At 34.8% G+C, this 72,089-nt stretch overlaps 2 protein-coding genes across 2 annotated transcripts; both read left to right on the top strand.

The window, feature by feature from the left end:
- Positions 1-24,267: 24,267 nt before the first annotated feature.
- On the top strand, positions 24,268-26,090 carry LOC133825561 (uncharacterized). The gene is made up of 4 exons (XM_062258487.1): positions 24,268-24,326; positions 24,825-24,960; positions 25,124-25,239; positions 25,788-26,090. Exons 1-4 carry the CDS (start codon positions 24,268-24,270, stop codon positions 25,897-25,899), a joined length of 423 nt encoding a protein of 140 aa, XP_062114471.1. The 3' UTR covers positions 25,900-26,090.
- A 17,469-nt stretch (positions 26,091-43,559) lies between these two features.
- On the top strand, positions 43,560-45,388 carry LOC133821597 (dof zinc finger protein DOF3.5-like). Its single transcript, XM_062253792.1, has one exon. The coding sequence runs from the start codon at positions 44,238-44,240 to the stop codon at positions 45,180-45,182; it is 945 nt and encodes a 314-aa protein (XP_062109776.1). The 5' UTR covers positions 43,560-44,237; the 3' UTR covers positions 45,183-45,388.
- The last annotated feature ends 26,701 nt before the right edge of the window (positions 45,389-72,089 follow it).

Here is a 72,089-nt window from a genome sequence, read left to right on the forward strand (position 1 = left end):
AAATTCCTTCAAGAAATGAGGAAGAAACTTAAACCGAAGGGGAGAGGAAATGACTCATGTTTTCCTTCTTTCTTTTTTTTCTTCTTCTTTTTCTTTTAACTTCCTTCAGATTCTAGATTTTCCACTAAGGCATAAAGCAACTTAACTCTTATCCCTTATAAGCCAAATGACCATTGTTGACCGCGTTTTTGGCCAACGACGTGAGAACGTAAAAAACGATGAAACCTTCAAGAGAAATAAAACGACACAGACGGTTTTGAACAGAAAGTAAATAACACACGCAATTTTTATAGTGGTTCAGCCCCAATATGTTGGTAATAGCCTAATCCACTTAGAGTTGTGATTATAGATCTATACTCAAGATCAGATGAACTGAGCCAACTGAGTTTCTTCAGTACAGATTACAAGAATACAAGAATTCTTTTAGATACAAGCACTTTCTCTCTCTAGAAAATTCAGACCCCCAATTTCCAAAAGTCTAAAAAGAAGCCCCTTTTCTAATCCCATAAGCCATATATTTATAGGCTTAGGATCATACATCTGCTCTCCCCTAGAATCAGGATATTTTATTATATTTATTACATTTAAATTACAAAAATATTCAAAATGTAACAGAACACCAAATTTGTGGGAAGAATGAGAGATTCCCGCGTATGCCAAGACCGATTCTTGTTGAAGCCGTTTCTGGGAATTTTGACGTAGTCTGCTCTACCTAGTTGATGAATATCACCTTCTGGTCGGTCATACCTCTGCTGGGCAGATATGCTCTTGACTGGTCGGACATGGACTTGCTGGTAGGACATGCACATGCTGGTCGGACATACACTTGATGGTAGGACATGCACATGCTGGTCGGACATGTGCATGACCGATCGACCAATGTCACTCCTGGGCAGTAATGTCACTCTTGGGCAGCAATGTCACTCCTTGGTAGTAATGTCACTCTTGGGCAGTAAAGTCATTACTGGGCAGCAAAGTCGTGACTGGTCGGACAAGGTCATGGCTGGTCGGTCATGACACTTCTCAAGCCAGTCAAAATTTTATCACAACTTTGAGGAGCCAAAATATTTATTGACTATTAATGTGTCTTTTACTGACCATGCACTGCCACTTGTCACCTCTATTTCCATGTCATCGATCTCCAATTTTTGGGGATAACAACCATAATACCCTCCCATTAAATTTAAGCCCTTAATCCTTCCAGGGGCATTCTGGTCATTTATTCCCAATTCCCGCTAATTCCTTGAGTGTCTCTAATATTTACCGCTTATTTCCCGACACCTAACTCATCACCAACTATATTCCTCAATATCAAAATAAACTCCAATATATTCTCTAAATCCCCAGAATTACCCCCAGGCTCACCCCGAGCCAGGTATAAATCCCCGCTGTGAATTTTTTGCTAAACCGCTCACTAAGATTGCCTCGAGTCACAGATTACAAATATATCCACATAATAATGTGGTCTCAACAATTTATCACAAATATATACAGTTATGCCCTAAACGGGCCAAAATTACGAATATGCCCTTCTAACCTAGTCAGGGCCTACATGCTTACTAGTACACATAGTCATGCATCACAGATATTCAAATAATCATATAACATGATTTTTAGTCACTTAATTCACATATAATCCAGTTATGCCCTCCCGGCACACTAATCAAGGCCATTAAGCCTTATTAGCAAATTTGGGTCGTTACAACTATCCCCTCCTAATGAGAATTTCATCCTCGAAATTTACCTGAATAATTCGGGATGCTGATCCCACATCACTGTCTCAAGCTCCTAGGTCGCCTCCTCGACCCTTCTATTCCTCCACAACACTTTAACAAAAGGAATCATCTTATTCCGTAGTACCTTGTCCTTCTGATCCAAGATCTGAACCGGTTGCTCCTCATAGGCTAGATCTGTCTGTATTTCCAAGTCTTCATACCTTAGCACATGTGTCGCATCTGAGACGTACTTTCTGAGCATAGAAACATGGAATATGTCATGAACTCCTGACAATGATGGTGGCAAGGCTAACCTGTAAGCCACCTGACTGATCCTTTCTAGGATCTCGAAAGGTCCAATGAACCTAGGGCTTAGCTTGCCCTTCTTTCCAAATCTCCTCACCCCTTGCAATGGTGAAACTTGGAGAAACACGTGATCCCCAACCTGGAACTCCACGCCCCTACACTTGGGATCAGTGTAGCTTTTCTGTCTGCTCTGAGAGGCGAGCATCCTAGCTCGGATCTTCTCTATAGCTTCACTTGTCCTTTGAACCATATCTGGTCCCAAATACTTCCTCTCACCCATCTCATCCCAATGAATGGGTGATCTACACTTCCTCCCATATAACATCTCCCAGGGAACCACTCCAATTGTTGATTGGTAACTATTGTTATACGAAAATTCGATCAATGGGAGATACTTACTCCATGATCCCTCAAAGTCAATCACACACGCTCTGAGCATATCCTCCAACACCTGAATCGTCCTCTCAAACTATCCATTAGTCTGAGGATGAAAGGATGTGCTGAACTTCAGCTGAGTTCCCATAGCTTTCTGCAAACTACCCCAAAACTTGGAGGTAAAGATAGGATCCCGGTTTGACACTATAGACTTAGGAACCCCATGGAGACGTACGATCTCCCTCACATACAACTTTGCATACTGGTCCATAGTATATGTCGACCTCACTGGAAGAAAATGGGTTGACTTGGTGTATCTATCCACTATCACCCACACCGAGTCATGAAGCCCTACTGTTATGGGTAAACATCCCACAAAATCCATCGTAATGTCCTCCCATTTTCACTCGGGAATACCCAAAGGCAGAAGCAACCCGGCCGGTCACTTATGCTCAGCTTTCACCTGCTGACAAGTTAAACATCTGGCTACGTACTCCGCCACATCCTTCTTCATCCCGGGCCACCAATATAACGTCCGTAGATCCTGGTACATCTTCGTGGTACCCGGATGAAGTGAGTACGACGTCGTATGAGACTCATCCAATATCTCTCATCTGATCCCCTCTTCATTTGGAACACAAATCCGCCCCTGATACCGAAGCAAACCAACTTCAGAAATAGAATAGTCCTTAGCTACCCCCGCTAAGACATTCTCTCTAACCTCATGTAATTGAGTGTCTACCAATTGACCTTCTCTAATCCACTCTAGCAGGGCCGACTGCAGAGTAATATTGGCTAACCGGCCTACCACCAATTTTATCCCTGCTCTGACCATCTCATCAGCTAACTCTCTCGAGATCTGGGTGGAGCTATACAACTGACCTGGGCCCCTCCGGCTCAACGCATCCGCCACTATGTTGGCTTTCCCCGGATGGTAAAGAATATCACAATCGTAGTCTTTCACCAACTTTAGTCAACGTCTCTGCCTCATGTTCAGGTTCTTCTGTGTAAATAAATACTTCAGACTCTTGTGGTCGGTGTATATCTCGCACTTCTCCCCATACAGATAATGTCGCCAAATCTTCAGAGCGAATACCACCGCTGCTAGCTCTAAATCATGGGTAGGATACCGTTGTTCATACTCCTTCAGCTGTCATGATGCATAAGCTATGACCTTCTCATTCCGCATCAACACACAGCCTAAACCCAGCCTTGACGCATCGCAATAGACAACAAACTTCCTTTCCCCCGAAGGAAGACTCAACACGGGCGCAGTAATAAGTCGTCGCTTCAGCTCTTGGAAACTATCATCACACTTGTCTGCACCAGATAAACTTCAAATTCTTTCGTGTCAATTCTGTCATCGGTGCCGCTATCTTCAAGAAGCCTTCCAAAAATCGCCTGTAGTAACCCACTAAACCAAGAAAACTCCGCACCTCTGAGGTGTTCCTTGGCCTCGGCCAATCCCTAACTGCCTCTACCTTAGATGGATCCACCTTAATCCCATCTGCACCAACAATATGTCCAAGGAATGTCACTTCTGATAACCAAAATTCACATTTCATAAAATTGGCGTACAACTGATGCTCCCTCAATCTCTGCAGAACCTGTCGAAGATGAATCTCATGCTCAGCCTCTGAACTAGAGTACACTAAGATGTCGTCGATGAAGACAATGACGAACTGATCCAGAAAGTCCTTGAACACCCTATTCATTAGGTTCATAAAGGCTGCTGGGGCGTTGGTCAAACCAAACAACATGACCAGAAACTCATAGTGCCCATACCTTGTTCGGAAGGCCGTCTTCAGTATATCCTCATCCTTGATCCTCAACTGGTGATAACCAGATCGAAGATCAATTTTTGAGAACACCGTCTTACCCTACAGCTGATCGAACAAGTCGTCAATCCTTGGTAGGGGGTACTTATTCTTGATAGTCAACTTGTTCAATTATCTGTAGTCTATACACATTCTCAAAGTCCCGCCCTTCTTCTTCACAAACAAAACTGGAGCACCCCATGGCGAGTAACTAGGCCTGATAAACCCCAATTCTAGAAGCTCCTGCAACTGTATCTTCAATTCTTTCAGTTCTGTCGGTGCCATCCTATATGGTGCCCTCGACACTGGCTCTGTCCCTGGCGCCAACTCAATGGCAAATTGAATTTCTCTACGTGGCGAAAACCCCGGCAAGTCCTCAGGAAACACATCCAAGAACTCGCAAACCAATCTGGTCTCTCCCAGTCCCGCTGGCGAAACCCTGGTGGTATCCACCACACTAGCCAGAAAACCTATACATCCTCCTTGTAAAAGATCTCTGGCTCTCAGCGCTGATATCTTGGGTACGCGGGGTCCATGCACCGCTCCCACAAAAACAAAGGGATCCTCGCCCTCTGGCTCAAAAGTCACCATTTTCTTCCTGTAGTCAATAGCAGCTCCATATCTAACCAGTCAATCCATACCTAAAATCATATCAAAGTCCTCAATACTCAACTCTATCAAATCTATTGACAACTCTCTACCATCAACTATCACTGTCAGTGCTCTAATCCACCTCCTAGATACTACCAGTTCCCCTGTAGGAAAAATAGTCCCAAACCTTGAAGTACAATACTCACTAGGTCTACACAGTCTATCAATCACCTTACTAGAAACAAACGAATGTGTATCACCAAAGTCAATCAATACAGTAAAATGAGAGCCAGTGCTAGAAAGCTGACCTGTCACTCCCGAGGGACTAGCCTCGGCCTCCGCCTGCGTCAAGGTGAACACTCGAGATGGAGTCAAGTTGTCGACCTTCCCCGCATCTCCCTTCTTCATTGTCGGGTAGCACTACAAGAAATTTGGGCTTTACCTACGTATTTCTTACCTACCAATATTTATTAGTAGGTAAATGAATGCTTTACCTACAAATATTTTTGGATTGGTAATATTTGTAGGTGAAAACGTTGACAGTTATTTTTAGATTAAATTATTTATGTTTCCTACCAATCAATACATGTGTAGGTAAATAGTTTTACTTACAAAAATATTGGAGGGAACACAATTAATTTTTGGAGCCAAATTTTCCCTCCCAATTATATATTTTATAATTAAATAATAGTGACATGTCTACCTACGTAGCAAAGAAATATTATCATATTTGGACTATATATGCCATGTCTTTGTCTGACATGGCAATATTATTATACTTTTGAAGTGACATGTGTACAATTACGATGATGTGTTATGAGATTAAACAAAAATAAAATCTATTACTTCAAATATAAATTAAAAACTATTTTCTACCCTAAATTAACTTTTTTTTTACAGATACCCTAAATTAACTTAACATAACATTTTTTTCTTTCTTCTTCACACTTTATTAGCCGCCTACACTCTTACTTTCTCTCATTTTCTCATCTTTCCCATCTGAGCACCTAGTTTCCTCCGATGACAATAGCCACCATAGATAAGGACGTCGCTGCTACTTCCCTTCAAAGTCGCCTCTTTCATCAAAATCGGTGTTGCTGAGTCGAAGCTTTGGGAGGACGGAGATCCATCTCTCTCACGTTGAACTCGACCCCTCTCTCACGGTGAACTGGACTCACTATCTCATCATCTCTGTTAGGTTTGATTCATAGTGAACCTTCTGTAACCAAGTTCTGAAACTATAATATCTTATAATATATATTTATATCATTGTTAATGGGTTCTGTTTTTCCCTCTTCAAACAAATACTAAGGATTCACTTATGTATGTTTTTTTTTTCTTGAGTGTTACATTGATTTCTTGGTGTATTATGAATATGAATCTCAGCTGAAAATTGTTTATTGATCCTATGAGACGCTTCAAAAAATGGATATTGAAACCATATATGGGGGGTTTTGATTTGAACTTTAGTTCCAATTTTTTTTATGGCTATTTATATTCATATGCCTTGCATTTTATTTTTATAAATGATGGAACACCATATAGATATTTCCCTGTTTGATGGTTAAACACTTAGAAAGGGAGGGAAAGAGAAAATCGTATATACAATTTATTTAAAATGGTTTTATATATAGATTTACTTGTCAAGAGTGAAGTATTCTCAAAGTGAACTATTCTTTTTGTGAATTGTAATATATATAAATTATATTCCACATGCATTGTTTCTCATTTTTTTATGAATGATGGAATGCTTTCAATATATATATATTTGTATTTGCGTGGGTTGGGTCACTCACTGGTTTATTGTTTCACTGACTAATTTATTATTTCACCAATGTTCTTAATATGTTTATTATTTTTCAGGTGTAATAATATCATTGGGGTGTCTCTCTATTGTGTGTAATTTGTGATATTGCTCTATCCCTCTCACTATTTTTTTTTTCATTAGTTATGTGAGAAAAATATCTATAATATGTTCTAATTTTTGTTTTTGGAATAAATAATGTGTTCAACTATATATATTTGTTGAATTTGTGAGAACAATATGTTTGAATTTGTCATATTGCATATGTTCTAGGCATTCTTCGATTGGAGTTTTAAGTGGTGGATTTGAGCAGTTGTTGGCAAATTGAAATGGCTGGTGACAGATTGTAGGCTACAACAGCTGGTGATGAATTGAGCGGCTTTACAAATTTCTTGTTGAGGTATTCCAATGATTTTCCCTAATGAAAATCTCCAAATCTGAAGGATTAGTGATGAGATGTCTTGTTTGAGGTAGTTATTCTGATATGAGTATAGCTATTTGTTTATTAGTTTGTATTTTGAGTTTAATTTTGGGAGATTTAAGTGTGGTTTAGTCTGGTTTTCCTTGCAATTTCTTGTGTAGTTTCAAGAGCCTTAGAAATATAGAATTGTTCTAACTCTATTGTGTATGAATTTTAATAGTTTTATTGGGAATATATAGTTTTCTAGAGTTAATAATATGCATTTTTTTTTACTCAAGCACTGCATGATGTTTCATACTCCCAACAAGCTCAAGCTTCTGTTTGATAGTTGCACTTTTGTTTTTCACGAGCCAGATGGTTTTTAGATTGTTTGGAGGCTTTGGATATTTCGGACTGGCTGGTGGAATTGAGGTTTCCAGATTGATTATTTTGAGGTATTTGTGTATGATCACAATGACTAAATCCCCAATATTATGAAGGATTAATGATGTTCATTATTTTGAGGCATTTTTCTTTCAATGTTTGTGTATTGCCATGTTCTCTGGATTTGTGGTTATCAGATTGAATACTTTGAATATTTTTCTGATATTGATATTAGATTTAGGAGTTTTTTGTTCTGCCATATTTGTTGTATTTAGATTTATATTGCTTTGAGGCTTTAGGTACCCTATTTTTGATATAGGTATTATAAGGTACATTTGAGCTACTTTTATCTACCTTAATTTTCTAGTATATTGTTGGCTATGTTGATCCTTGTTCTCTCAGTAAGCCATCTTTGATCTCGAGGCCCTTTGTTCTCTGTAAGTAATTTTTTCTCTGTTTATTGTTTAGAATATGTGTAGTTAGTAATATCTGTTTTGGATTGCTTTGTTTGGATTGAGGATTTTGGATTGCTTGGACGCATTGAGGGTTTTGGATTGCTTGGAGGCTATGAATTTTTTGGACTGGCTGGTGGATTTGAGATTTTCAGATTGAGGTATTTTGTATGATCACAATGACTAAATCCCCAATAGTCTGAAGGATTAGTGATGTTTCATTAATCTGAAATATTTTTCCATGTTTGTATACTGCCATGTGTTTTGGATTTTAGATTTTCAAATTGCATAGTGTATTGTTTATATATTTTTTATATTGATAGATTGCATAGTATATTGTTTGTATTTATTTTTTATATGGTCTCTTAATTGTTTTTATAATATGAAATATTGATGATTCAATGCACTGATTTTTGTGCTATTTTTGCTCTGTAAGTGTTCTAGTTATTTTTTATATGGTGTCTTAATTTAGTTTATAATATGAATGATTGATGATTCAATTCTCTATTTTTTGTGCTATTTTTGCTCTGTAATTGCTTAAGTTATTTTTACTCAATTTTGTGTTGTTTTCTTTGTGTATTATTCTTTCATTATGAAGATGTAAAAGTTTTGTTTGATTTTTGAAACCTAGATATTTTAATGTATAATCTCATTGAAGTTCTTGATGTCTTGTTGATTGTTTCTTGTGATATCATCAACAAACTGATACTTTGTTGCTATATTCATATATGGAGTTTTTTTATGTACTTTGTTCTCGATATTGATATTCAGATTTAGGATGTAGATTAATTTGATAAGTTTACTGTATTAGTGAATCTGATTCTTTGTTCATGTACTCAGATTTAGATGTTTGGCTGGTTGGGTACTTTGTTTCTAATATTTGTTTTCATATTTAGATGTTTGGTTGCTTAAGGACTTTGTTTAAGATATTGGTATGTTTATTCAGATTGAAGATACAATTTTTAATTCATGTTTCAGATTTTATATTAATTATAAGGTATAGAAGTTTTGGTTTATTATAGGTGATGGAATTGACTAAGGATGATTTTTTTAATAGTTGAGCATTGAATCTATTTATTTCTTTGTTTCTATATTTCCAAAGTTTTGCATATCTCAAGTATTTTTATGAAGCATAAATGATATTTAACAAAAAGTGAACTTTGTTGTAGGATGAACTTTGTTTTTGGAGAGATAACTAGTTTTTGAATTTAAGAGTTTTATGTGTTTGAATTTGAATTTTTGTTCTGCATACAAATATGTTTTGAATCTGATTTTTTTTTAAAGGTTAAGAGACGTGTGATTTTTTATTTTGAGTTTTAAGTGTGAAAATTTTGTGTTTGGTGTTTGATTTATGTATTATGGTCGTTGACTATATATATGAATCTATTTTTCCTTTTTAAAAGGGGAAGAGACATCTAATTTTTATTTTGAGTTTAACTTTGAATCTAATTTTTATTTTGAGTTTTTGAGTTTAACATATGCTTGCTAGTTACTGATAATGTTTATAGATTATATGGTTGCTATAATGTTTAATTTTAAGTTGAGATTAGTGACATTACAACTTTTGCTCTTCAGTTGCAATTTGATTTTTTTTAGCATGCTCTACTTTCTGGTTTGTATTATCTCTCCAAAAAACAAAGTTCATCCTACAACAAAGTTCAATGAGATTTTTTTTAGCATGCTCTGCTTTCTGGTTTGAAACTGAGATTTTTGAGTCTTGCTTGTTTATCTGCAAAAATGTTCAAAGTGGTTGTCACACTCATTTAGTCTATCATTGTTTTTGAATACTTGATTTATAGGTGTGGATTTTTAAGCATGAGTTCTAATTTTGGATGCTTGTAAATAGTTCATATATCCTGCATATGAACTCCTTTGTTTTATCACATGAATTCTAGTTTTCGATGCCTATTGCCTAATAAATGTAGTTTTGAATGTTGACTTATATATATTTTTTTCTGATTTGGATCATTATGTTACTTTGATTTTTTTTTTGCCTGTGATATTGAAGAATGATTATACTTATTGTATGTTGGTGATTGTGGGACTTGATGTGCTGATATATTTTATTTTTTAATATATGTTGGTATATCAAGTGTCATAAATGCCCATAATAATAAGTCATGTTTTCTGAAATCCTTGTGATGATTAAATTGGGGATAATTATTGTGTTGAAATTAATTATATAATCTTCCCATTGTCGCCAACCTGAACCCCACCTCCAGCCATCGTTGGTGTCCACCTTCCAAAGCCATCATCGACATTCACAAGTTCAGATAGAGAAAAAGGAGCCTCTCACGCAATAATCCCAAAGTGAAGAATAAGAAGAATATCAACAAAATGACATTATTGAGTTTGTAATGACTTGTAATAGACTTGCTGATATTTTTTTATAAAATGTTATTAGTTTAACACTCATCGTTAAGCAATGAATATTTTATAATATATGTTTGTTTATTTTATTATTAATGTTAAATAATTATTTGAGAAACAATGTTAAATATATTTAAAATTAATTACTTTCATTTATTATTTATATTAATTTAATTTAAATATATAATTAAAACTACATATCTAAAAATCTTTACTTACCAATAAATAGGTGTAGGTAAAAATAGGTATACCACATCATGCCACGTGGACCAATCATTTAGTGCCACATAATCGATAAAAATGGGATAAGTAACACAATCATTCGAATTTTTTGTATTACGTGGACAAATTATTGTTTGACACGTGGAGCAACCACAAGATGCCAAGTGGCGGTATTGATGTATGCCACGTGTATGCTACTATGGAAATCGTGTCAGCAGTCACGTAAGATGACACGTCATCAAACACATCATCTAATGACTCATCAATTGATTTATAACTTAGTGGGGTCCACTGATTCTTTTACCTACCAGTATTAATAAGTCTAGGTAAAGACTCTTTCCCCACTAACCTTTACCTACCAGTCTCTACCAATTCAATATTGGTAGGTAAACTATATTACCCACCATTAGGCTAGTTTTACCTACACTTACAATTGGTAGGTAAAGACCCTATTTTCTTGTAGTGTAGTCTTTCTTGAGGTGTCCCACCACCCTGCACACGTAACAGGCCTCAGCCCGACATTCGCCCGAATGGCGTCTTATGCACCTCGTGCACTCAGGATAAGTCCTCCATGTATCACCGCCTCCCTGACGGCCACCCTGAGTACCCCGACCTCTCCTATCAGGACCAAGAGTGGTCGAAGCATCAGGGGTCTTCCTCTTTAAATCACTGGGGCCTCCACCCCTACCAGAACCAAAATATGGAGGCACCGCCCTGCGGCCCTCCCGCCTCGCTGTACTCTCTCTCCATATCTTATTCTTCTCTTCCTCAGCGGTAAGAGCCTTCTCTACAGCTTGGGCATAAGTCCTCCCTCCAGGAACTGTTGTAATTCTCACATCTCGGGCTATCATAGCATTAAGCCCTCTAATAAATCTGTCCTGCCTAGCTGCATCAGTAGGCACAAGGTTAGGTGCGAATTTCGCAAGTCTGTCAAACTTTAGGGCATATTCTGTAACTATCATGCTACCCTGAACCAGTCCCACAAACTCATTTACCTTCGTTGCTCTGATGACAACATTATAGTACTTCTAACTGAATAGGTCCTTGAATCCTTCCCAAGTCAAAGCAGTAACATCTCTAGTCTGTGATGCCACTTCCCACCAGATACGGGCATCCTCTCTCAGCATATATGTGGCACATGCCACTCTGTCATATCCCTCTACCCTCATAAAGTCCAAGATGGTAGTAATCATAGTCATCCACTGTTCCGCCTTCAATGGATTAGGTCCTCCCTCAAAGATCGGGGGCTGTTGTTTCTTGAACCGCTCGTACAACGGCTCCCATCTATTTCCAACCTTTACTGGTTGTACAACTGGTACCACTGTAGGTGGCACAATGGGGGCAACACTCCCTGATGGAGCCTGCTGTTGCAGAATTCGAATATGTTCATCCTGACTCTGAAGTCGTGCTTGCATGTCAGCCATAAGCTGCTGCCAGTTCTCAGGGACTAGCGAAGGGGTTTGGCCCTAGTCATCATCTCTAGTCTCAGACCTGGTGCCAGCTAGTCGTGTGGATTTTCTTGGACGCATAATTATCCAAGTCAATCTGCAATCAATGACTCGGCAGTCAGGCTATGATAACAGGGTAATAATCCTTCCACGATCCACCATTAGAACCCCAAACATTCACAAACAATCAGAATATAACAGTTCATCCAATTATCCAAATATTTTCATTCACATGCATAGCAAAGCTAATGAGCATGCCTCAATATCATCATGCAATAATCAAGGGCCAGGCCCTATCAGTATCTCATGCTCCCTATTAATCAAGGAGATATCAACAGTCATATTTCACTCAGATCATTTAAGCATATAATCATGTATACACAATTATCAAACCCTGAGTCGAGCTTGTCTTACGCGGGGAATGTACATGTCCAGCAAGTCTTCAGGAACCCTTAAACCTAGGACGCTCTGATACCAAGTTGTAACGTCTTGGATAGCCAAGATCGTTACACTGTGTGTTTATTAAAGTGCAAGACTTGCTAATCAAGTCATTTAAATTGAAATGTGTCACTGAAACTACAGTTGAACTAGGGTTAAAAGATTTTGGTCTCAAAAGCTTCATTTCTTATAAACAAACATTTTCTTTACGTGGGATCCCAAAAGTAGTAAAGTTAAAAGACAGTCTACAAAACTCTAGGATTAAAATACAGTTATTAGCCACTCTAAGGCCAAACAGACAATTAAGCTTTTCTCGTCCTGTTTCACTCCTCGGCCGTGGCGGCCGATTAGCTGATTATGTACATTCAGCCCCGAAGCTTTCCCTCTTAGGACTGGTCCAACTTTCCCTTGCCTTTACCTACACCACATAGCACCCGTGAGCCAAGGCCCAGCAAGAAAACACAATAACAGAGCATAATCGTTAAGCAGAATATTAGATAACTCATACGGTATAAACATGTACTCAACAGTCTAAGCATTCATGTTATTCAAGTATTCAGCATACCATGTATATCACTTCATATCAACAGTCAATTCACATATGATAACCACGGTTAATGCCCATAGGCTGCACCCTCAATTTATCCCACTGACTCCGGCCCACTTAAACCGAGCTCAGTGAATATTAAGCTGTCCTCAGCTACCAGTGGCCGAGCCGCGCCCTATGCACAAGTATTATTTACGGCACCCTTAGGCCGTCTATCACATGTCCCATGGCATAATACCATCTATGACATCATACAGATATACGGAGCTCTTAGTCCCATCACAAACACATAACCGGGTGCAGTTTTCTTACCTCTAGATTTTGATAGCTTTGTTCAATTTGACTATAACGACCCACTACTCTAGACTATTTGGACCATTAACGAAACTATACATAAAACTTACATTTTTACGAAAATACCATAATTTATTGAGTAACTTGCAAAATGAGAGTTATTTACAAACAAACAGAATACTAAGAAGGATTATGGGATCCCATTGTTTTAAAACAAAAGATGATTTAAAAATGAAAGACATTACATATTTGTTGCGGAAAATACACATAAAATCATAAAAATTTAAAAGGAGACTACATCCTCGAATCGAATAACGCTCGACCCCTTGACTCCATTCACCATCGATACACATCCTCTAAGCGTCACGAATCTTTCCGCCTCTAAAGCTTATTTCCTGCACATAAACAGAAAGGAATGAGCCTAATGCCCAGCAAGGAAAAATCTAACACATAGTCATAAGCATAAACATAATTTCATAATAACGTAAAGACATATCATAACACATAATTCACTTATTATAATGGCCATTATTACTTGGGGTCCCATAGACTAAACAAGCTTATGCCCATGAGATTAGTGGGGTCCTACCAGCTAAATAGGCTTATGCCCACAATCTTTTTGGGGTCTTGTTAGTCAAATAGGGCATATGCCCAAGCCTACAACATACACATGCACAACATATTCATAACATACCCATATCATATCATAACACAAAAGATAACATAAACATAAACATATATATTCTAGCCTATTTTCCTTACCAAAGTTACCGGGATTATGGACTGAGTTGGGACTTTTGGAACACTCCTAAAACCATAAGAAAGAGTGAGTCTAAAGAAAGGAGATGAAATGAAAGAGATGGAAAGACTAAACCATAAAAACATACTTACCAACTTATATGCTTAAGAGCTTGGATTCCCTAACCAAAATAAGAATAAAGTTAGGGAACTGAGTAGAAGGTTTTGAGAAAGGAAATAACATAAAATACAGAAAGGAACTAGAGTTTTGGGTTTACCTCAAAGATTTGCAAGATCAATCTAACCTCCACCGAAATACTATAGAACTCACTTCCCAAAGTGTTTGATAAGCTTATGATGTTTAAGCTTATAGTTTTTCCCCAAACCAAGTGTTTTCCCTCTCACACTCACTTAACACTAGCAGCTTCTGAACTTAGAGCAAATGGTGAATAAATGGCTGGGTACTAGGTCCTATTTATAGAGTTTGGGAATGAAAATATCTTGATTTTACTTGAATAAAAATAATGGCTTTTTAGGTGAAAATCATTTGAATAATTGTTCAGCAGAGGCTGAAGACTCGTTCAGAAGATGCTGGACTGTTGAAGGAGTTTGAATGGCTGAAAGGAAAAGAATTCAAAAGTATTTGAAAACATACTGGTGGAGGCGATATATCGCCCCCTATAGGCGATATATCGCCTGGACCTTTGTTCCCGAGGCGACCGTGCATCGATTTGTGTTTTTTGTATCTACGTGCTGCGATATATCGCCCCCTATAGCTGCGATATATCGGCATACGCTGAATATTTAAACACGAATTTACACATTTTTAGCTAAGTTTGAATGGAGTAAACAGCCTTGACTAAGCCCTCAACGTACTCAAAGCTGTTGACTGACCTATAACATTCAAACTTTACCCTTATTTAATTTAATCCTCCAAAATACTTAATCCTTAATTACCATTCATAACATGTGCTTAAAATCCTATTGGTTGATATCTAAACCTTATAGTATAATAAATATAATCCTTAATATCAGTCACATTAATCAAACCTTAGGTTAAACTTAATATTCTTAAACTATAGATTAAACATAGAAAATCTATAAGTACTACTATGAGTGTCCAAATAATTCCCGGTCTGAACCAAAAATCCATAGTAACAAAGATAATGCTATAAATACTATCGTACTATTATCTATCTTAGCTAAGTAAAGTTCTTGGACTCTACATTGACCCTCAAGCACGATCCCATCCGAGCCCTAGCGTACACCTAGTCACAGCCATAGATTAGAATCATCATCAAACCTCAAATCCAAAACCTAGTCTCTGGACCAATCCTGAGCCCTCGGGAAGCCCTAATTCCACCAAACGGGGTGGTGGAATCAAACCCCGAGCCCCCAGGCAAAAACCCTAAGAAATAACCCAAAAACCCCTTTCTGGGAACAAGGTAGCGCTACAACGCCCTAAGGAGAGTGCTATAGCGCTACAAGCAGAGCCAAAAGGCTCTGGAACTTCAGGGCCTAGCGCTGTAGCACCCAATGACTAGCGCTACAGCGCTAGTCACGGCATAGCCCAGCACAGATTTTTCTCCTTCGAATTTTTCCGAGCCAATCCTTTCCAAAACTTAACCAAACCTCAACCAAACTTCAAAACAAGCCTCCCAACATCCTCAACAGAGAAGTTCAACCTTAGGATATCCTCCACTCTTCCTTGGCTTTCACTCCTCAAAGCTTCAACCTCAATTCCCTATAATTCCCACCAAAACTCAGCTCAAAATCCATATCTACTTTAAGAACCAAAAACTGAAAAGCAACCTTAAACCTTACCTCAAATGGATGGGCTACTCTTGCTAACTCCTCAAGCCAAACCAAGGAACCTAGCCTCAAGATCCTGCCCAGACTCTCCGTGAGTTACAACTCCAAATTCCTTCAAGAAATGAGGAAGAAACTTAAACCGAAGGGGAGAGGAAATGACTCACGTTTTCCTTCTTTCTTTTTCTTCTTCTTTTCTTTTAACCTCCTTCAGATTCTAGATTTTCCACTAAGGCATAAAGCAACTTAAATCTTATCCCTTATAAGCCAAACGACCATAATACCCTCCCATTAAATTTAAGCCCTTAATCCTTCCAGGGGCATTCTGGTCATTTATTCCCAATTCCCGCTAATTCCTCAAGTGTCTCTAATATTTACTGCTTATTTCCCGACACCTAACTAATCACCAGCTATATTCCTCAATATCAAAATAAACTCCAATATATTCTCTAAATCCCCGGAATTACCCCCAGGCTCACCCCGGGCAGGGTATAAATCCCTGCCGTGACTTTTTTGCTAAACCGCTCACTAAGATCGCCTTGAGTCACATATTACAAATATATCCACATAATTATGTGGTCTCAACAATTTATCACAAATATATACAGTTATGCCCTCAACGGGCCAAAATTACGAATATGCCCTTCTACCCTAGTCAGGGCCTACATGCTTACTAGTACACATAGTCATGCATCACAGATATTCAAATAATCATATAACATGATTTTTAGTCAATTAATTCGCATATAATCCAGTTATGCCCTCCCAGCACACTAATCAAGGCCCTTAAGCCTTATTAGCAAATTTGGGTCGTTACACGTTCTCAACAAAGTAAGCTTAACTTAAGGCATAACCCCCACTATTTCTTCTCACTTTTATACCAAAGAAGGTGTCGACCTCTGCAAGGTCCTTCATCTAGAAAGTGAAAGATAGAAACCTCTTCGTTTCTATTATGCCTCTCATCCCATTACTCAAAATCAACAATCATCAAAATATATAGACAGCATGAAGATGTCTGAGTTTGACATGGTTGTAATCAAAAGCAAATATGTTAGAAAAAATTTAGAAAATATAAAGAAAAACTAGCAACACATTTAGAAAAAGGACAATACCCATATCTACACTACTGTTCGAGTAAGGTGAATAAGAAAGTTTATGTATAAACTTTGCTTTAGAAGAATTGATGCAGTGTAATAAATTATTACGTGGGAGGTCCTCATCATCATTAGAAGAAGAAAAGGATGTGTTGAGGAGATCTTCAGCCTTGACCAGCACATGTTTCCCCTTCTCTTAAGCTTTGGGAGGTGTTAGAACTTTGGATCGAGGAGCATCTTCATTCTCCCTTATACTAATCCCAGCTGTCCTCCTCCTCGTGGGAGTAGGGGTTGCCTGAGGTTGCTCGGTTTTCCCCATCTCTTCATCACCTCCCTACTCGGTGGTTCTTCCACCGGTTGCAATTTCAGTAGTGCCGTCGTTATTAGTCTATTGGACCTTGAGTAGGCCAACCAACCTAAGGTTGGTGCTGTTTACATGCTGCCTACAACTTTTCTCATTGTCAGAAAGGTTGTCTATCATAGCTACTCGAGTGATCATGCCCGAAGTAGGGGGAGGCCTTTCGCATGGACCTAAAAAAAAAATCTAAGTACTAGGAGATGGTCTAGCTGTACAATTTGTTGGCTCGTGCTGCCTTGGTGGGACAAACAGTCATTCAGGCTGCACGTTATCCCTAGCAAGGATGTTTTGAGGCCCAGGTGGCCTAGACAGAACAAATTGTCCTCTTGGGTGCCCATCATTTTGACGATTGTTATAGTATTTCTTGTTGTGGGGTTGGTAGAACCGACTATCCCCTTCATCATCATAACCATCCTGGTAGGATGTTTGATACCTGCTACTTGCTTCTTGGTCATTTCTTCGCTTACTTCTCCTTGGAGAATGACCATGATTGCACCTAGTTGAATGATTATGTCGAGGTTGTTGGCCTTGCTTTTGACTCGTTGGTCATTCGTTCCTTGGGTTTTGTAATTGTTGACCAGGTCCTAGGTTTTGTTGATTAGGAAGTTGCCCTCCTCTTGAGGTTGCTCACCTTGGTTGCCCATCAACAGGCCTTCCAACTGTAGACACTTGTCTACCACAACCTTGACCTAGGTCACGATTGGGTAGCACTTGTTCATCTTGGTGGATTTGACGTTGTACTCCTTGTTGAGCTCCCTTGTTTGAGTGATGACTTCGAGTTTGCCCAAGGGGAACCACTTGGTCTAATGACCTTGCTGGTTGAGCATGCTTTGAGGATCGATCAACTGGCCTTTAAGCCTCATCATTTGCTCGACCAGTGTTTTCAGGTTGAGGGTTCATTGATCGATGTCTTGCAACTTGAGTTTGTTGCAAGGCGACTTCTAGTAGCCTTGCTGCTTCCATATTACAATGGCCAGCTTCTTCTTGACAAGCTTCATAGGCTTGCTGCCATTGATCCATCCAAGACTAAAAGTCTTGTCTCTGTTTGTTCAAGGCTTCAGATACGGCTTCCTGGACTGCTGTCTGATTCTCATGCATGGCAACAAACTGCTCCTACATTTGTCCCACAAATTCTTTCAGCTGTTCAATATCGGGGTTGAGGTCTTCCCCCAAATACACGTGGGGCTCATCACGCCCAAATGCTCCTCATCGTGGAAACATGTCTCCAAGTGGAGGAACCTGCTGACCAGGGTGCAGATGAGGAATTTGGCTACTCGAAGGGTGGTCACATGGTCCAATGGTAGGGTTTCCCCCTTTTGGCTCCTGGCTTTGGCTTTTAGTATTGTTGCCATTAATTCAGATGGGTCTAGTAGATCGTGATCTTGGATTTCAGCTCTCAATTAAAGCACCAAAATGTTGACCAGCGTATTGGTCAACGACACCGAGTCAATATGAACGACAATAAATCATTTGGAGAGCTAAAATCAAGTAAAACGACACAAGAAATTTATAGTTGTTCGGCCTCAAGAGTTGGTAATAACAATAATGACCCAAATTTCCTAATAAGACTTAGGACCTGGATTAGGAGGCTGGGAGGGATATAGTTGATTTATTATGACATTAAATGATTATATGCATGATTATGTGAGTTATATTATTATATGATGATAAATGCATACATATGGGTCCACTTTTTATTATAAGGGCATTTTGGTAATTGGGCCCGTTGAGGGAATATTTGTATATTTTCATGCATGTTGGTGAATTATGAATGAGGCCACATTATAATGTGGATTTTTTTCGATCTATTTGGCATGAGACGATCTTTGAATGTAAGTTAGTGATTTGGTCATAGCAGGTTAATTTCGGGGCTTAGGGTGAGTCTCGGGGTAATTTGATGATTAGTACATTACCGAGAATTAAAGGGTAATATGATATGATTTCTTAGTATTTGAGAATAAAGGAATAACGAGAATTGGAGGACGTTAATTATAATTAACGAGATAGACGAGAAAGGACAATTTTGCCCTTGGGGGCTGTTAAGGAAATTAGATTGACCTAGGGGCATTTTGGTCATTTGACCAGGGGATATATTCAACTAGAAGGCTGTAGATTAAACTTATCCAAAAAAAGAGCTCATCTTCCTCCTGATCATCCTTTTCTTTCTTTTTCCTTTGAAATTTTGAAGCTCCAATTGAGGATTCAAGCTAGGGAAGCAAGCCTTGAGGGTCTAGGATTGTGTTCTACCATTGAAGAGGGTTTAATCTTGAGCTTGAGGTATGAATTCAGCCATGGAAACTATGGTTTATACTCTATTTTTCTATTAGTTTTCAGCTGGAACTTTGGATTGGATAGTTGAGAATTCATGGAAGTTTTTGGCAAAGTTTGGTTGGGTTTTGATGCCTAAGACTTGTAGAATGGGTTTTTGGGTTCATTTGTGAGTTTGGTTGAGGTTTGGAATCAGTTCTTGAAGATTGGAAATTGGAGAAGTCGAAGGGGAAAAACTAGGGCTAAATCACCCTAGTTCTAGCGCTACAGCGCCCAAGGATGGGCGCTTTAGCGCTTTCCAGGGCATGTCAGCCCTGCTTGTAGCACCATGGCACCAGGGGGGCAGTGCTGTAGTGCTACCCTATTTTTCCAGGGCATTCTTTGAGCACTTTTGAGGGTTCTTGGCTCGGGGTTTCAGTTCATAAGGCTCGGGATTTAATTTATTAACCGTGTTAGTAGGATTCGAGGTCACAAGAGTGAGGTTTAGATAATGAACCTTTTATTATTGATTTTGTTGATGGAGCTCCATATTTGGTTATGGCTAGGTGACCGCTAAGGGGCCAAAGGATCGATCATTCTCAAGGGTTGTTCTTTTATTATTTCACGCTCGAACCAGAGGTAAGAAAAATGCACCCCGTATGTGACATGCATGGTTATTAATGAGGCATGTTGAGTGCTTTATTTGTGGACATTTATTGCATATTAAATGCTTAGCAATCTTGCTCACTTGTGAATGGTACTGACTTATTAGTCAGAATCGCCAATGGTGTCAGTATTGACTATGAAGCTGTGACTCATTATTCAAATTCGGTAGTAGTACTGAGCACTGGTCGTATGATATTGACTTATGAGTCAAGAATGGTATTAGCGTGTTTAACGCAAGCCGAAAAGATTAGATCTAATCGACATAAGCATTATCATAATAAGCATGAAATGCTTGACCGACCTTAAGTTCGATGAAAACAAAAGTGCCTTTCTAGTCTAAAGGCTAGTTACTTAGACCAAGACCAAAAGGTTCAGATGACTGCAACATCACATGGTTGTGGGTGCTGAGCCCAAGTTTGTGACTCATTCATTAGTCATTTATCTGATTAGGGTGCATAGCCCAGAGTGTGACTCATTAGTCACCTATCCAGAGTGTGACTCATTAGTTACCTATTCAGAGTGTGGCTCATTAGTCACCTATCTCAGAGAGTGACTAATTAGTCAACTATTTAGAGATAGACTTATCAGTCATCTACTCAGAGATAAACTTATTAGTCATCTAACAGAGATAGACTTATCAGTCATCTACACAAGGATAGACTTATTAGTCATCTATATAGAGAGACTTATTACTCATCTACCTCAGAGATAGACTTATCAATTATCTAACAGAGATAGACTTATCAGTCATCCATATAGTGATAGACTTATTAGTCATCTATACAGAGATAGACTTATCAGTCATCTACATAAGGATAGACTTATTAGTCATCCATACAGAGTATGACTTATTAGTCATCTATTATGAGAAAGACTTATTAGTCGTCTACCTCAGAGAGACTTATTAGTCATCTACCTCAGAGCGAGAGACTTGTTAGTCATCTACTCAGAGTGCAGGACTCCACAAACATTTATTTGTACCTACTTGCATGCATGAGTAGGGTTAATACTATTAGGCATGCCTATTATGATTTAGTAACATGTTATTACTTGTTCATGAGCATATTGAGTTTTCTTGCTGAGCTTCGGCTCACGGGTGCTATGTGGTGCAGGTAAAGGAACAAGAAAGGTGGACCATCCTTGAGTTGGAGAGCTTAGGTGATGATGTGTACATGTGTGGCTGCTCGACCGCCATGGCCAAGGAATTAAATAGGAACTAAGGTTAAACCCTATTTTGTCGCTTAGGTCATCTGGTTGTAAATATTTTATTGTAATTAACCTTTAAGTTATATTTTGGGATCCCAATGTATATAGTAAATGTTTTAATGAAACGTTGTACCTTTGACCAAAAATTTTAATCCTAAACCGTTAATCACAATTAGTTACACGATTATGGCCAAATGGCTCAGTTAGCAAGCTTAGCATTGTTTAAAATGCACACCATAACGGTCCCTAGGTAGTAGGGCGTTCCAATGACCTACTTCCACTTACACTTATATTAATCAAGAAAGTCTCAAACTCAAGATCAAGAAGAACAAGGTTCAACTGAGTTTCCTAAGCTTGAGTGAAAATACAATTGATAGGGATTTTGTATGTAAAGTGTGCATAAGAAAATAATGATTGTGAGAGATCTCTATTTATAGAGTCTCTTAATGGGCTATGAGCCCTACAAAATGACATAGGCCCTACACGTGTAGTGTGTGATTGTTACAACCGATTACATATTCAAAATAATACAAAAGATACATTCAAATATCAATTACATAAATATCTTGTGAAATCCGGGTCATTCTGGTTGAATGAATTGTCCATCAAGCAGGTGTTCCTTCGGGCAACTTCATATCACTACACCAAATACCTCTTTATATAATACATAATTATAAGCTAATTGGAAAAGTATTATAATAGGTAAGCTAAAAATTAGAAAGCGTTAAACTAAATGTAGAGTCCTAGAATGTTTACTTAGCTAGTAGTAGTAGTAGTAGTAGTAGTAGTAGTAGTAGTAGTAGTAGTAGTAGTAGTAGTAGTAGTAGTAGTATTTCGTAGTAGTTATAGTATGTTTATTACTGTTGATTTTGGTTCAAGCCGGGACATAGTTGAACACTCGTAGCAACACTTATAGATTTTATAAGTTTAACTTATAGTTAAGAATATTAATTATAACATAAGGTTTGATTAATATAGTTGATTATAAAGATGTTATTTATTATACTATAAGGTTTAAATAGAATTAATAAGATCATGACACTTGTTGTGTGCAGGTTTATTTAAGGATTTAATTATAGTTTAAGTAAAAGAAAGTTCAAGAAAGCTCTAGAATCTTCCAAGACCAATAAGAGCATGAAATTTGTCACAACCTTGTTTATTGAGGATTTAAGTGGATAATTCAGAAATAGAGGTTTCTAGAAGCTTTAGACCCTTCCAGAATCTGCTGGAATCTCGTATTACTTAGTCAAACCTATTTTATCATTTCAAATTAAGTTGATAATGTGCAGTTACGTGTTTAATATATTCATGTATGTCGATATATCGCAGCCTAGGAGCCGATATATCGCCACATGGAGAATACGAAAAACACGTGAACTTCGTACAAACGCATCGACGAACCCTCGGGATATAAGCCCATGCGATATATCGCCTACAATGGGTGATATATTGGCTCTAGGGCTATATTTTCAAACATTTTTTAAATCGAGATCAATTCGTTGCTTAACCACTTGACCAGCCTCTGAATGTTTTGACCGAGTCTTAAGCCTCTGTTGAACGAATATTCAAATATTTTTCAATTAATACTCATTATTTTTATTCAAGCTAAAAGGAGGTAGTTCACTCCTTGAACTCTATAAATAGGACCTAGTACCCAGCCATTTCTCTCATTCTTCAAGATGTGTTCAGAGCCTTCAAGCTGCTAGGATTACTATAGAGTGTTAAACACTTGGGTTGGGGTATAAGCTTTATAAACACTTGGGAAGTAAGATAATAATGTGTTTTTCAATATCGAGGTGTAGTTCGGTTCTAGTATATCCAAAGGTATTCCTAATCTTAAGTTCATTTCTGTATATTTCTTTAATTTCTCTTAGTTTTCTTCACTCAAATCCTAACTCATTGTTTCCATTCTTGGTTAGGTATTTAAGTTCTTTGAACTTAAGGTTTCTTTTTGGTAAGTTTCATCTTGATGGTTTAGTTCATTTCTTGATCATCTCTTTCTCTTAGAAATACTCACCTTCTTATTATTGGTTTTAGGAGTGTTCCAAATCCCGTCCTTGTTCTCAAATCCCGGTATTGGTAAGGAAAATAGGATGGAATTTATATGTTTATATGATATGTTATGCTATTTTATGTTATGCTATCTTATGTTATGTTATGTTATGTTATGTTACATTATGTATAGTATGTTTATAGACCTTGGGCATATGACTTGTTTAGTTTACAAGCCCCAAGTAGTATAATGGCCATTGTAGTAGTATATGACATATGTTTATAGTATATGTTCATGATATAGTTTATGTCTATGTTTTATGTTTTTAGTAGATTTTCCTTGCTGGGCATTAGGCTCATTCCTTTATTTTTATGTATGCAGGAAAATAGTTATGGCGGTGGAAGGATTCTTGGCAGCTTGGGGTTATGTATTGCGGAAGGATGGATTCAGTGGACTGCATGAACGATTCGAGGACGACGTTATTTTCAATCTTTTTAATTATGTTTCTATGTGTTTTCCACACTTGGTTTTGTAAAAAAATTTAATTAAGTTAAAGTTACGTTTTTAATAAAGTTGTGAATGTTTCGTATGTATGTTTTCTTAAGAATAGTGTCTATGTATAGCACTTTTAATGGTCCAAAGTCTTAGAATTAGTTGGGTCATTACACTAAATTTAAAAATGGAGGGAAAAATGGCTGGGTACTTTTGGGTAGCCCGCTTAATTAATGTAAAACCCTTTTTTTTAGCAAATGTAAAAGGCAAAGGCATTATTTCCATCTGATTCCTCTCTGCTCCGCTGCAAGAGCTGCTCCGAAAGCTCCACCTCTATGGCTCACCACTTTGGTTGATTTTTCTCTCACCCTCAGGCATACACCGTAATCTCTCACCCTCTCTCAATCTCTCGTTCACTCATTTTCACCGTTGTTGACCGACCTCCATCTTTCAATCTCTCACTCTCATTCTCCCTCAGGCATGGACTAAGGCTCGACGACTATGGGATGTAGGAAGGGACTAAAGGTTGACGATGATGGGATGCAAGCGATGCTTTGGTGGTGAGGGCTAGATCGGTGAAGGTGGTGGTCGACTGTGTCTATTGCAAAGGTCGGGGACTGACGGGGACTGAAGGGTGACGAATGGGTAAGATTTTTTCTCACCTGTTTTTTTGTTAACATCTCGATTGAAAACATAGATATTGAATATGATATTTGTGTATTTATTTTTTGTTTTGAGATCTTTGTATATATCTGGGTTGAAGATAGATTCAAATCATTGGATTAATCATTTTCCTCTATTTGTGTGAGTGTTTGTTCTTTTGTGAGATTTAATGGCTAGAACCCGATTATAATCTTTAAAATTGAGGTCGGTATGATTCTTCTTCGAACGAGTAGCTCGGTCTGATTCATTTTATTTGATAGGGTTATGCTTGTTCTCCTCCTTTGGTCAGTATTTTCCATCTGTAGATGATTGTCATTTCATATAGAGCAAGATGATAAGGGAGTTCATCCGAAGGCTCAATAGGGGCACGCTACAGTTGGTCTTCTTCTATTCAGCCAAAAGAGAGAGATCCATAGTAGGAACAAGAAGGCCATGGAGTTTATAGCTAAAGAGTATGGTGCTTTGCAGGAAGTAAACAGAGTCATTGATTATGCTGAGTTCCATGATAAACGTCTTATTCCTCTCCTCAAGGTATAATTTTGCTGTCAATTTTATTTTATTTTTGAAGTAATTGATTAGTTATCTCTTCTTTTATTTTGGAATCAATCTTAAATGTATCGTTTTCTTGTTAATTTAGCTTCCTTTTTTTTGCTTTGTCTAACAATATGCATGTTTTAAATTTTATGAGTATCAGACAACAAAGGGAAATTTTGAGTTGGCTCTAGAGGCAGAAAACTCAAACACCCATGCCAGATATTGGTTGTCCAAATTGCATATGAAATATCATGTTCCTGGAGCATGTAAAGCAATGTAAGGAGAATTTTATAATTGGCCTTTTTGTTTATCGGCTTACCTTTTTTGATGTTGGTGATGATCTGTACTCAATTTAAGAGATATCATCATTGTTTTAATGTTTCAAAAGTCAACTTTGGAGAAGAAAAATATATGGACTCTCTATCAATAAGAGGGTAAAAAGATGATAGTCTAGTTTTGGGTATGTAAGGATCTGGCCATGTTAATTTCTTGACTAGAGATGTTAAAGTTGTTTAAGATAAAATTCAATATTTTGGAGAAGTAGCCCTCTCTATGTTATTAAAAAAATAGAAAATTTTGGAAATAGTTACATAAATGGTTTCTTTTTCTCTAGAATGTAAAATGATCAAGAAAGGAATTTTTCATAATTTCAAGTTGATATGGCCCCCAATTTATTACTCTCTCTCTCTCTCTCTCAATTGTTGATTAATTTTATATGCTCATAATTTTTTCTTTATATTTGAATTAATTTTCGGTTGTTATTATTTTCTCTAAATCACTATATGATTTTGATTATTTATTTTCTCTTTTTTTTTTCATATCAGGGGTGCTGCATTGTTAGTAGAAGCTGCAAACATGGGTGATAAAAATGCTCAATATGAACTGGGTTGTCGGTTGAGAGTTGAGGTTAGGTTTCTTCATTTATGTTTTGTCTAGTGCAACTTAAGCAATTTATTCATTTTAGGCTTGTTGTTCATAAACTTTAACCCAAGGATCCTGCACTAGCAATTAAAATCATTGAAGAGAAACCATTCGTTTGAGCAGCTTTTATTTACACTTTAATCGTACACATGTTTAATTTATTAAGTCTGTTTGACAGTAGTTATTGTAAAATAAGTTGCACCAAACTGGTGGATTGTGTAAATGTGCATCTTTCGGTTCGAAAAATGGTCTGATGGTGCCCTTCAAACCATAATTTTGTTGGTTTGTTATGTTAATATTTGCCTTAACAAAGATTTAGTTAACTTGTTATTGTGTTAATTTTTTTAGATTTGATTTGGTTGTGTACTATGGTTTGTTATGATTTGCTATTGTGTTAATTCATCTGACTTATTTTTTATATTTACACATTTATTATACATACGTTCTATGTTATTGTAATGCCCCAAATTCCCTAATAAGGTTTAGGACCTTGATTAGGAGGCCGGGAGGGCCATAATTGATTTATTATAGTATTTAATGATCATATGCATGTTTACGTGAATTATATTATTATATGATGGTGAATGCATGCATATGGGAGAATTTATTATTGTGAGGGTATTTTGGTAATTTGGCCACTGTGGGCGTAGTTGTATATTTTGGGTGCATGGTTGTGATTAATTAATATAGCCACATTATAAGGTGGATTGGTTCGAGCTAGTCGACATGAGACGATCATGAGATGTAAGTGTTCGGTCTAGTCATAACGGGTTTAAGTTCGGGGCTCGGGGTGAGTCTCGGGGTGAAATTAATTATTAGAGCATTACCGGGAATTAAAGGGTAATGGGGTATGATTTATTGGCATTTGAGAATGTTGGAATTAGCGGGAATTGGAGAGCGTTAATTATAATAAACGGAATAGGTTGGAAATGACGAATATACCCTTGGGAGTGTTTAGAAGCTTTTAGAGGGGTTTATTTGGCTTAGGGGCATTATGGTCTTTTGACCTTAAGGATTTATATCAGCTTAAGGGAGTTTTAGAAGGCTGTGGAAACAGAATAAAACAGAGTCTATCTTCATTCTTCTCCCTTTCTTCCCGTACAAGTCCTCCTTCACCCTCTTCTTTAAGTTTTGAGAGCCTATCTTGAGGAAGCAAGCTAGGGAGTCAAGCTTGGGGAGGTTTAGCCTGAGTTCAGCCATTGGGAAGGATTCAAATCGTGTTTGAGGTAAGTTTCAACCATAAGTTTCTGGTTCATACTCTGTTTTGAGTTTTAGTTTTTAACTTGTGAATCTCTTGTAGAAAGTTTGAATTAATGGAAGTTTGGGTGATGTTTACTTTGGGTTTTGATGGGGGTGAGTTGTGGTTGAATTGGGTGTTAGGTTGAGGTTTGGGACAAGTTTGAAGGGCTGGTTTCAAGGGAAAAACGCAGGGAAAGTCTGGTGCGCGTGCTGAGTTTTCTGGGCAAAATTGGGTATTGAGCCGCAGCATGGCTGTGGTGCGCCGCGGCTCAAGGCGTCTGGTAGAGAGGGTGGTCTCTGTTTGGGAGGCGCGTCGCGGCGCAGCTAGGGTGGGTCGCGGCCCTTAGTGACCTTTTAGCCCAAAAACATGTTTTTAGCTTGGGGATTCAAGCCATAAGCCTCGAGGTTGTACCTAGTACCCGGTTAAGTGGGGATTGATGTCCCGAAGGCTAGATATTGGTTTGGGAACTTGTGTTGATCATTTTTATTGATGATACCTTATATTTGGTTATGACTAGGTGACCGCTAAAGGACTGAAAGTTGATCGTTCTCAAGGGTCGTTCTTTAAATCGTTCTAGCTCGACATCGAGGTAAGAAAAATGCACCCCGTGCATATGTGACATGCATGGTTATGATTGATGCTTGTTGGATGTTTAAATGTAAACATTGATAGCATAATGAATGCCTGGCAATCTTGCCCATTTGCATATGATTATTATTGAGGCATGCTGGATGATTAAGTGTGATGCATGTGATGCACGAGAAACATGTGATTAGGGCATGCCATGAATGATGAATATGAGATTGGCCAGAGCTTGAGTCTCTGAGTTTGTGCATGATCATGATTATGCTAGCAACTGTTTAGTAAGCATGCTGAATGCCCTATTCTTGGATAACTGGCATATGATACATATTGATAGCATTGCTTACTTGTGCATGGTGCTGACTAATTAGTCAGACTTGGCAAAGGTGCTAGTATCAACTGTGAAGCTGTGACTCATTAGTCAGGTTCGGCAGTGGTACTGGGCACTGGTCACGTTGCACTGACTCGTCAATCAGAATTGGCAAAGGTGTTAGTACCAGCTGTGAAGTTGTGACTTATTAGTCAGGTTCGGCAGTGATACTGGACACTGGTGTAGAGTCCAAGAACTTTACTTAGCTAGTTAGATTGTAGTATTATAGTATTTATAGTATTATCTTTGTAACTGTGGATTTTTGGTTCAGACCGGGAATTAATTGGACACTCATAGTAGTACTTGTAGATTTTCTAAGTTTAACCTATAGTTTAAGAATATTAAGTTTAACCTAAGGTTTGATTAATATGACTGATATTAAGGATAATATTTATTATACTATAAGGTTTAGATAAGAACCAATAGGATTTTAAGCGCATGTTAGGTATGGATGATTAAGGATTAAGTATTTTGAGGATTTAATTTAATAAGGGTAAAAGTTTGAATGCTATAAGGTCAGTCAGCAGCTTTGAATACGTTGAGGGCTTAGTCAAGGCTGTTTACTCCATTCAAACTTAGCTAAAAATGTGTAATTTCGTGTTTAATTAATCAGTGTGTGCCGATATATCGCAGCTATAGGGGGCGAAATATCGCAGCACGTAGATACGGAAAACACGAGACGATGCACGACAGCCTCGGGCATACTAGCCCAGGCGATATATCGCCTACAGGGGGCGATATATCGCCTCCTTCAGTATATTTTGAAACATTTTGAATTTGTTTTCCATTCAGCCATTCAACCTCTTGATAAGTCCAGCACCTTTTTGAACGAGTCTTCAGCCTCTGCTGAACGATTATTCAAATTATTTTCACCTAAAAAGCTATTATTTTTATTCAAGTGAAATTAAGATCCTTTCATTCCTAAACTCTATAAATAGGACCTAGTACCCAGTCATTATTCATCTTTTGCTCTAAGTTCAGAGGCTGCAAGTGCTAAGTGAGTATGAGAGTGTAAACACTTGGGTTGGGGAATCATAAGCTTGATCACCATAAGCTTATCAAACACTTTGGGAAGTAAGGTTTCATAGTATTTCGATTTGAGGTGTAGATTGGTCTTACAAGTCTTCAAGGTAACCCAAAACTCTAGTTCATTTATGTACTTGTTCTTTTAAGTTCTCATAGTCTTCTACTCAGCCTCTAACCTTAATTTTTATTTTGGTTAGGAAATCTAAAGCTCTTGAGCAAAAAGGTTTTGGTAAGTATGTTTCTCAATGGTTTAGTCCTTCCATTCCTTTCATTTCTTTTTCTTCAAATCTACTCACCATGTTATATATGGTTTTAGGAGTGTTCCAAAAGTCCCAACTCTGTCCTCATATCCCGGTAACTTTGGTAAGGAAAATAGGATAGAAATGCATATGTTATATGTTTTATATGTTATCTTATGTTTCTTATGTTATGATAAGTGTTATGAAATATGTATGTTTGTAGGCTTAGGCATATGACCCATTTGACTAACAAAACCCCAAATAGATTATGGGCATATGACCTACTTAGCTAGTAGGACCCCGCTAATCTCATGGGCATATGACTTGTTTAGTCTATGGGACCCCAAGTAATAATGGCCATTATAGTATGTGTATGTAATAAGTGTTATGTTATGTCTTTATGTTTCTTATGAAATTTATGTATATGAACTATGTGTTAGATTTTCCTTGCTGGGCATTAGGCTCATTCCTTTTTGTTTATATGTCCAGGAAAATAGCTATAGTGGCGGTAAGATTCATGGATGCTTGGGAGAATGTGTATCGGTGGTGAATGGATTCAAGGAGTCGAGAGTTCGATTTTCGAGGATGTAGTCTCATTTTTTTTATGATCTTTACATGTATTTTCCGCACTTCTTATGTAATTCCTTTCATTCTAAATCATGTTTTGTTTTTAAAGACAATGGGATCCCATATCCTACTTATTTTATGAGAGTAACTTTTATTTTTACAAGTTTCCAATAAAGTTTATGGTATTTTCGCAAATGTAAGTTTTATTAAGGATTTGTATGTATAGTTTTGTTAATGGTCCAAAAGTCTAGAGTAGTGGGTCATTACAACTGGTCACATAGCGCTGACTTATTAGTCAGAACGGCCTTAGCGTGGATCACGCAAGCCAACAGAGATTAGATCTAATCGACCATCAGCATTGAATGACTCAAGGAGCATTAATGCCAGACCGACCCCGAGGGTCGATGAATGAAATAAGTGCTTGGAGGCTAGTGGCTTACCTAGCAGCCACTCTCCCTCTTGAATCATGTGATGTTCACTCATTGGTTTGAAAGTTTTACGCTCAGTGTGATTATAATGATAATCATTTGATAATGCTTATGTATAGTGTTATGTTTTCTTGCTGGGCTTCGGCTCACGGGTGTTGTGTGGTGCAGGTAAAGGCAAGAGGAAGCTAGACTATCCTTGAGTTGGAGAGCTTAGGTGATGACGTGTACATATGCAGCTGCTCGTCCGCCACGGCCGAGGTTTAAAGTGGAACTAGGGTTGAACCCTGTTTTGCCGCTTAGAACGGCCTGTTGTAAATATTTTCTGTAATAAACTCTGAATCATATTTTCGGGATCCCAATATATATATTAAACGTTCTAGTGAAACGTTACATCCTAACCAAAATGTTTAATCCCTAATCTGCTAATTATACTTAGTTCACGATTTTGGCCAAATGACTCGATTAGCGAGTTTAGCACTGTTTACAAGGCACACCGTAACGGTCCCAGGTGTTGGGGCGTTACAGTTATAGTGGCATAACTCATTTTTATCATATTATATTTACACACACACACACACACATATATATATCAAATCATATAACCCATCTGTTATTATATTTATTCTATTTATATTGAGTATTTTTTGGTCTTCTTTTTAGTCAATATTATATAAGTTAATATAACAAAGCACTCCTCCTATCTCATTTACAACACCACCCTTTACTTTAGCTCACCCATTCAAAATCAGTATCTTCAGAAGTATGGCTCCAAGGAGGTTTGTGTATTCAAATTTCTTCATATCAGATCTTTTGAGTTTGTGAGAAGATTGTGTTAAGGTATACTTGTTCTTTGTTTGTATATGAATAATGTGTTTATGTTATCAGATGATACCCGTTGCTGCAAATGATGTTGCTTTTTCATCACATGTTGTTCTCTTGACGGCAATTACGTTGGTACAAATTGCAATCTATGAAGTAAGATTCTTCTTCTTGATTGAGGAGCCTTATTGTTTTGGTGTGGTAATTATGTTGTTATGTATTGCTATTTTTGAATTTGACCTTTTGTTGGTGATGATGGCTTTGTATTTATACAGCGTGGAGGTCAGACTGTCTCTAAGATTACTCTAGCAATTGTCTCTATTGTTTGGTTAGATGCTGGAGTTTGCTTTTTCATTACTTTGCCAAACCATTCCTGGCTTTGGTTGATTAACATTTTTAAGTAAGATTCATTCTTTAGTTACCTTTTCCTTTTCTTTTGTTCTGAATTTTGAGTTTCAAATAGTTCAGTTCGATTAAAAAATATTGGAAAGCTAGATGATAAAAGCATTTGTTTGCTTCGATTTATTGGCTTAATCGCTTTATCATAATTAGCTTTAGGTTTCTAAATTCCATTTGCTATGAAATGTATGATTAATTCACTTTCTGACTTGGAACTGATTCTTTCCGTTTTCAGCTCAATCCAAGTCTTTATGAAAGTCATCATATATATTCCTCATGTTAGAAATGCCTCATTTATTTTTTCCCCATTAGAAAAAATATCAATTGTTTTAAATATAATCTTATGTAACATTTGTGAAACTTTTCTTTATTTTTATCCTCTTAATATTAATACATTCAAGTGTACGTTTGTAAGATCATACTATTAAAAGTGTTTGTGTTTTTTAACGTAAAATTCTTCTTCTAAATCCCTAGAATACTTTTTGATGCCATGTGGGAGTTATGAACTCTATGAGAGTATGTGGAACCAGAATCTAATGTTGCACTGATGAAAGTTTTGTTGCGATCTTACAAGCATTGAGATGTAGCTTAACATTTCCATGTTTAGTCTAAAATTGTGTGTTTAGTGATGAAATAATTTAGCTATCCAAAAGGTTTTCTTTTTCCTTTCTTATTGCTGTATGAGTAGAGAATTAGAGATAGTAATACTATGTTGTCAACATTTTTTCTATATCCTTTGCCCCTATAAGTTATTTTGATGGTTTCTTTCAGGAGACTGCTCATGAGAAGAACCAAAAGTACAAAGAAGGAAAATTTGTACTTGAACAGTCAATAAGCTATATAGAGAAAGAAAATTCTAATACCAATATCAAAATTTATAAGCAATATTGTTCATTACATTACAACTATTATAAAATATTAACTTCAGTATATTAGATAAATTGTGTATATATACATAAAGAGGATTAGAACCATACAGTTCTGTTAGGAGACAAAATCGAGCTAAAACTATTAGAAGTAACTCACGTTAAATCATTATGCATATCCTCTCAATTATTTCTGATCAAATTAACTAGATTCTTGAATGATGAGTGTTATTTAAATAAAGGCAAGTTGAATTTTTTTTCTTTTTTCTTTTGAATACTTCCAATAGATTTTTTTTAAATAAAAAAAAACTGAATGCTTTTCTGTGTAATAATTTGTTTACACTTAATAGATTCTCTAAATAATATATTTCACTGTTTTTAAATGTAAGTAAGAAAATGATAAAGATAAGTGAGGAATAGAAATAGAGATTGTTTGGGCCATTAGAGAAGTGAATGAGTGGCAGGATTGGGCCAAGCAATAGACCTTAGTTATTTATTTTTTTAGCACAACAGACCTAGAATCTTACAATGCTAGGGACACAATTATTTTGCACATTTAACCTACACATAATATCGAGACATGGATTCTAAATCATTCAATTTTCTTTTAAGGTGACACTCATTATTTTTATTTTTATATAAGGTTTAAGACTATTATCCATCATTGTGTAAATTTTGATATTCCAACTGAGTGTGCACCTATAAGAAATTCTTTTGACATAATAATAATAATTAAGAAATTTCCAATAATAATAATCGAAAGTCAAAATCAAATTATATAGTTTATTGACATGAGAACCTGACTCACTGATTGCACCTTTGATAGCTTTTATAGTAGCATAATCAATGCTTGTAAATATTAGTACGAGGCTAGAGAGAGAGAGCCAATTCTACAAAAGGATAGCTTACTTGAACGACCAGTAAGCTATATAGAGGATATGCACCCCGCCCGCTTGTTTGTCAATAACATAACTAAAAACAGTTCATTGTTGATTCTAATCTAATTTGTGTTCAAATTTCCTGTGATTATATCTTGCAAACATGAAGGTTTTGTTTGTTGTTAGGTAACAAAGTCATTTTATATAGTGCTTGACAAGAAAATGAGACTTAGCCATTGATTTTTGTCCCCTAATAGGCTTCACACAGATCATTGGTTAAGTACTCAAGAGATTAATAAAACTAATGTACGTAAAAAATTGATGGAGAATATAATTTGATTGGCATCTGGAATTATTATTGAGAATAGAAGTATTAGAGTTATATTTTTTTAAGACACATGATAGAAAATAATTATATTTTCATACAAAATCAACTCTAGTTAAAATTGAAATAAACACTATACTACTAACATGATATTTATTTTTACTTAACTAATTAAATGAATTTTTGACCTATTTTTCCACCTTCAATCTTGACCATATATACCCAAAATTTAATGTATAAATAATTTTCTTACTTATTGTATCATTTAATTTTAATTTTGTATTAATCTTTTAGGTATTGATTATATTCTTTAGGTTGTGGATCAAATTGGCAAAGAGGATTGCAAAGTTAATTAACTTGATTATTAATTGCAAGAGGTACTGAAATATGTTCTCTTAACTCTTTTATTAATATCATACAAATGTTAGAGGAGTTTGAATATCTTAAATATTCATTCGTAGAGAAGTAGGTTCTAAGATTAAAATTGTGTGCTGCGGTGATAACGGAAGGTTGAAAACTTGTGTGTCTTAGAGAAGTAGGTTCTGGAAAATTTGCTTGTGTGTTGCGGTGATATAAGGAAGAAAACTTATTATGTGTTTTAATTTTTTTACTTGGTATTGATAGATGGTTAGGTAACCTTTAGATGGTGAGGTAACCTTTATATTAATTGATCAACAAATGTAAAATTAATCATACTTGGCAAACTATGAAAATTATAACATTGAACATTTACTAATTCAAATCTAATATAATATTCAATTCAAACCATAACTATCACCACTAAATAAAATTATTAGGTGAAGTTTTACAATTAACATAAGTCACATCAAACTACTAATCCTCCACATATTTTACTTAAAAAGTGAACAACAAAACATAATCAAAACACATAAAAGTTTGAAGATAACTCCCATCTATTCCACGATTCATTATGCTCTTCTTTCTATTATGGTTTTGGCTTGCCCAACTATGTAATCTGCAACCCCAGTTTGTAAAGATGAGTTAAATAAAAAAAAAGTACAAGTAATATCAATTAATGGTAAGAAAAATTTGTGAACTAAACAAAGAAAATCCTAATAACATACAGGAGACATGCTAAGTTGTTGTAAGATACATTTCTTACATTTATGAAAAAAAAATTGATGTTTTGAGGTATATGAATTTATATTCATTATATTTTTACATTTTACTTTCGTACAAATATATTGTTGTAAAACGGTCTAGACAAGAAGCAATTAGTAATATATAAGCAACAGCTAATATATTCAAGAATATGTAACAAAGAACAAACACAAGATAAACACAAGATATATATGAGAAGAATTATATAAATAGTGAGTAGAGGAGAGACAATGATTTACGTGGTTCAATATCACAAAGATACCTACTCCACGAGAGAGAACAACCCCAATAGGCTTAGCTTTTTTTTATTGATTCTGAACTTGTACATCAATACATCACAAATGATTACACGGTCTTCACAGGATTCTTGCTCCATAACTCAAACAAAACTACAGAGAGAAAATTTTGACTTCTAGACTCTCTTCTTTACAGACAGTAAAACTAAAACTCTTCTAAAACATCTCATGCCTTAGCCTTCACTAACTTCATCTATTTATAGAACATAAGTAGATGCTGAGTTGTCCGTTAATTCTGTTAGTACAAGATAAAAGAGTTCGTTAAGTGTCTAAAACCCTCAACATATATATTAGATTATGTGTACTTGAATTTTCAAGATGAAAAACTATAGATTATAGAGTATGAAAACATAGATTATATTATATAATTTTTATTGAAATTTTTTTTGGCTCCCCCTTTTTGTAAATCATGGCTTCTTCACTAGCTATTAGGGTTCTTAAATGAACTTATGGTGTTCATGTATTAGTTCCAGCTTTCAAGTCTAGGCTGACTTGGAAAAAGAAAATAATAATAAATTTAATTCACAAAATTAGTATTATAATTTGTATTTGTACAAAAGTTTGCATGTTGTGTGGATATAATGGTTGAGTATATCAATAGGCTAGTTTATGTTGATGATCATAATGTGCATTTTGACCATTTAATGCACCTCTTACTTTACCCATATTGAGAAACAAATATACACATTTATATATAAAATATATATATGACAATAAACAAACAAGTTTCAATATAAAACTTTCAAATGTGAATGAGCAAGAAAAACCCAATCTCCATCCCAATGAATCAAATCCCAAATCCCATTGCATTATGGATGGGAAAGTTGGGCACTGAAAAGAGGGAGGAAAATTTGGAAAAATGAATGTGCATAGAAACATGTTTCTGCCTCCATTTCTTTTCTTTAATATAATAATAACAATTATTAAGACATTAACAATATAATTAACATTATTTTATTGGTGTTGCTGTAATAGTGATATTTATTATTAAATAGCTTAATCTGATCCTCACTTCAAAACGTTGACTATTTGACTGTGTACCAATAATCTATTCTCCTTAATTCTATACAGTTTGAGATCTCTTTACTTGATTTACAACTCACTTTCTTCTAACAGTGAATCCAAAATCATACCGTAATTAGCATCATTTAGAGTAAATGCGAAGGTGTGACATACATACATAAAATAAAATAATAAGAATACTGGACATGTTATTCAAAATTAAAGTGCATTCAATGTTGGATTGGGAGAATACCAAACAAATTAAATTTGTAATAAAATAAATTATAGAGCTAAGAAGTGCAGATGAACTCAAAATTACATTATTTCTAAACCAAAAATTGCATAGATTTCAGTGGAGAAATATAACTAACATAACATTACAAATTAACAAGTAATTAAAAAGAGTCAAATTATAAATAAAATAAAAACTACCAATCTGTAATGTATGGAGCAAGTTACAAGTTGTCTCCAGAAAGTAAGATCGAAGAACCAGAACCTATCTATAGCTCTTAACAGCTGCTTCCACATGCCCACTACAGAATAAACAACAATTAGAAACTCTTTTATCATTGCTTTTCTTTTAAAAAATAATTTGAGAATGGAACCCACATCAATAGAAATAAAACAGGGATAGAAGTTTGGCCAAAAACCTTTGTTTTATGGTTGCCATTAGATATTCCAATGTAAGAACAATCTAGGTCCTATCAGCCTGTATATTAAAAAAGACAAAGATAAGCAGTAGTAATTTTTTTCCACAAAACAAACAATTAAATTCCAACATGAAAGAGAGAAAATCATATAGAAGAAGAGAATATTCATGATTATTCAACAAAAATATTATGTGCAACCAAGAAAGCATTATCATATGCATCATTCGAATTCCCAACATTTAACTTCAAAGGCCAAAAATCTATTCTCTTCCCCTGTTTTATAACAACAAGAGGTTCTGACTAAAACACTTGAAAATCAAATTCTTCAAACCCAAAATATATCATATTCAAGTTCTTCTAGAGATACCCCATTCGAAAAATTATTGGGGACCTAAACTGAAAAAAAAATTTAGCTTGAATACCCAAAATATGTCATTTACTCAGTATATATTATGTGTTTTATCATGTAGTCAGCAGATCAAAAATATCAAATTAAGTGCATATATAATTGACATTTAATCACTCAAGAAACACTGGAAAATTAACTTTTTCAAACCCAAAATTTATCAACTTAATTGAAAACATAAAATATTTTACATTAAATCATACAACAAAACTTACTTCAATAATATCATAATCGAAACATCATCAATAGTTCTAGAATCAATAATATTATGCACCATTTAATTAAAGTTCTAAGGTCACTTAAGTATAGATAGTTGTAGTAATGTGTGTAATATAATAACTTGTTTATTATTCAAACTCAATTATTGTAAATTTGGTTATGTGTCATGATATTATTGACTATTTTAGATGAATGATATGATATTTCATGACCTCATTAGTTTTTCTTTTATGTTTTATTTACCAGATTTAACAAGTGAAGTGCAAAAGAAAATCTTATTTGGAAGGCTTTGGTGTGCAGACATTTGGAAGATCATGAATTCCTACCTTTACTTTTGAATATGCAACTGTTTAAGACTATTTTGTTGACTATTGTGAGAATATTTTGTTTATGTTAATTAGGCAGTGTTGAATATATTAAGACTTTTGGATTGTTTTTACGATAATCTTGAATGTATTTTGACACAATTATTTGGTTATATGTGTTATGAACCATATAATTGGTACTCAAAAATATATTTGTACAATGTTAAGGGTGTCTTAAGTATATTAAATGAAGTGGGTTTGAATTAAAGCAATAAGAAATGATTATAATGTATAGGTTTATATAATAATAATTCAAGCTTATCCAAATATTAGAATAATACAAAAAATGTGTTATTGTATCTATTACAATAACACTAGTTTATAAGCATAAAATTATGTTATGCAAACTATTTTCTATAATGCAGAAAGTGTGTTATTATAAAGTGTATCATAACACTACTTTATAAGTACAAAAAAGTGTTATATAATATATTTATAAATAGCATAATGAAATACTTATCTAACTATTAAAATAACACAACAAAAGTGTTGTCGTAGGCTATACCATAACACATGTCTATAACTATGGAAAAGTGTTATGCAAAGTGCTCCGACCTACTATAAAACTGCTTTCTTTAACACATCAAAAAGGGTTATGGTATATATTTGATAATACTTTTTCGGTCTTATTGAAAGTAATTTTTCTTGTAGTGTATGGTGACTAAGCCTTCAACCAACATCCTTCCATTCGAGCAGCAAGCTTTGTTGGCCCTCAATCCTTCGCAAGGCAGACAATTATCTTCATCCAGATGAAGTCTACTCGAGCAGCTAACTCATCTCGACCAGCTCTTTGGAGTTTCGATGTCGTTTACTGCTACGTGTCCTCTTCAAACACCACGTCACCATGTGCAATTTTGGGTTAAGCATCTTGCAAATCACAAAATTCCCACCATTACTCTACGTGCCCACTTGCATCTTAAGGTGTAGAGATACAACTTGGAAGATCTTGGTCTGAGTATTTTGGAGGATGCTAAGGATTGGATGTTTGTAAGAGATACATAAAGATAGCGAGGAATCTTGATAGTTCTACAACTAGTAAAATTCATTATCTTTTTCTATGTCATTGATGAATGTACGCATGTTAATGAATATGGTTATTTAAAGATTGTTTAAATAATTTTTTTTGAAATCCCTAGGCCCACCACCCAGTGCATTCAGCTGCACACATGGTAAATCAATTACCAACAGGGTGTTGGTTGATATAGTGTAATCCTGCAAAGACAATACTTCTTGGGATAATTATTGACCACCCTGCAGGGTACGCTGGGTGGAGCAACATACTGAGAAACTTGTTCCTTCTTGGTACCCAACTTGATGATAGCGTGAGGAAGAATTAGTTCTGTAACACCTTCTCTTGATGTAGATGCTTCTCTGTTATTATTGGTTGCCTTACGACATATTTTAGGATCCTTCTTTTTCCTGTGAGGGACTTGTTTTACTCGAGCCATCAGAGGAGAGGGTTTAGTAACAAGAGGAGTATTGGAACTAGAATTTGGGGCAGGATTTTGAGAATGAATTTGAGGAGTGTTCTGCTCGGCATCCTCAAATAGCAAGGCTAGCAAGTCGTCATCTATTGGTCTTTGATCTCCCAGTAGTCTTGTATGAATATCTGAGAATAAGAAGAGGAGGTGAGGATCTAATTTGACCAATAGAGTGTATTTTTTTACAAGATTAAATGTCTACTGGTCGAGGATAAACATTATAGTTTATACGACCAACAATAATTAAGGACAAACAAGATCATTCATGCGACCAACAAAACTTTCAGATTAAAAAGTGAAAATAAAACATCTGCCCAAGAAGTGGGAAAATCTGGGTTTTTCCCAAAAAGTTAAAAATCAAAATATTACTTCAATTTCAAGTCAAAAACTATGATTCTACACAAAAAAAAAGTCTACACAAATTTTTTAAGCACTCTATAACTTACTTTCCTAGTCTCCAAGCCTCTGAATTCACAGTAGATTCAACGAAAATTCAAGAAAAACCTCAAGAACATTTCGATTTTTGATAGTTTTTAACAGAAAATGGCAAAAAGATAGAAGATTGGAGTATACGAACTTACTTGAATTGAAGATTTGAGCAGAAATCAATTGGAATTGCTCGGAACAGGCTCGAATTGTTCATGCCTCAAGAGAAGTTTTCAAAAGATTTTTTATGTTCTTGAAGAAAGAGAAAATACATGTAAAAATTGAAGGAGGAGGAAGAGGGGTTTATATACTCTAGGAGGTAGGTGAAAAATGTGATGCAAAAAAGGTACTTTTCGGCGTATGGGGATTCGTGTAGCCATCCGTTTCTTTTTTGGAAAAAGAGTCATTATGGCATTTATTTTTTCAAGGCAATGGAAAGTACAACTAAAAGGACAGGTCATGAGGTCTATTCGTATAAAAACGTTGTTCAAATAAGTTTTTCTAATGCTGATTGCATCATGATAAATTTCGAGTGCAAATATTTCCCCCAAAAACTAGTGTGATGACGTGGTGCGGATTTATGACATGACAACTAAAAAAACGACATAATCTTTGAAGAGACTAGTCGACCTTTGACCAGAATATACAGATTCACAGAAAGCTTCATCACACAGTTGGTTAGGACATGGTCAAAGCTTTAGTCAGAAGAACCCTATAGATCTAGTTGATAGATTCATTGACTAGTGTTGTTCGTACGCTACAGAAAAGACGCATAAGATTAGATATTTATTAAAAGGTATTATCCATCGATTATTTCCATTATTTTATTATTACTTGCCATGCAAGCTATGTAAGGCCCACAACCCATCAATGTAAATTTCTAAGCTTATAAATAGGAGGCTTAGTGAATCATTATAGACTAAGCTGTCATTTGCATACTTTTATACACAGAACTTTGCACGCTCAGTTGACTCTGGCTCATCTGATTGTGGTTTTGGGATTTACTACAATAATAAGAGTATTTAAGTGGACGTAGGTCATTACCTATACTTGGGGCCGAGCCACTATAAATCTTGGTGTCATATTATATTTTTGTTCAGTTCTCAATTTCTATTATCATTTATTTGGCTCAATGTCGTTGGTCAAATCTGTGCTCACCACATAAAATAAAGAATTAAACTAATAAAATTAATATTAAGAAAAACTTTTTCTAAAAAGAAGCTAGAAAAAAATTGAAAAATTGTTCGATCTTCCTCCTCCTCCTCATCTTCTTCTTCTTCTATAGATTTGGGGCAAACATCAAATCAAAGCTTGCAACGAGGGTGCTTTATTGCAGTTCGAGGCTTGCAGATAGAAGCCTTCGATGCCGGGGAGAACTTCATTGACCTGGATCTGGGATCTGGAGCTTGACAGCCAGAGGTGACGGTGGGGAGAACATTGGCAGAAACATAGAGGTCGAGATTAGAAGCTTCAAAACGCTTCGGGGGCAGTGGGTTTGTGCTTTAGGGACAAGGACAACATGTTTGGTTCTTTAGGGATGAGGGGCATCGTGAGGAAGGTTGAACGACATGTTTGGTTCTTCGTGAGGAAGGCTAGACTTTTGGAGTAAATCTCATTTTCTATATCTAAAATTATTGAGTAAAGTTTATTAGTTTTGGTGTTTCTTATTTGATTTTGTGGTTAGAAATCTGAATAAAAGAACAAATCAATGGAAGAAGATATGGGTTCGCCCAAATAAAGTGAAACTTCTCCACTTTGACTCCTTCAAATAGAGATCCTATAAGAGAGAAGTCTACGAGCTGGAAATCCTACGAACTAATATGGGTTTAGAACCCGTGTACATGGATCCACACATGCACCTAATTCACGTGCCCTAATCCTCAGAAATCGCGTGTCAAAATCTAGTTTTCAAAAGCTGTTTTAATGCAAATCTGCCCAAGAACTAAGCTACCCAGTTTTTCGATTAGAAACCCAGAAATCTAGCCTAATTTGTTCTTGATTCAAACCCCAAAAACCCAGAAAATGCCCAGAAAGTTTACCTATTTCATTACTCTCTCAATATACTCGACTAAATAAACCTATACTCTCCTTACAACCTATCTCTATCAAGCATAAACCCTTGATAGAGCTATCACGTAAAAAAAAGTAACATTAAAAAAATTACTTACAGTTCTGATAGAAGATTAAAGATTGAAGGATTGAAGGAATGGAAAGACTGGGATGATTAATTAGAGAGAAATCGCCAGAGGGTTCTCGAGAAACTTCAGAAAAATGGGAGGGAAAAGGAATTTTTTTTAGCAAAGGATGTAAAGGTGGTAAAGATCGACTAAGGAGGCTTACATATAGGCTAAGCCCAGGAAAGATCCGGATCCATTCTATCGAAGCAATTTTAGATCGAATGGCTTAAATTAAATAGACAAAACGACGTCAAAAAGGTAACAAGACAACTTTCACTATACTCAAAACTCGAATAGATGCCTATAGAAATCATACACGTGTCTCATACTCGAAAGGGTAGGTGGGCACATTTCCCATGTTAGAAGTAGAAAATCCTCTACTATGTTTGTCAAAAATAGGAGTGACGTCATACACGAGCAGAGGCTCGGGGGGAAAATGTTGTACTTGAAAAATACGAGCTGAGATGTCTTGTTCGCAGTACAGCTGACAAGCAATTAATGAAGACTATTCAGTCCTAAGAACGTTGTACTAGTTCCCTTATGAGTAGCTCGAGTAAAGCCCAGCTAAGATTAGACATCAAGGAGATCGCCTAGCCGAGTCGACCATATATCATGGAGGTCGCTTAGCTGAATCCTTAGATTGCATAAACCACATCTCGAGTATCTCGGTGTTCAGGTCGTTGTAGCCTATAAACCTCAAGCTCGCGAAGGGTGCATTCAGCTCATTGTAAACGCTTGGAATGCACAGGCTTGAATCCCTGAAGACCCAAAGACGTTATACGAATAAATAACAAGTTGTAGCTGTTGTAATTCCTGCATGATAAAATGTATAATATCAGGCAGTTAATGTCTTTATTACATTTATTGATACGTTTGGGAGGTTACCCAAGCTCGTACGTTACTCATATATAAAACAATTACCTAAACTTGTCTGTTGAACCCCTATAAATAAAGAGGGAATGGACTGAAAAAGGGACCAAACTTTTGTATGCCAAAACTTTGCTAAAATTGTGTATGACAATTTTCCCAGAGATTACTAAGCAATAATATAGACTCATGGAAGACTAGGTAAATTTTAACCACTAAATCACATAAATTCTGAGTGTTTTTCTTATACAGTTTAGAGTGAGCCTAATTTCTTATTGCTCAGTTCACTATTGGCGACAAATCGCGTCAACAATAAAAATAAATGGTTTGCCAATATTTCTCTTGCTTATTTTATATTAATACAAAAATTGGTTATAGGCAAATAGCTTGAAGTATGAGAAATACCCATCATGAAATTCCACTATAATTATTAAATACCCACTTTATGCTGCTACTGGTGCCATTTATGATTCTGGATATCTAATTGTTTGTTTTTTTTTGCTTGGTTTATTATTATTATTGTTATATATATATATTTAATGGTTTGCCAATATTTTGTTGGATGATATAATATGTATCTATTTTGTTTGTTTCATTCTGAATCGACATTCCCACAATATTGCACTGCAAATAATAAGATTTTGATATATATATATATATATATTATTCAATTCAGAAGCTACGGATCCGAGAAGCCCATGATCCAAGAGATCCCTTCTAAGTTGCGTATACATTAACTGGTAATACCCACTTATTATGAGACATTCCTCCTTTAACAAATTACCACTTCCACGCACGCCCACTCCTTTTTTTTTTCTTCTTCTTCCCAATATTTCTTCCTTTTCACACACTACTTCTCATCCCGATTTTGACTGTATTGTGATTTATTTACTATATTATGCATGACCATATAGCTAGCTATACTTTTGGCTTTTTAACATCAATAGCTATATACAGCTTAATTTTATTTATCATTTATTAGTGAAAAATCAACATCCCACTTAAGGAGGAGGGTTTTGAGGACATAACATCTTAGGGATAAGAGAGCGAGTGAGTGGTAAGGGAAGCACTTTGGGGTTCCCAAGTAGTACACGAAAAGAATTATAGTTTAATACTAAATAGATTAGAGGGTTGTCTGCTCCTGAAAGGCACCTAAAATTAGAGTCTCGAGGATTTTGCTTCCTACACCCCTATCATCCCCACCAATGCCCTTACGGCACGTGTCACAAACACCGACACCTTGTATCAGCCGCCGGGGCAGAGACTCATCACCCCACCTTCGTCCTTAACGGCACCTGAACCCAAGAACTCCCACCCCCCCCACAACTTGTTGCCCAATGCACTCATCTCATGTGCGCGGCTGCATACAACATTTCCAAGACCTCCCCACTATTAGACCCTGTCATCATGTGCACAGGAGAGAAGACTCGACCCACTACACGTGCATGGGGAGAACGCAATTCTGGTACCCCATATAACCCTTTTGAGGTCATTTCATGGTTGCCCAACTGCCTCATTTTCTCTCTAAACGTCTCCAGAGAGAGAGAGGGAGTTTGATCCGTAAGCGTTCGATAAAAGGTCTGAATGAAGAAGACTCACATTAATGGTACTGATGGAGAGAGGAATATGGAAGCCTAACGCTGAGATATCTCCCAATTGTCCCAGGTGTGGCTGTTCCAACACCAAGTTTTGTTACTACAACAATTACAGCTTAACTCAACCTCGATACTTTTGCAAGGGCTGCAGAAGATACTGGACCAAAGGAGGGTCCCTCAGGAACGTGCCTGTTGGAGGTGGCTGCCGGAAGAACCGAAGAGGAAAGTCTCTGAGGCTTTCGACGGCCACAGACGGAGCCATTCTGGCGAAGAATTTGAATTATGGAACTACTACTGTCTCCAGTGGTCTGGTTGGACATTCATATGGTGCCAATAATAATGGAAGTTTCTTAGATGAATATTCCAATAGGTCATCAATGTTGCCTGATGGGTCCCATATTGATCTTGCGCTTGTTTATGCCAACTTCTTGAATCAAAAGCCAGATATTTCCAAGAGTACTACTATGAATAATAGTAATAATAATGGACTAGAAATCCTGGAATTGGGTTGCGATCATTTAATTGATCCATCTTTGGAGTTTATTTCAAGCACTCCTATGAGTAATGTTAACATTCAAATGGCACAAGAAAACGGTCTAGTTGGATGCCATGCCAGTAATGCCAATCTTTCTGAATTGACCGCTGAAAATTGTTGCAGCACTGGAAATGAGCAGATTTACAATTTCTGTGGTTTGGACTCGTTTCACAAGCAATATCGTGATCGAACAGAGCATTGTGTAAGTGATCATTTTGGGCTGCCGCCATTGCCAGGACAGGAGGTGTTATGGTCAAGCAGTTCTCATCATCAGATGATGGTTAGCCAAGCCATTCAAGTAACACAGCTACCAGTTCTCGGACCAGAAGCTCATCAAGATGAAAACCTGTCAACTGTTAATTGGAGTACATTTGATTTGCCAAGTGAAGATACTTTCTCAGCTCCAGAGAAAATTTGATGTTTTTATATTATTTTTCTTGTTTGTTTTATATAGTATATATATATATATAAATATATATTTGATGAGTTCATGTATAGAATAGAATTTGAATGATATACCACCTGAAATAATTAATGAGTATCATTCTTATAAACTCAGTTTTCCCAAGTAAATAAACAAAAAAGATGTATTTTTTGTTTCTTCAATTGACAAAGTGAATTCTAATTAAAGCTTTGGTAGACATATTTATGTTCTATCACAAATTCGAGTTGTAATAATTGGCGTTATCTAATAAGAATAACATGTTTTGGAAAGACATTTCAAGATTATTACATGTATATCTATATACCTATACTAATTGATCGGCTTATTTTATAGATTGTTGAGACTTTTCAAGGGTTTTCATTTTCGTTATGGTAATCAAAGTATGCGCATATATTAATCTTTCACTATGCGCGAGATAACTCTCCTCTAATAATGAACATGTCAAAATTTAACTGATGTTTAGCTAATAATATGACTACATATACCCATGACTGTCACAATTTTGGCCCGACCTAGCTGAATTGATGTTAATTATTCTATCTAGTCGATTCAGAGAAATAAACTAATGAAAAATAAATAACATTTTAAAGGTGGACTCAGATCAGATGACTTGTACATATTCTTCTAAGGACAGGGACCCCTTTTTAATAGATTGATTTTTCAATGTTCAATATTTGAATTGACTCTCTAATAGTTGCAACTTGAGCACAAGCCACTAGCCAATAAATGGTAAAGAAAGTCCATTCTAAATAGATGGATCGAGAATTCATTTAGAAATAAAATTTTGATCAATTGCTCCTTTCAACTAGTACTACTAGTGAGGGATAATAACATGTGAACCACACAAATTCTAGTTGGAATATCAAGACTTTCTGGCCAGCTCAAACTTGCCAACCTTAATCAGACCCATCAATTTATCAGAATACCACTTTTTCATTTATTTATTTTTTGTCTTTTCTAGTATTATTCTTCATATTTTTGAATGAGTAACTTTAATATTTTTGACGTAGAACTTCATGAAATTAAATACTTGAAAACTATTGTGTTGTATTATTGTGACTGCGTATGTCAGAGTTGTCAACTATAGCCAAATAATTATTAGTTCATTTATATATACTACTATATATATAATATATATATATCCTCCAACCAAAATCTCACGAACCTTTTCCATTTTTAGCGTCTTTGAATTTGACCATTATTAAAAAAAAAAAAAGTAACCCCCTGGGGCGTCGAGATTTATACTCCTATTAAAAGTCACTAGTAAAGAAAACCCATTGGCTAAACAAAGCGGCCAGAAGCCTATCATCAGTTTCCGAACAACTATATTAATATATATGTTCTTCAAAATATATATTTTATTTATATAGTATGTTTTAGAAAGATTAAATGTATCCAAATGGCAGTTAAGTTTGACTATCACCAATTCCTTTGGACCAGTTCCATTTTTATACATGGCAGAAACGTAGAATCACCGTATGCACATGGCAAAGTTTACAAAACCCATAATTTGAATTTATAATAAGATGAAGATTTTTACTTCTCTTTTTCAATTAAGAGGTTCCTTTGTGGTCATAAGTCAGAAAGTAATAATAATGTCAGATATGCATACCGGTTAAATATTATTCGAAGGGCTATGTGCGTTGAGTTTCAGAGAAGATGGCATGAGAATTTTCTCCATGGAAATTTATTATATAGTTGTATGTATAATTATATTAATTGTACTGTACATATATGTTGAGTTTTATGTTATTATGTAAAAACTGAAATTAAAAGGTATCATTTAACTTCAGTTATTATGTAAAAACCGAAGTTAAAAGGGCTTTAACTTCGGTTTTTACATAATAATCAAAGTTAAAAGTATTTTTTCATAAAAATATATTTATTTTATTTTTATTATTAATTTGGTTTTTTATAATATATTTTAATAATTATTTTTTAAATTCTAATTTGTAATTATTTTAATATTAATAAATATATTTGAACATTCCAATAAACTTAAAATAAAATAAAATTCACAAATTATATAGATTTAATGTACATATATATATATATATACATTCATACTCAGATAAAAGCTAAGTACCACATAAACATCTAAAGTCTACATACAATAAACATGTGAAGTTCACCTAAGTAATTATTTAAAATATTGAAGTTTCTTAAGTATTAAATATTTTTTAAAAAAAATTAGCAGAATTTCCCCTATAAATAGGACTACCCAAACCTGTTGACATTCAATTTACAACTATAACTTATACAGCAGTTCACAGAGCAGATAAGCATAATCATGTCAAGTTTATCAGAAATTTGAGGAATACCTCATACCCAAAAGCAAAGCTTAGCCTCCAATTACAATAGAATTCATGTTTATCCATTTTCATATTGAATGCTTGCCTTGAATTTTGACGGTATCCATAAGCCCCCTAGTTCAAAGTAACATTATCTAGTCAAGAGGCATGACAAGGTTACTTCAAACTAGGGACTTATGGTTATCACCATAACACACAAATGCTCGATATCATATTCAAAACCTACCACCAAACCTAAAAAGTTTAAATTATAACTCTGCAAAATCCTATTATTGGCTAACATTTTTAATAAATATATTTTATTATTTAAATGATATTTTTTGAAATTATGTATTGGGTATTTAAGTGTGATTGTGTCACATTTTGGTAAGAATTAATTCTTTACTAAATGCATTTTATATATAGTCAAGTTTCCTTAAATATTTATGGTAACCCTGTCTATAATGAGTATGTATATAAAAGAATTATTCTCTGTATATTTTCCCTTGATTTTATTTGTCTAAAATAAAGAAATTGAATGATTCTTGTGCCCAAAAGAAGGAAATTTTGAAATGAACCTGGTTAGGTTTTAAGACTAGGTTCATACACTTCCTGATGCTATAGAATGGTTGTCTGTCACATCTGGAAATTCATGCAGTAAATGAAATAATAAGTTATTTTGAGTAACTTCTTGATTTGGTCTGATTTAGGCCATTAACGAGATTGGCTAGCTTAGGGGTTTTCAAACTCTATAAATACTAGGCCTAAGCAGCAGCCATTCTTACCTCTTCACCATTTCTAACACTTTGTACTTTTGGAAAGTTATTTTAGTTGTAAAGAGTAGTTTTTGTTATACTATCTCTTTGTTTGTTTGTGCTTTGTGTTATTTATTCTTGAATAGGTCATAAAGCTTGTGTCGTGACATACAAGTCTTCGGGAGAAGATTTCCATAAGTCTTACTTCGGGATAAAGTAAGCACTCATCAAGATTAGAAGGGATTTCGTGCTTTTGGTGATTGTCACAATTAGATTATTAAAGTGGAGTACTTCAAGGTTGCTACAAAGTTTTAGATGGAGTCTAAACTTGTATAAGTCAATTGCTTTTTGTACTTTTGAGACTTTACTAATTGATTTTATTTCTGGGCATGGCCCCGTAGACTAAGTTTTCTGAACCACGTAAAAAATTTCTTGTGTCACGTTACTTTTTGTTTATTTACTTTCTGTTCGTATATTCTGATTTATCAGCAATCTGTCTTGATACATCAGAATATTTGTTTGTTCAAACAATTGTTTAACTATTTCGCATTAATTAAATTGTTGTTAAATTCAGTTGGTAATCTTAAAAAACAAAATTTCAATTGGTATCAAAGCAGTTCACTAAACTCTTAGTGAGATCTTGTGTTTTCCTTCCGTTTGTTTGTATTTTTATTTGCAACATGTCATTTTTTGCAGAAGGAAATTCTATAACTCGACAAACATTACTTAATGATTCAAATTATCATTACTGGAAAGTTAGGATGAAGGCCTTCATCAAATCTCAAGATGAGAAGGCATGGAGAATTGTTTTGACAGGCTGGTCAGCACCAACATAAGTTGATGAAAAAAATGGAGAAACAACGATAAAATCTGAGTTAAATTGGTCAACAACTAATGATTTATTGTCTAGCTACAATAAAAAGGCCTTACATGCCTTATTAAATGGTGTTAGGGAAGGATATATTAAACTCATATCCTCTTGTGATTTGGCCAAAGAAGATTGGCAAAATCTTCAAACTCAATTTGAAGGAACTGTTGATGTCAAGCGTTCTAGGTCCATTATGTTGCAAATAAAATTTGAGGATCTTAGGATGTCTGAGACTGAAACTCTTACTAAGTTTTATGAAAGATTATCTGATATTGCTAACGAAATTTTTGCCTTGGGAGAAAAATTATAAGAATCTATTTTAGTTCGAAAAATTGTTCGTGTCGTACGTGACAGGTTTAGCACCAAGCTAATGGCTATGGAGGAGGCCAAAGATTTGAATACCATAAAGGTAGAAGAACTAATTGGTTCTCTTTGAACCTTTGAGCTGAATCAACAAATCAAACAAAAAGAAAAACCGACCAAGGTAAAAGAAAAAGTTCTGAGAAGGTAAGTTATGAGGATGAAGATGATAATGAGTTGGCCATATTGACAAGAAATTTTAAAAAAATATATGAAAAAACTGGGCAACAAAAATAATTTCTCTAAAGGTAATATATCTTCAAAACTCTCCTTTCCTAATAATAAAAAGGGTATTCAATGCAAGGAATATGAAGGATTTGGTCACCTTCAATCAGAATGTGAAAATGCCTTGAAAAAAAAAATAGAAAAAGGTATGAGTGCTACTTGGAGTGCAATGACTCTGAAAGCAGCGATGAAGAGAGACAAAATATTCCTTTAACTTTTGTACTCTCGAATTTTCCATGTTTTTTGCAGAAAAATAGACAATTTGTTTGCCTAAAACAATACTGTTTTGGTAAATAAGATTACTGATAATATGACAGGTACTGTTAATGTCGTCGACACTGATTCTGATGAATCAAAAGTCAATGAAGATTCACTGGAATAACCTTACAAAAAAAATGTATGATGAATGGATTAAGTTGTATGCTGCGAATAGATCAAATGCAAAAAACATTAAATCTCTTTCTTACAGAAATGAGGAACTTGAAAAAAAAATATTAAAAATCTTGAAACTAAGATTTTTGATAAAAAAAAATGCTAAAATTAATCGTCTGAAAAAAAAAAACTTGATCTTATAAAAAGAAATGTTCAAATGCTTAATCCGGGATCTACAATTTTTGAGGAAGTCCTGAATGCAAGTCAAAGAAACAATGCTAGATTGGGATCTAAAGGGTTTGAATCAAAGGAAAACATTGTGTTTGTTCCAACTCGCTCATTACCTGTTGTTTTTTCTGATCTATCACTGCAGGTTTCAGATCCATCAACATCACAGACTATCTCATCAGCCAAGAGACAAATAGGTAAGAATCTGACGTCCAATGAAAGGACTAAGAAATTTATTCCCACTTGTCATTTTTGTGGTGTCAAAGGTCACATTCGACCAAAATGTTTTACTACGATGAATATTTTTAATACAAATTATATTCATCATGAATAATTCAAGGTACAAAAGAAACACCATGCGCCTAAAAAAAATGTGTCAAAAAGAATGTGAATACTTGTCTGGCTACATTTACATGTCATAGAACTCATACATCTAATTTTTGTTATTTTGATAGGGGATGTTTTAGACATATGACAGGTGTATTAGTTTTAAAGCTTGTGTTGTAGTCACTTTTGGTGATGGCAAGGTAGGTAAAGTACTTGGAAAGGGAACCCTAAATGTGGAAGGGTTACCTAAATTGAAAATGTCCTGCTGGTTGATGGATTGAAAGCTAATCTAATTAGCATAAGTCAAATTTGTGATCAAGGATTTATTGTTAATTTTTCTTGTGATGATTGTAGTGTGATTGATAAAAATGGAAATTGTGTTTTAAAAGGTTTCAGATCAGTTGACAATTGTTATACTCTTTCTCAAAAAAAATTCATGTCACTTAGCCATAAATAATTCAACTGATCTGTGGCATGAAAAACTTGGTCACATTCAAAAACTTGAAAAAGTTGTCAAATGCAGGTATTGTTCGAGGATTACCCAAACTGGGTAAATAGTCTATTGGTAAGTGTGAGCCATGTCAACTTGGCAAGGAATTAAAAATCACTCACAAAGGTATTATAGATGTAAATACCTCAAAAGTTTTAGAATTTCTTCACATGGATCTCATGGGTCCGATTCAGGTTGAGAGTTTAAATGGAAAAGATACATTTTTGTATGTGTAGATGATTGCTCTCGTTTTACTTAGGTTGATTTTTTAAGAGAAATAGCTGACACATTTGAAGCTTTAAAAAATCTGTGTTTTAAAATTAAGAGTTGAAAAGGATTGTAATATTGGCAAAATTGTAAGAATTCATAGTGATCATGGTAAATAATTTGAAAACAATGTGTATGATGAATTATGTAAGTCTTGTGGTATCTCTCATGAATTTTCAGCACCCAAAACTCCTTAACAAAATGGAATTGTTGAGAGAAAGAATCGTACTCTTCAAGAAATGGCAAAAGTAATGTTGAATAGCAAGAAATTGTCAAACACAATTGTGGGATGAAGCTATTAATACTGTTTGCTACACAATAATAAATGTGTTCTTACGTCCAGGTAGCCAAAACGCCTTATGAGATCTGCAAAGGTAAACGTCCAAATGTAAGTTACTTCCACATTTTTGGCTATGTCTGTTACATATTGAGGGATCGCGAAAATATTGGAAAATTTGATGCTAAAAGTGATGTTGGGGTCTTTCTTGGTTATTCCATAAATAGCAGGGCATATCGTGTGTACAACATGAGAACCCAAACTATTATGGAATTTTCTAACATTGTTGTTGATGATATGAAAGATTTTTCAGAATTTTCAATAGAATCGGAGATAGACAAATTCATAGAAAATGCGCCTGTTGCCTCAGATGCACAAAATGATGTATCAGAAATTTTGTCTGCTATGTTAGACACACCAACTGAACCATCACCCTTGGTGCCTGATATATCACCATCTGAACAGACAGAGACATAGATGCCAAAAATCATCACTGATTCTATGCATAGAGAACCCTCAACCAGGGTGAAAAAGAATCATCCTGCTAATCTCATTCTGGGTTATTTGGTGGAGAGCACTGCCACAAGGAAAAGGTATGTGAATCTCGTTCAACATGTGTGTTTCACTTCTTCACTTGAACCAAAAAATGTGAAAGAAGCTTTAACTGATGAACATTGGATTAAAGCTATGCAAGAATAATTGGAACAGTTTACGAGAAATGATGTGTGGACCCTTGTGCCTAGAACAAATCACACTAATGTCATTGGAACAAAATAGATTTTTAAAAATAAAAGTGATGAATTTGGCACAATAGTAAGAAACAAAGCTAGATTGGTAGCACAAGGGTACACTCAAGCGGAAGGTGTGGACTTTGATAAAACATTTGCAGCTGTTGCTAGACTTGAATCGATTAGATTGTTATTAGTTATTGCATGCATCATTGGTTTCAAATTGCATCAAATGGATGTTAAATCCGCTTTTTTGAATGACATTTTGAATGAAGAGGCTTTTGTTGAACAACCAAAGGGGTTTGAAGATCCACATTTTCCAAATCATGTTTTCAAATTAAAAAAAAAAGGCTTTGTATGGTTTGAAACAAGCCACATGAGCATGGTATGAAAGATTGACACAAATTTTGGTGTCTCATGGTTATCGTAGAGGTGGAGTAGATAAAACACTTTTCATTAAAAGAATCAAGAAAGACATAATTTTTGCACAAATATATGTTGATGATATTGTGTTTGGTTCTACATCTAACTCTGAAGTGCAAGAATTTGTTCATCAAATGAAGGACGAATTTTAGATGAGTATGTTGGGTGAATTAACATATTTTTTAGGTTTTCAGGTCAAGCAATCAGAAGATGGTACGTTCATATCTCAAAGTAAGTATGCCAAAAACTCGGTAAAACGTTTGAGCTTGATACTGCAAAACATACCAAAACTCTCATGGGAACAACAGTTAAATTAACAAAAGATGAAAATGGAGTTAAGGTGGATCCCACTTTATACCGCAGTATGATTGGTAGTCTTTTGTATCTCACTGCTAGTCATCCTGATATATGTTATAGTGTTGGGTATGCACTAGGTACCAAGGAAATCCCATGGAGTCATATGTGACTCATGTTAAAAGAATTATTAGATATGTTCACAGTACTTTAGAATATGGGATTTGGTACTCTAAAGAAACAAATTCTAATCTTATGTGTTTTAGTGATGCCGATTGGGCAAGTAATGCAGATGACAGAAAAAGCACAAGTAGAGGGTGTTTCTATTTGGGGAACAACTTGGTGTCATGGCATAACAAAAAGCAAAATTCCATATCTCTTTCTACAGCCGAGGTTGAGTACATTGCAGCTGGCAGTTGTTGTACTCAGCTTTTATGGATGAAACAAATGATGTCTAACTATGGGTTTGAATTAGACACTTTAACCATTTTTTGTGACAATACCAGTGCAATAAATATTTCTAAAAATCTTGTCCAACATTCACGAACAAAACACATTGATATTAGACACCATTTTACTAAAGAGCTTGTTGAAAATAAGACACTAATCTTAGAATACATTGAAACAGACAAGCAAATTGGTGATGTTTCCACTAAGTCCCTTGATTCAATTTGATTTGATTCCCGTATGAAATCATTGGGGGTTTGTAGTATGTAATTATTTATTGCCTCATGACCATTCCAGCTGTTTATCTCTTATGTGTTTTTTCTTGTTAAACGAATCTCAAACAATTGCAAAACTTTTGTGATTACCTTCTATTAGATTAATTATTTTTGAATAAATGACATGCTAAGTTTATTGGTTTCAAAATAAAAATTTCTTCACAATTTATTTTTGGGAAAAATGCCTACTAAGAGGGCATTGAGCTAAATTATAAAATCTTCTTCAGTTTCAGGTTCCTTTGTGAGAATAGAGCTACCTATACCAGTGTGTGAAAGTCAGCCTTGAGTAAGTTGAGACTATGTAATTAGACATATGTAGAGGACACACTGTCATTGAAAAGGGCTACCACTGGTGTAGTGTGACAACGTCTCCTTTGGGTACTACAGAAAAATGCAAAAATTGCCAACATGGGCAATGACCCTATTATTTACACTTCACACACAAATACATGTTCAGTATGAAGAAAAAGAAAAAAATGTAAGTCTCATCCTCTATGTTAATATTTTTCCTAAAAATACTTTGTGCTCTAGAAAAATTTATTTTTATTCCAACACTGTCAAGCATGTTATGTGGATCAAATAAGTTTTCTAACATTATCAGTACTCACTTAATTTTTGTATTGGTTGATTATTGTTTTTCAGGTTTCACATTTTTATGATAACAGTAGAAGGAAATATTTTGTCATTTATATAAAAAAATATATATCAAAAATAAATATATATATATAATAATATTAAAAAAAAACTGATTGAATCTCGTGAAGTATAGTGAATTTCGGTGCTTATTGTTTTTTTTTCCAATATGATTTTGTGTTATTTTTGTCATATTTTTCTGTAAAGTTAAGGTTCTCTAATTATTAATTGTGTAATATGTGAAGAGAAAGGACAGTTTGAAAATTTTCCTTTAAAATATATATATATATATATTTGTTGCATTTTTTTGGTTTGGTCACAATTAAGACAAAAGTTGCATTTTTTTCTCTCATAATCAAAAACGAGTAACTACCCGTTTTGTTAAGCCTATATCCCACGTTTGGCCTCAACTCCCACGATCACTCTTCCACTCTCACACTTTATTTTTTTTCTTCTCTCTTGTTTTCTGCTTGTTTGTTCTCTCAGCTGTCTTAGTGTGCAGGAACCCATGGCCCAAACTAAGGCCACCGGAGCTACCATACCTTCAGCTGTTGCGAGTGGCTCTGCTCCATCAGCTTCGCCTCTAGTGGCTTCAGGATCATCTCTAAAGTCCTCTGTCAAGACTAGGGCTCGCAAAAAGACCTTCCCTGTGTTCAAAACCTCTCCATGAGTGCTTCCATCCCTGTCTCCAGCTCTGATTGCTCTGCCCGTACCACCAACTGAAGAGGTGGTGCCTACCGAGACCCTTCCTTCAGCAATCGAGTCACTTGCTCCAAATCCTAAATCCTTAAAACTCGAGGCTACCAAATCAAAAGGATCCCCTACTGGTGCACAACCTATTTCTGAAATGTCGCCTGCATCCTGGACTCGCTCCAAAGCAACTGCCTCTAGTTCATCGGCAATCGCGAAGAAAGGAGGAAAATGAGGCAAGCCTTCTTCTCCAAAGAAATCTCCTCCAGTGAAGAAACTCAAGAGCACCCCACCTGCATGTTCTTCCTCTGAGGCTGATCCATCTAAAGACCCATCTGGTGAAGCAGCCAATCCTTCTGAGCACCCAAGTTCTAAGAGCACCAAAAGGTCTGAATCTACCCAAGAACTTGAAGATCTGATTGCCTCTGAAGATTGCGTTGTTGAATCAGAGGATGGTTCTGATGCATCAGATACTCCTTCTAAGCCTTCTGAATCCAAGGAAAAGAAGCCCATAATTTTTCCTAGTCCAATTGCTCGCAAGGTTCTAACCAAAAACATTGATTCAGGTTCATCTTTTGTTCCTCATTCTCATCATTTTTTCTATAATGATCATGAAAGGGATATGGTTTATTATGCTAACCGTAAGGTTATTTGTGAAAATAATTTTGATCTTGCTGCTCATAGGGTGTTTGGGGTGATTGGTATTTTGCAAGAAAGAGAGTGGCTAGATTCTTTACAGGGCTATTCTGGGTATGTTGATCGGGTTGTCAAGGAATTTTATGCTAACAATACTGGTAATTTTCTTAATCATAATTCCTTTATGTATGGCAAAGTGTATGTTCGGGGTCATTGTATTTCTTTTACAGTTAAAGATATTGCTACTGTCCTAAATTTTCCCATTGGTGTCATTCCGAATACCCTTGAATTTGATAAGGACCTAATCTTTTTAGAGCTTGTGGGACAAAAAGTATCATAGAATCCAAGCACACCACTCTCCATTACTGATCTTACACACACCTATGTTATGCTTATGCGGTTTGCACTTTCCAACTGGATGCCCTCCTCTAATCCAGTTGTTGTGTCTCAAGAATTGGCATTCTTTCTATTCAAGATTGGTTCTGGTGCATAGATAAATCTTCTTTCCTTAATTATGGACCAAATTATTTCTCTAAGGAAGGCAAAAAAGAAGGGGTTCAACCTATTGTTTCCACAACTCATCTTTAAGATTCTGTCATCTCAGAAAGATGTCTTGATGCCAAATGAGTCAGTTGAGATTCCTTCCCCTGGTCCCACATTCAAGCCATTTCAAGGGAAAGACCAAGTATCGAAGAAGTCCAAGTCCGTGGTTATTCCCTCAATTTCCACTTCCACTGCTGTTGTTCCATCTAGTGTTGGTCCTGAGACATCAGAAATGCTCGTTGTCAAGACTGATCTTACAATGGTACATAATCGACTTGGAACATTGGAGGCCACTCAACAAGCAATCCTTGCTCAGTTGTCGGCCTTAGCCAAGGGTGTTTAGTTCTATTTTTCATGTTTTTCCATTTTATCTTGTTTGTCCAAAGACCATGTTCCTTGTTTTTTGTTTTTAATTATTGTTACTTTGGCTTCTTGATAGAAAAAAAGGGGGAGTAGTTGGATTGCTACATGGTTTTATTTTTATGTTTTGTTTTGTGTACATCTCTGGACTCTATTTTCAGGGGGAGTTGTGTGGTATGTCTTGTTAATATTTTTTTTCCAAAAAGTTGACAATTCTTTTCTTTGTTAGTATGCTTGTTTGCAGGGGAAGTTCTTAGGAACTTTTATTTTTTCTAACAAAGTGTTTGTTGCAGGTTTTTGAGCTCATATTGCTAAAAATATATTTTTCCTATTATTGGCTAACATTTGTAATAAATATATTTTATTATTTAAATTGTATTTTTTTGAAATTATATATTGGGTATTTAAGTATGATTGTGTCACATTTTGGTAAGAATTAATTATTTACTAGATGCATTTTATATATAGTCAAGTTTCCTTAAATATTTATGGTAACCTTGTCTATAATGAGTATGTATATTAAAGAATTATTCTCTGTATATTTTCCCTTGATTTTATTAATCTAAAATAAAGAAATTGAATGAAGCTTGTGCCCAAATGAAGGAAATTTCTAAATGAACCTGGTTGAATTTTAAGATCAGGTCCGTCCATTTCCTGATGCTAAAGAATGGTTGTCTACCACATCTAGAAATTCCTGCAGTAAATAATATGAGAAGTTATTTTGAGTAACTTCCCGATTTGGTCTGATTTAGGCCATTGACGAGATTGGTTGGCCTAGGGATTTTTAAACTCTATAAATACTAGGCCTAAGCAGCAGTCATTCTTACCTCTTCACCAATTCTAACGCTTTATGCGTTTGAAGAGTTATTTTATTTGTAAAGAGTAGTTTTTGTTATAATATCTCTTTGTTTGTTTGTGCTTTGTGTTGTTTATTCTTGAACAGATTATAAAGCTTGTGTACGAGACACATAAGTCTTAGGGAGAAGATTTCCATAAGTCTTACTTCAGGATGAAGATTTCCATAAGACATACAAGATCAGAAGGGATTTCGTGCTCTTAGTGATTGTCAAAATCAGATTATTAAAGTGGAGTACTTCAAGTTGCGACAAAGTTTTAGAGGGATTCTAAACTTATATAAGTCAATTGCTTTTTGTAGTTTCGAGATTGTTACACCTAGATTTTGAGATAAGAAGTTATGACCCCGAAAACTGGGCTCGTCAGGTGTGAGCTTGAAATATATGCAGACATCATACGGTTCAACCGTTAAACCCCTATGAAGTAAAACAACAACCTCGAGGATGTGTAACCTCGAATATTCTCCGAGCTCACGATTGGTAAAGGTACGACACTTGAATATATTTTTACCAATTGTCTTCAGACGAGATAGCTTGAGCTCGGGAAGTGCAAGCTCAGAGGTGACAGCCTCGTCAACACCTACCTATCCCGAGCATAGCGTGAAGTTGAGTGGCAAGCTCGTGACTGACAGATAATCTTGACAGACTCAATGCCAATCGCTGATCTCAAAGGCCTGATGAATCACATGGGATAGCCCATTACGTGTGAACATGCTCCTGTTGTGTAATCCCAATATTTAAGGGATACCGTTTAATCTGTTATCCGTTCCCGATCTTCGTGGGACATTTTCGTGTATATAGGAGATAATGCATTTAATATCATTATTTCAATTGATTTACAGAATATCTTCCCGAAATATGTGGGAATGAATTTCGTCAACCTTCTCTATAAATAGAAGGAATCACCACTTGTAAAGGATCGATTTTCTGATTTCTGGAGAGAAAACTCTGGGTAATTCATCTCTGAAGAATTTCCAGAAAACTCCTAAGTCTTAATAACATAGACTCATGGACTAGGCATAATTAACTGCTAAACCACGTAAAAAATCATATTGTCTTTCTTCACTATTCATTCACTTCATTGTTTTATTGTTTAATTGCTCTACAATTTAAGTTGACGAAAAACGGCGTCAACAATTTGGTGCTTTCATTGAGAGTTGTTAAACAGTACGTGCGTGAGTCTGTTCAGGCAAAGAACCTCCCAAATCAACAATGGTAGCAAATGATCCCAATATTCCTGAGAAAGAATTTTAGATGAAGCTGACTACCCCCGACGCCCTGAAAAGCAGCCCATGGTGAACTCGGACCCTGATGAGAGGAGTGGTTCATCCGATTCTCGGGGGCCACCAGCCCCCAGGGACGACGGGGACATGTACTACAATCCTGAACGATATGTCCCGATGGTTTGAAAGATCCTCGAAGATTTTCTTCTCACGAGGAAAACTCGAGAGATAATAGAAGCCATCTCCTCTCCGAGCTCGGGAGGGATTGCTTTCCAAGCAAAAGAGATATAAAATCTCCTTTGTTGAAGGTCCTTCCCACTTTAGCTCGTGGTAAAGCGATCTCAGGGCTGACAAAACCCTGTATGATTTGGTGTTGAGTTGGAAGGGAGCGAGCCTGACAAAATCCAAGAAGTCCTTGAAAAAGGACTTTAAGGGCAATAAGGCCCTTGCCCTCATGTGCTCATGGCTCCAAGCCGCATATTTTAACTTACTGTCGGGATTACCATCTTCTGGGGTGCGACAGCTTCGCTCGTGGGAGGTTGGAACTCGACACCTCAGCGAGCCTGATAGTCCAATTCTGTGGAGGGCCAAGATGTCAAAGATCTGCCCTAGTGAAGAAATCGAGCTCCAATAATGCTCGGCCTCGAAAAATTCTCCCCTCGAGGTGAGAATAGTTGTTGGCTGCGAGGTAGATGGAGGATTTGATGGATCTTCCATCAGTGAAAATTTGAGCTCGCCCGGTTTGAATGCGACCGTCACTTTAAGAGTAGGGTCGAGAGGGATCGGTCTGGGCTTGGGGTCCGGGTCTGGATAGATTGCAACCTTGAGTTTTTTCCTTTTTCTCTCCTCAACCTCGTCAATTTGGCGTCGGAAATGAGCTCAGGTGTCTTCTTGCTCGCACCTAAGTTTGTGCTCCCGTATCAAGCGTTGGTTTCGAGTAAAAGGTGACTCCGGGCTCGGAGTTGCCGGTGAGTAAGGAATCACAAATTTTGACCCCCACCGTTCTTCCGAGTTCTGCAGCATCTAGCAAGAGAACAAAAGGGTGAGGGCCAGACGAGCAAGAGATTAAGAATGAAAATCAAGATGGTCTAAGCTCAAATGATCGAAGCTATGGAACGAGCTCGATCAAAAGAACGAGATCAGGCTCGGAGCATGTATTCCACGTAAAGAGGGAAAGTTGGATTTATTTTTTAGAATCCTGAATTTTTAGGGAAAAAAGTTGGCGGTTACTCAAAAAGTTATATTTTGGGGAAACGTGCAATTTGAAAACCCTAATTTTATACCCAGTTTCTTGGTCTACACGATATGATACTCGAAATTAAGATAACCCAGTAAAAGAGCCGAATTTGCATCGTTCATGAAAATTCTGGGTTTGGAAAATCCATAACAACAGAAGAGCCTAAAAAACTACACGGTATTGATTAAAGCATTCTAGTGCGAAACTAGTAAATGTGCCTAAGTGCAACAACGTAAGACATGTATGGAAAGGATAAAATATATACACGAACATACAAGGCTAAGAACAGATACTTACACAATGTAGCTAGTGGATACAGAGAAATTGAAGACCGAAGGAGACGTTGCAAGAACGATTTCACGGAGTCAAACAGACCAGCTGTATTTTGCTTCCTCGGCTTGGAGAACATGCAAGGACTGAAGTTTTTGAATTCTGGTTTTCTTTTCTCTATAAACTGAAAACGTAATGTTCAAATGAAGAAGATGGCGACATATTTATAGGCCCCAGAGGATACCAAACGGCGAGGTGATCTGGACCATTGGCCAATTTCAGTATTTGATCAAATGGCCAGGGACAAATGGAAGACTGACGCCATAAAGATGGTAGGCGGATGGATGTGTGTGTGGTATCAAAAGCACTCAAGTACTCTGACCATCCAATACCTGGCTGATGCGTGTCTACACTCAAGTACAATTGATGGTACGATTTCCAAGAAGGGCAGTTCAAAAGTTTCCTTCTCACGGGATTCGAACTGACACTTTTGAGGGGGAAAATGTTACACCCAGATTTTGAGATAAGAAGTTATGACCCCGAAAACTGGGCTCGTCAGGTGTGAGCTCGAAATATATGCAGACATCATACGGTTCAACCGTTAAACCCCTATGAAGTAAAACAATGACCTCGAGGATGTGTAACCTCGAATATTCTCCGAGCTCGCGATGGGTAAAGGTACGACACTTGAATATATTTTTATCGATTGTCTTCAGATGAGATAGCTCGAGCTCGGGAAGTGCAAGCTCGAATGTGACAGCCTCGTCAGCACCTACCTATCCCGAGCATAGCGTGAAGTTGAGTGGCAAGCTTGTGACTGACTCATAGTCTTGACAAACTCAATGTCAATCGCTGATCTCGAAGACCTGGTGAATCACCTGGGATAGCCCATTACGTGTGAACATGCTCCTGTTGTGTAATCCCAATATTTAAGGGATACCATTTAATCTGTTATCCGTTCCCGATCTTTGTGGGACGTTTCCGTGTATATAGGATATAATGCATTTAATATCATTATTTCAATTGATTTACATAATATCTTCCCGAAATATGTAGGAATGAATTCTGCAACCTTCTCTATAAATAGAGAAGGAATCACCACTTGTAAAGGACCGGTTTTCTGATTTCTAGAGAGAAAACTCTGGGTAATTCATCTCTGAAGATTTTCCAGAAAACTCCTAAGTCTTAATAACATAGACTCATGGACTAGGCCGAATTAATTGCTGAACCACATAAAAAATCCTATTGTCTTTCTTCACTATTCATTCGCTTCATTTTTTTATTGTTTAATTGCTCTACAATTTAAGTTGACGAAAAATGGCGTCAACAAAGACTTTACTAATTGATTTTATCTCTGGGCGTGGCCTTGTGGACTAGGTTTCCCGAACCACATAAACAACTTCTTGTGTCATGTTACTTTTTGTTTATTTACTTTATGTTCGTATATTCTGATTCATCAGCAATCTACATCAGAATATTTGTCTATTCAAACAATTGTTTAACTATTCCACATTAATTAAATTGTTTGTTAAATTTCATTGGTAATCTTAAAAAATGAAATTTCTAACTCTATGAATAAATACTACATATTTAAAAACATGTTCAATTAATAAATCCTAAAAAATTGGGCAGAGTTTCTCTGTTTTTATAACATATCTCAATTTCATAAGTATCTATTAATTCAACACAAACAAACACAATAATCAACAAGCATAATTTCATCCTTATACCACCACAGCATACAAATTTCTCAGAACCTACTTCACTAATTTTCAAACCTAATTTCCACTAAATTCAATATGGTTTAACTATAATTCTATACATATGTACAATAGTAATGAAATTCTCACTCACCTTAAAATTAATCTTCAAGCTAGTAACCACCAATGAAAACCCAAATTATCTCCAAAACAACAACCGTCCTAAAAATAATATAAACAAAATTAAATATTATAATTATTGAGTTTATAATAACTAGTACCAAACATTAAAGTATATTATACAAATAAAACTTTATTTTAACTAAATATTAACTTGAATTTTTTTACAACAACAACATATCTAAACATTAAAACTATATTTTACAAATGAATTTTTTTTTATTAGATATTAAGTTGATCTTTTTTTCTTATAACAACAACATATTAACTTTTTTTAACAACAACAAAATATTAACTTCATTAGTTTTCTAAATAACTATTCTAAATAAAAATATATTAGAAAATACAAAAAATAAATCAAATAAATTTCAAATTTAGTAATACATTAATATTAAATTCGGATTAATAAAAAAATTATCACAAACACATTTTTTAAGATTCATACATTCTTAAATAATCAAATACAACTCTAAAACATTATTATCAACCATAAACACATACATCATCAATATCTCATCAAAAAATATAAAAAATATGAAATAATATATATAAAAAAAATCATGTAATTATCTATTTAACGATCAATACATAGTACAAACCTTAAAACATTGTATATAAGTTGAAAATCTGTTGAAAACCCCAAAACAATGGGTATTTTCGACCACCACATGTCACCATTCTCAAGACACTATTTTTTTCACTCAAAACTGAAAATAACCAAGTTTTTATGATATATTTGAGTTTTATAGCAAGATTGATAGAAGAAAATGAGGGGAAATTGTGCTAAATGGCGAAACCCTCATTTTTCTCACGGTGGAAATGGAGGTTTTTGCTCTATGTTTGGGGGGTTTCAGCATTTCGTAAATGAGGGAGAATCCGAAGGGCTTCGAATATAAGCACATTTAACTTCAGTTTTTAGCAACAACAAAAAAACCGAAGTTAAAGGGTTCGGTCATTTTTTTCTCGCAAAAATTCCCCTCCGCCTATTACCCTTTAACTTCACTTTACGTAAATAACCGAAGTAATATGTTAGTTCCTTTGAGTGCTAAACCAAAAAAAGAAGTTAAAAGTCCATCAAAAACTCTTTAACTTCATTTTTTATGTATTTCCCAACAATTCAATGTATAAAAACCGAATTTAAAGCCTATTTTTGTAGTAGTGATATAAATAATTCCAATTATAGTGACTAGGTCACAATGGATTATAATTGTAATTATATGTTAAAAAGAACGAGTACTAAGATTAAGTCAGTTCATTGGATTTTCACTGATCTGGTAATCTACGATATGATTTACTTATACATTTGGGGTGTGATGTCTTATCCAAGACATTGACCAAGTAGATATGATCGGATGTATTTCGTTACATTGGACTGGACTAATATTGATTATTGATAAGATAAGTAAGTATCGTTATTATCTAATCTAATCATATCACAACGTTGACCATAGGTCAATTCAATATTAATTATGAGTGATTAATATTCTGCTAATTGTATTACTCAAGTCTTTTGATTTGTTCATTACCAGCTTACCTTACGGACTAGCTCATACTTACTCATACTTACATATTGGATATTTGGTAGTTAATTGAGTGGGAGTATTTATCATAAACATGAAATCTATAGCTTTTGTTTAAGAAGTGAAGCGATATTTCCTTATAGCTTGGTTCAAGTGTTAAATGATAGAATACTCATTTTTGTAATTAAGTTTACGAAAATATCATTTACAAGGAACTTAGTGGGAGTTTAGGATAAAATACCAATGAGGGGTAAAATGGTAATTTTCACCCGTCGCATTAGTAGATCATCCATAGAGGATTGAATGACGGTTATGGTTATAACATTGGATACCGTATTTACATTTGGTGTAAAGTGTTCTATGAATTCAAGAGTGTAATTATGAGTCTATAGTTGAGTCACGAAAAATTAATAAGGTAGTGAGATTATTTATTATAAATAAACTCACGATAACTTATTGGAACTTGTGTTCATGGATCCATGGTCCCCATGTCATTTCTTATCAAAATGAACCTAGTAGACTTGAATAATTAATTTAATTATTAATTATAAAAATACCATATTGACTAGTTCAATGGAAATAAATAATGTTAAATTATTTATTGATATTTTGTGAGAAAAGAAATAGAATTTTTTTTTGAGGTTTTTATTGCAAAGTCTCAAAAAGAGAGTATTATAACTAATTGAGACAATCTTGTTTATATTGATAAATTGGTATTAATATTAATAAAATAAATTAAATAAATGTCAAAATTATAATTGGTTAATTTTGACAAGTATTTAATTATTTATAATTATTAAATAATTAAAATAAAATGGGTAACTAAAACCTATTTTATGTCCTAGTCAATTGCCTATATATACTAGTGTTATATAATGCATTAGGTAAGATGAATTTGACAAGGTAAAAATTCACTACTAATATTCTATAACTAGCCGTCCACTCTCTCTTAGTTTTCTCTCTAGGAATTCTCTTCTTCATGTGTTGAGACTTGCCCACACAAACACTAAGTTGTTTTAGAAAAAGACTCAGAAGACTATGGTTTTGTTTCAAAGCGCACGGTTTAGATTGCAATACCTAGCATTCAACAAGGACAAAAGGTTAGGGAATCCAAATGGTGTAGTCATTGTTCCGCTACGCATCTTGTAAGTACTTTATTAATGGTTTTATTATTGTATTTACAAATCTTTGTATGAAAATCACTTCTATTGTATGTTATTTTGTGCAATAGGGAGCATGCATATTGACTTATATAAATGAGATCCTACATATGGCTTCAGAGCCATGTTGCTAGTTTATATGTGTATATACATGTATGTGATTTTTTGACATGTTAGATAAGTTAACTGGATGGTAGCATAATTGTTTGCATATTTAAGTTGTATTTAAGTGTGATGCTAATAGAATATTGTTCGTGATTTTTATATGTTTATGATTGTTTATGTGTGTTTTATTTTGTTGTATAATACTCATAATCTCTATACATGAAATCAAAGTTTGAAAATTACACAAAAATAATTATTTTGAGAATCTTCTTTTAGCACATGTTAATGGCATATATGCATATATGATTTTTTTTTTTTAAGTTATATGAATATATATAACGTTAAAAAAATGGTGGTTGCCGACATTTTAGGAATCATATATGTATATATCTCTTCTATATCATAAGTGTAGATGATGGAAATTTTTGTTTTAACAGTTTTTTATTTTTTTTAATGTTAACTTTAACGGAATATTCTTATATTTAACGAAATATTTTATATTTAATGGTAGTTTGTAAACACTTAAAATTAAATAAAATAAAATAAATAATTAAAAAAAATTAAATGGGATATTTTTAAGATATTTTACAATGATAATTATTTTAAAATAATAAATAATTAAACAAATTAAAATATGATATTTTTGAGATATTTTACAATCATAATTATTCAAAATAATAAATAATTAAACAGATTAAAATATGATATTTTTTTAGATATTTTACAATGATAATTATTTAAAAATAATAAAATAATACGTTTTATAACTTAAATAAAATTTAATTAAACTTAAACTCACTTATTATAATAATATCATATTAAACATATAATATAATCATTAGCAAAAAAATGTTTTTTTACAAAACTAGCAAGAAACTTAAATTTAAAATCCACGTATAATATTTAATATTACATTAAACATATAATATATAATCTATTATTGTCACTCACAAATTCAAAAATTAAAACAAACATAAACTTAAACAAAAATAAATAAATTATTTAATTAAAGTAGGATATTTATTTCAAAATTTATATGACATTAATATAAATTTAATAAAGATAATTAATAAATTCTATAAATAAAACTAAGCAGGCGTGCATACTACACGTTGTTTGTATCTAGTATATATAATATGTTTTAAGTAACATAAAAAAAATAAAGTGGCTGCCGAATTTTTTTTTTTTTTTTTTGCATTGTTTTTTTTTTTTTTTGGAAACAAATATATATTTATAAATGTGAGGTAATTAAAAAAATTATTTATTTTGGATTTGTATCTTTAATTCCTTAATAAATGGTATATTTTTGTGCAAGTAAATATCTTTTTGGTCATTTTTTCTAAAAAGAGAAGTTATTTTTTTAATGGGAACAATTGAATTAATTTTTTATTTAATTAATATTTTAAGAGTAATTGAATTAAAATTAAATGTGATTAATTAATTGAGTGACTTCATGAAATCGATTTATTAATTTTTTTAGCTATTAATTTATTTTGGTAATAAGTGTGTACATGCATAAATTAGTAACATGTCACATAGATTGTATACTATACCCATCCAATTAATTAACATGTCATGCATCATTGTAATTGTCATTTTTGCAAATTTGTGCTTAGATGATGGGCTTATAGTGATAGTCCATTATTTTAGATAATGGGAAAAGATCAAATAAAACAATTCATAATTTTGATATGTTTTATTTGAGCCCAATTGAACACTAAAGGGGAGTGTTTCCAACTGCAAGGAGACTGAGAATTGGGACAAGATTGTCTGGTACTGAAGGCATATGGAACCCAAGATAATGAAATATTTGTCTTGGATGCATGTGATTTTAGATGATGATTCTTCGGTTTTAGGTCGTTAGACTATGATCTACTAAACATGCATATACATTTTTTACAACCTTTTAGCATTAGGAAAGCCCTGAAGGATGAAAAGCTAAAGTTTGGAATTCGACAAGGGTTGTTCGTATCAGACAAGGCAAAAGGATAGGCTTGAATGAATTTTGGAAATAAATCTATTGTTTTAAGACAATGTTTATTTTATTTCGATTTTCAGTGGAAATTTTAATTTCAGTTTTCCTTATTACATCAACAAAAATTTATATAGTTACTTTCACAAGTAATAAAATCTTATTTCTTTAAATAGATGTGAATTGTGGGGTGGATGTATGGAAAACGAGTTGTACCTATTGCAACCATATGAACCCTATGTACTAAATAATGAGTTGTTTAAGATAGCTAAATCTAGGATAGTTAAACTACAAAAGGTCAATAACATAAGAAATGGTGTACCTTTGGAACCTTCGCTTTGGTCATATTTGCTATGATAAGATTCAAAGACTAAAAAAGGCTAAGCCTTTAAGGGAACTCACCTAGGATGACCTACCTATTTGTAAATCTAGTCTCGAGGGCAAAATGACAAAGAGTCAATTCTCTGTTATAGGAGAAAGGGCCAAAGAACCACTAGGGCTTGTATATTCAGATGTTTGGGGAGAAATGAATGTTCAAGCGAGGGGTGGTTATGAGTATTTCGTCACCTTCATTGACGATTTCTCTAGAGACTCATGTAAGTACCTAAAGAATATGAATTCTTAGAATTTGTTAAGAAGTTCAAAGAATTCATTGTTATGGCTTTAAAACCAAATTAGGTAAAACGTCAACGATCTTGCGATCTGATAGGGGTGGAGGATATTTGGATAATCAAAACCAAGATCATTTATTTGAACTTGGAGAATTTTCTAAATAAACTGTCCTAGGGAGTCCACAATAGAACGGTGTTGCTGAGTGATGTGAATCGCGAATTTATGAAAATGTGTGTTCTATGATAAGCTATTCAACTCTACCAGCTTCTTGCCCATATATTTTTTGGAGACATACTACCTAGACAGCATGAGATATTTTTTAAATATTGTGTCGTCTCAAGGCTGTCTTCAAGACACCACTAGAATTATGGAATGGTCATGAACCTGGTTTATGTCATTATGGAATTTGGGGGTGTCTTGCTCATGTCTTGAGGAAAAAGGTAGGAAAGCTAGAACAGTGAACCGAGGTTTGCTTGTTTGTTGGCTATCCTAAATGTACTTAGGGTGGTTTGTTTTATAGTCCAGTAGACAAGAAAGTGTTTAGCTCTACAAACACTACTTTTCTGGATAAAGACTACAAATGAATTTCAATCCTCGTAGCAAAATAGCGTTAGATGAAAAACGATAAATTGTTGTTCCATCCTCAAACCACTAATCCAAGTCATAAAGTTATGGTGCCTCGTCGTAGTGGGAGGGTTTCTCGGAACCTGGTACCTATCAGATGGATAGTGAAACCCACAAGATGGTTGGGGATACAAGTAACAATGATCTATTGACCTTTAAATAGAAAATGGGTAGGTTTGAAAGGGATTTTGGCTTGAAGCCAAGTACCAGGAAATTGAGTGCAAGTTCTCTAAAAAATTTCGAGAGCTAATAGATGCGTCATTGGACTTTAGGCCCATGGGGTACAAGTGGATCTATAAGAAGAAAAGAGGAGTTGATGGAAAGGTCGAGACATTTAAGGCTCGACTCGTGGCAGAAAGAGAAAGTTGACTTAGAGAAAACCTTTTCTCCGGTAACCATGTTAAAATTCATTTAGTATACTCTTATCCATAGACATAACTCTTGATTAAGAGATAAGGCAAATGGACATCAAAGAAGCATTTTTAATGGCTATCTTGATGAGACCATTAACATGGATCAATCAGAAGAATTTAAAGTAGATAGACAGAAAAGTCGGCAAGTTGAGTAGGTCAATCTATGGACTTAAACAAGTTTCGCGCTCCTGGAACTTAAGGTTTAATGGAAACATTAAGACCTGTAGTTTTGAAAAATATGTAGTTGAGCCTTGTGTTTAACCAGATTTGGAAAAAATACATTGTGGTGTTCTTAATCCTTTATGTAGATGATATCTTAATTATTGGAAACAATGTCAAAAAATCATCAAACATAAAGAACTAGCGGGAAACGAAATTCTAGATTTCATTGTAGTAAGTTGTGTTCTTGGTATCCAGATCATCAGGGATAAAAACAACTGAATTTGGCTCTAACTCAAGCGACCTACTTAGGTGAGGTGCGTGGGTGTTACTCTGTAACAAATTCTGATAAAGGATGTTTAGCGTCTTGACATGGAATTTATTTTTCCAAGCACCAGTCTCCACAGAATCCTCAAGAGAAAGAACAAATTAAACGAATTCCTTATGCATTTGCAATTAAAAGTCTAATGCATGCTATGTTGTGTGTTGTGGCTGGAGATCTGCTATGCAGTGGGGGTGGTGAGCAAGTGTTAGAGAAACCTTGGAAATGAACAATAGATAGTGGTCAGTATCTTAGATGGACTAGAGATTATATGTTAGTCTATTCGGGGTAGATCTTTGAACCTGTTAGGCTACACAAATTCGGATTTTAGACTGATGTTGATGATAGGAAGTCTACTTCTGAAAAAAGGTGTTTACTCTTGGGGGTGGAGCTATGATTTGGAAAGCGATAGGTTATTTGCCATCTTAGTAGCTATGATTTGGAGAAGCGTTGGGCTATCTTGTCATTTCAGATTCCACCTTGGAGGCTGAGTACACAGCTGCGTCTGTAGCGGCAAAGGAAATAGTCTGGTTGAGGAAGTTCTATACAGATCTCAGTGTTATTCCAAAAATGGATAAACCACTCATTTTGTCTTGTGACAATAATGAGGCAATAACGAATTCGAACGAACTTCGAATCCACAAAAGAGCAAAGCATATAGAGAGAAAATACCACATTATTGGAGATGTATGGTGAAAGCATGAGTGAAGGTGATGAAGATAGCATTGTAAGGCAATCTTTCATATCCCTTTACAAATATATAAGGAAAGAGCATAATTGTGAAGAATGTAGAATGAATGGTTTTGAGAAATATGTTCCATCTGTTTTAAAAGGGCTAGTAGGAGTTTGTTGGATTTTATGCCCTTATAAAACCATGTCAGACATGTAACGCAATTTTATATTGTCAATAAAAGAAGTACAAATCATTTAGTTTGACAACCGTGTTAATTGCTTATTTTATTACATGATTATTGGAATAATACAAACATTTATAAAATCTCGAACATATAAATAGTTACAATTATAGTGACTAGGTCACAGTGGATTATAATTGTAATTATATGTTAAAAAGAACATTAAGTCAGTGCATTTGATTTTCACTGATCTGGTAATCGACGATATGATCTACTTACAAATTCGAGGTGTGATGTCTTATCCAAGACATTGACCAAGTAGATAAGATCAGATGTATTTTGTTACATTGGACTGGACCGATATTGATTATTGATAAGATAAGTAAGTATCGTTATTATCTAATCTAATCATATCACAACGTTGACCATAGGTCAATTCAATCTTAATTCTGAGTGATTAATATTCTTCTAATTGTATTATTCAAGTCTTTTGATTTGTTCATTACCAGCTTACCCTACGGACTAGCTCATACTTACATATTGGAGATTTGGTAGTATAATTGAGTGAGAGTATTTATTATAGACATGAAATCTATAACTTCTATTTAAGAAGTGAAAATGATGATTTCCTTATAGCTTGGTTCAAGTGTTAAATGATAAAGTACTCATTTCTGTAATTAAGTTTACGGAAATATCATTTACAAGGAATTTAGTGGGAGTTAATGATAAAATACCAATGGGGGGTAAAACGGTAATTTGCACCCGTCTCATTAGTAGATCATCCATAGATGATTGAATGACGATTATGGTTATAACAATGGATAATATATTTACATTTGGTGTAAAGTGTTCTATGAATTCAAAAGTGCAATTCTGAGTCTATAGTGGAGTCACGAAGAATTAATAAGGTAATGAGATTATTTGTTATAAATAAACTCACAGTAACTTATTGGAGCTCGAGTCTCATAAATCTATGATCCCCATGTCATCTCTTATCAAAATGAACCTAGTAGTCTTGAATAATTAATTTAATTATTAATTATAAAAATATCATATTGACTAGTTCAATGGAAATAAATAATGTTAAATTATTTATTGATATTTTGTGAGAAAAGAAATAGAAGAAAATTTTAAGTTTTTATTGCAAAGTCTCAAAAAAAAAAGTATTATAGCTAATTGGGACAATCTTGATAATTTTGATAAATTGGAATTAATATTAATAAAATAAATTAAATAAAGATCACAAAATTATAATTGATTAATTTTGACAAATATTTAATTAATTATAATTATTAAATCATTAAAATAAAATGAGTATCTAAAACCTATTTATGTCACAGTTAATTGCCTATATATACTAGTGTTATAGAATGCACTAGGTCAGATGATTTTGATAAGGTAAAATTTCACTACTAATATTATATACCTAGCCGCCCACTATATTTTAGTTTATACTCTAGGAATTATCTTCTCATGTGTTGAGATTTGACCACACAAACACTAGGTTGTTTTAGAGAAATACTTGAAAGACTATGGTCTTGTTTCAAAGTGCGCCGTTTAGATTCCTTGCAATACCCAGTATTCAACAAGGACAAAATATTAGGGAATTCAAATAGTGTAGTCATTGTTCCACTACGCATCTCGTAAGTACTTTAATGATTTTATTATTGTATTTACTAATCTCTCTCTATCAATATCACTTTCTATGCATATATTTATGTTTTAATGGAATGTTATTTTACAATATATAAATATAATATGTATTACCGACATAAAAGCTAGTGCAGCACATGATCCCAGAAGCGCCGGCCAGCCAGCCAAATCCCTTGATCCAAGAAACTAATTCCACAATCATCTTCGTTTTGACAAAGCCTCAATCGAGACCAAAGAAAAGTTAATATTATATTATGGAGTAATTTGTTCGGTTAATAACAAAGATAAACTGTATATGTACACCAAATAAATTTACATATATGTGTTCTGCATGCTAATTAAACTGATCACTCTGTCAAAAACAATTTACAGTACATGTTATATATGCTATGAAAGATTATATATATATATATATAATTATATACACACTTCTTTAATTAATATTGGGTTTGGAGTTTGGTCATTGATCTAGCTATTGCGATTTGTTGGTGATACTGATTGTGATTAGTACGTACGGCTCGTGAAAATTAGTT

The sequence above is a fragment of the Humulus lupulus genome, chromosome 3 (genome assembly GCF_963169125.1).
Source record: "Humulus lupulus chromosome 3, drHumLupu1.1, whole genome shotgun sequence".
NCBI lineage: Eukaryota > Viridiplantae > Streptophyta > Magnoliopsida > Rosales > Cannabaceae > Humulus > Humulus lupulus.

Excerpts from the sequence above, each read along its gene's own strand:
- LOC133821597 (XM_062253792.1), top strand. The coding sequence starts at position 44,238 with ATGGTACTGATGGAGAGAGGAATATGGAAGCCTAACGCTGAGATATCT.
- LOC133825561 (XM_062258487.1), top strand. The coding sequence starts at position 24,268 with ATGGGATGTAGGAAGGGACTAAAGGTTGACGATGATGGGATGCAAGCG. Across the intron at positions 24,327-24,824 it reads ATGCAAGCGATGCTTTGGTG|CCAAAAGAGAGAGATCCATA; the intron begins GTGAGGGCTAGA and ends TCTTCTATTCAG. Across the intron at positions 24,961-25,123 it reads GTCTTATTCCTCTCCTCAAG|ACAACAAAGGGAAATTTTGA; the intron begins GTATAATTTTGC and ends TATGAGTATCAG.